Here is a 72,089-nt window from a genome sequence, read left to right as displayed (position 1 = left end):
AAACAATCCTTCATTAGATGTTGTTTCTTAAAAAAACTATTGTTCCAAATTATTTGCAGGTTATCTGCAGAACAATGTATTGAATTTATATGTGGTCTTACCTCCTTGCGGATTCAGTCGGACCATTTGAATACAGGATGCAATTGTTCGATGACGGTCGTACGGGCTATCTTCAACCAGCCCCTGTCTTCAACCAGGCTGGATGTCGACAACACATTAGAATACAATATGCATAGAGGCTTTTTGTATGCTCTTTTTATTGGCTAATTATTGTGGCAAATCTGACTGACCCATGATTTGTATCATTTTATGACTAGAACTCAAATTAAACAGGTTATGTACATCACCTTAATGCAGAGGCCAAAGCTATGTTCCCCATTTCGAAAAAACTCTTTAAATTCTTAACCTGGATATGCTAATGTGCTGAGCGCTAAGTTGGCATGTAGCCGACCCACATAGAAGAAATTGGATAGATGCCACCTTAATTTCCAGCTATTTGTAAAATGCCACTGCAACTTTCGACTATTAATAGACGCCACAACAATTTGTGTACTTTTGATAGACAACATTATGCCCACTTTAATACACATACTAGGCAATATACACTTGTATTTCTGTCATATGTACGTATACACGATGGGACCCACCCAAATCGTCCAACGTGGATCAGCACGATCAGAGAAAAAAATGTGAATTTACTTTGGGATAAAATTGGGATAAGCTCCAGGTTGAATAACAATTAAAACATACCATGCATGCAGAAACATACAGAGAACATCAGATGCAAATGTTGTTCCAGGTTCAAATGGCTTCTAAAAGCAGAGCATCCGATGCAAATGTAGTGACAGGTTCAAATAACCATCTCCAAATGCATGATCTTAAAAAATAAAATAAGGCTTCACATCATTACAGAAATTATAATCTACACCTAAGCCAGTACATAAGGCTTCGCTTGGCTTAAAAGTGTCGGCTTAAGAACCGCATCGCTTGTTGATGGTGTAACAACCTCGGGTTTCTTTTTCTTGCCATTTTTCGCAGGAGACTTCTTCTTCTTCGCCGGTGACTTCTTCTTTCATTTGTATTTCACTTGAGTTGCCCTCTTCCTAGTAGCCGCCTTCTTCACTTGTGTCGCCTCTTCCCGGGTGTCGCCATTTTCGCGGGTGTCGCCTTCCTCCTGGGTGTCGCACTTCTGTTTTTTCCGTGGTTGTGATAGTAATAGGTGTGGTAACATCATAATGCTCTCGTCGTCAACTCCGACATACTCCTCTTTGTTATCAAATGGGTCAGCTAAATTATCATACTCAGTTTGGTGGTCAGCATCTACAACATCACACATCGTCTCAGTTGTCCTCCAACAACAAATCGTGTCCTCCTAGCAAAATAAAATTGTCTTTTATTTTATTTCAAAATTGAAGGATTACTATTTTCACTAATATTTTGCTCCTACAAAATTTCGTTTCCATCTTTACGGATGTGTTAATTAAGTACAAACTCTAAATATCTAAACTAATTCAAGTCATTTTTATCTTGACTAACCTCTAAAAATACTACATGAGGTACTAAATCTATCGGAGGAGGAAAAACTATTGTCAATCTCTTTGTTGTGGAACTGGTGGCAAGAGAGAAACAGGGGGAATCATGGAGAGAACTACCAGAATGTGGAGTGTTTCCAATTCAATGTACGCAGGCATGTTAATGAGTGGAAAGTTAACGTGAAGAAAGAGAAGGTAGCAGTCACGAGTGAGACAAGGATTTGGGAAGCACCTCCAGCTGATTACATTAAAATCAATCTAGATGCCTCGTTCAAACAAGAGTCTTGCAGCGGTGGCTGGGGTGTCATTGGCCGTGACTATATTTCAGATGTATGTGTCGCTGCAGCGGGGCCTCTCAAATGGATCAAGGATGCAATGCATGCAGAAGCAATGGCACTATCGCATGCCATCGACATAGCTGATCGATTGGGTATGGGCAGAGTTATTTTTGAGACAGACTGTCTCAATCTGAAGAATGCGATGACAACCTCAGACTACTTCTTTTCCCCTCTCGGTATTTTGATCAGTGATATGAAGTTTAGACTTCAAATGAATTTTATTGAGGCTAGAGTGGCTTTTGCGCCTAGAACCTGTAACAAGCCGGCTCATGAGCTTGCGGCTAAAGGTTTAGGTGAAGTTCAAGGAGACCATGTCCTTTGGACTATGAACTTCCCTGATGATGTAATCTGTTGGGTGACCGGCGATCATGCCGTGTTTTAATGGAATACGAGTGTTCCATGTCAACAAAAAAAAAGTTTTTGGCCTAGTGAGTTTTGTGCAACATACAAAGTAAAATGTTCTCTTGTGGTAATCCAGCCTACAATAAAGTATCTATGCAATATTGAATACCTAAGGAAATGTTCAATATTAAAAATTTATGCAACTTAAAATAACGACCCGCCCAATCTGCTTGACTCCCCATGAGCCAATGAATGAGTGACGTTTTTATGGTTTGAACGGTCATTGCATACCTCATATTATCATTCGCGGCACTATGTATTCCGATAACACATCTTACTAGATGGTGCAAGTTAAACCAACATAATTTACACTAAAGTTTTACACTTTATATAACCTATTTTTTTTATTACATTACAGTCTTAATAAAGTATGTTTCCCCAATATCCAGTTAGCACATTTAACTATTTTTTTTTACTAATATTAAGCACATCCTTCTTTGTATTGTAATGTACATTGAAAATACGCTTACCTTGGGCTAAATATTTAAATATATTATGTAACAAAGAAACTATGTTAGTTTTATATTATACAGACATAGGCTATAAATTTACACAACAAGTGTGCACCTTTTTTTTGTAATTGCATTAAGATTTAATTATCTTTAATATGTTGAGAGACATATCTATTTAGTATAGCCTAACAAATTTCTTAATAGGGCTTTCCTGTTTGTCATTACATGAACAAATAAACAGAAAGTTCTAGAATATAAATTGAAACGTTAGCTTAACTATGAACCTTTTTCCCGTCATCCACTGTTACTTACAAGTTACACTGTGTTCGATAATTATCCCATAACACCTTGATATTAACCTTCGCATATATATGATTTTGTATGTCAGGTTCATCGAAATGTGCTTGCTATCATCTTGTGTACACAAATTTTCATGTCAGTTTCCCAAATCTGATTGTCCAGCACACGTTTCCAAGCTTTCATAGTCTAGAAGAGCTTGGTTTGAGAAGAGCCAAAAGAAGATCCTAGATAACACAAATTGACATGATGACTTAATTTTTTATTTGTAGTTTGATTGTGTGTTGTTTAACTATGTCATATTTCGTGTCTTTTTATGCCACTTTCATCTATATTGGAACCATGAATTTATTTGAATTTATGTGCTATTCTTAAGCAATGTTTTATTTTCTCACATGGCCAAATGGCCAAGTGTATGTTCATATGCCCAAATGACCAAGTTTGCCAAAAAAAAAAAACAATGTTAGGCCGTGCTGCCCAAATAGGTGGCCATGTTGGTTATACCATGTGACCCAAATGGGCAGGCAGACACCGCCTCTCCTCCCATGTCGACGAGGCCACCCAAACAGACCACATAAAAACACAAAAGGTGTCCCATTTATTCGGCCACGTTGAAGATGACCTAAGCTATGCATGCCAGAACTAGGACGTCGTCCATCGCACCAAGAAGAGAAACTGCGTCCTCTCCGGCCAGGACCAATTGCCGAGGAAATAGGTTCACTCCCGAGTCCCGACACTCATCGGGGCGTTGTCTGGTGTCCCTTCTCGCAACGCACACCAGCCACCGATGGGTGTTGAAGCCAACTCCAGAAACGCATGCGGATAAAAGTGAGGTCAACCGACCCGGTGCTCTACCTCTACGTGCGTGCCAAGCAGAGAGCAGACCGTCGCGGTGTCCGCTTCCATGCCCGTGTGGCCCCGTTCCAAGTTCTCACCACGCCTACCGAGTAACAGAGTCACACCTTTGTTTTCGGCCATGAATCGAGCTTGTGATAACCCTGCCCGGCGAACTCCTCGATTGATCTCACGTGCATGCTTATGTCATCGGATTTATCCAGTTTCAAGTTTTAAGATTCGTCCTACCAGATATTATTCGGTTTTCTTATGTTTCGGGTATCTCAAACTTTTTTTTGAACAAATCTCAAACTTATTGAAAACGCAGGTTCCGTGCACTGTGTTAGAGATATATTTGGTATAGGTATATTTGGTAGTATATGATTTGTAATCATCTCCTGCCTTATCTCTAGGATAGCCTTCTTGGCTCCCAAGACTTGTACCCCTATATATACTCGTCCGAGAGGCTCAATACAACATCCAACATATTCCGCAAATCTCTCTCCATCTCTATCATTCAACATGGTATCAGAGCAGCACGCTCCTTGACCTAGCCGTCGCAAAGTTTCCGCGCAGCGCCGCCCCCGGGGAGGTCGATCTCCATGATCTACTCCCGGGGCCGCGCAACCCGAATGAGGGTTCGTTCGCCGATCCGTTGATCCACTGCCTTCGAGTCTTTTTTTTTCCAATCTGTAGATTGGTTTTCTTTTTGCTCAGTCGGTCGCTCGACCGGCGTTTTTTTTTTGGTTTTACCGATCATAGATCGGATTGAGTCGCCCATCGCCGTCGTCCACTTGCGCCTCTACTCCGACAACGGCATTGACCTGCACCGGCCATCAACCGCATGACACAGCCGGACGTGCTGCACACGGGGCACCCCTACGTGCGACGCAGCAGGCTGTCTCGCTCGCGCGGTCTCCTCCGCCGGCTCGTCTCCACCGTCATCGCCCGGGACATCGTCGACAACGTCACAATCGGCTCCGATCTGCGCGTCGTCCACGCCATGGCGCGTATCGCGCCGCCGTCGGTCTGATCAACCGACCCCGCGCACGACTACGCCAAGCACGTCCCCGAGCACGCGCCTACCGCCGATCGAGCATCGAGGTGCCGCTGCGTTGCCCCTTCGGGCCGCAGCGCCGCCGCCTTTGGTCCATGCTACCGGCCTCCGACGCGCCTTCCGAGGCGTCTACGTCGCTGGTGGTTTCCCGCCGCTGCACCGACTCGTGCCCTGCAGCTACGCCGGCCCCTCGGGCCGTGCCGTTGCTGCACGCGGTCACCTTCGCTGTCCCCCCGCGCATCGATGTCCGAGGCCACCACAGCGCCGCCCCTTCGGCGCGGGCCGCCTCCGTCCGCGCATGGTCTTCGTCGTGCCGCCGGGTCTTCCTCGCCTACTTCGTGTACCGCCGCCACGCCTTCACCCCAGGTCGCCGCTGGGCTCGCCAACCACTTCAGGTCGCGCTGGGCTCGCCGACCACCATAACGCCCATCTAGGCGTCCAGCATGACCACCCCAGGTCACCGCTGGGTTAGCCGCCTTCTACGTCTTCGTACACTACAGCTTTGCCGCCAGCGTCCTCGCCTCTTCCCCGACTACGCCACCTGCTTCTCTACTCCGACACCCGTCGTCGAGACTCGCCTCTTCCCCGACTACACCACCTGCTCCTCTACTCCGACACCCGTCGTCGAGATCTCCTCTACTAGTCTACTCCGACATGGCGCGCACTTTGTAGTGTTCCCTACCCCCCGCACGCCCGGTACTGGCAACACCGGTACGTGCCTTCGTCCCCGACGCGTCCCCGGGCCTGGCAAGCTCGGACCGGCGCCTCGTCTTCATCGGCTTCGACAACGTCTTCATCGGCACCGACTCCTCTACGACTGCCTCGACCGCGTCGCCGACTTCGTCTTTGCGTACTCGGTTCTGGCAAAACCGGAGTATGCCTTCGTCCCCGACGTGCGCCTAGTTCTGGCAAAACTAGGGCCGCACTTCGTCCTCGACGGCTCCGACTGCATCGACTTCGGCATCGACACCCTCTCCACGGCTGCCTCGACGCGTCTCCGTCACTCTCCTCGCACACTATGCGCTTGCGGCTTCATGTGCGGCTACCTCGACACCGGCACCCGACCACGACATCCCCTCGCGCGGCTACCCCGACCAAGGTTGCAGCACCCACGCTCTCGGCTACCTCGACATCGGCACAAAGGGCTATCACCTCGCATGAGCTCCTCGGCTTCTTCTACAGTGCAAGCATCCGCGACGCGACATCGTCCACGACGCTCACGCTACGACTGCGGGGGAGTGTCAGCCCGTTGGTTCCTACCTTCGGCTTCTCTCCAGTCTGACCGTCCGCGACGCTACTGTTGTTCACGTCACTACCGCTACGACTGCGGGGGAGTGTTAGAGATATATTTGGTATAGGTATATTTGGTAGTATATGATTTGTAATCATCTCCTGCCTTATCTCTAGGATAGCCTTCTTGGCTCCCAAGACTTGTACCCCTATATATACTCGCCCGAGAGGCTCAATACAACATCCAACATATTCCGCAAATCTCTCTCCATCTCTATCGTTCTACACACTGCGAGGTCCAATTCACGGGACAAAGTCATTTCTTTCTGGTTGGCTGGTTTTCTTCAGCCTGCCGTGGCGCGCAATGATCGTGGAACGGTGGACTAGCCCCTTTGAACATATTTCGTTGTTGTTCCGTCATCTCAACGATACTGCATTCTGCAAAAGATAACCTCCATCTGAATGTAGGCCATGGTTCTCCTACCTTGTCTGATGATTTTCCAGTTCAGGACATTTCGCTGATAGTATGAAACAGGGTCACATGGGCAAAAGATAACCTCCATCTCAATGTAGACCATGGTGCTCCTACCTTCCTGATCAACTTCTGACAAAGGGTTGATCCTCCAATCTTAAGCTACTGGTCGTATCGTATGTGCACGCAAAAGTCAGCCGCTCTGCATTTTATATCCACTAATCCAGGCAGCCAGCTCCACACCGACAGACAGGGCGAAGGGGCCAAGTGAAGCGCTATCTAGCTAGCAAGGGGCCTAGCTAGGATTAGGTCATCGGACCAAACAGGACATTCCGAGTCTTCAAATCTGCTTAAACTGCATAGATTAATAATGGTCGATCAGATACGTACACGCGGGAGGGCATTTTTCTGCACGCAAGGGGTGAGCTGCCAGCTAGGAGTAGCACTCTTGCATTGCATGCAAGCGGGAAGGTGCCAAAGTCGTCGGCCTTGTCTTCTCTCGCCTCCACGTTGCATGCATGATGCATATGCCCAACAGCTGAACTGCCGATCCATCGATTCAGCATGTGTTCGAATTTTGAAATAGTAGGCCAAATTTAGACCCAGTCACCATCGTGTTTCTATAAGTGCTCTATGTTTGCACAAACGCGATCGACGACCTTGACCAGGGGTGTAACCCGGGCAGCTAGCTAGCTACGGTACGTCTGCTTTATTTTTTCTTAAACCAAGTCAACCCGTAAGCGATTCAACGGCAAAGGTAAATCAAGGAGGTGCGCCGTCGGAGGGAAGACAATTTTTGAAAGAACAGAAATTGCAGCCACTGCAAAGAACGGCGATGGCTATATAATAGCTCTGGCTTCCAACTTCTTAACAGCCGCATTATCAAGGAAGGGTACTATGAAAAAGATAAGATGGGAGAAACCACCAAAGGGTATGGTGAAACTTAATGTAGGTACGACCAAGGCCAATTCATTGTTGCGGCTAACCAAGTATTGGTTCAAGTTTTAGATGTGGAATCTGCAGAGGCACTAGCTCTATGGCATGGGCTAGACCTGGCATTGCAGATGGGATGTAATCGTGTACTACCTTCATCCTAAAACTTATGACTTATATTATTTTTAAAAAGTCAAACTATGTTAAGTTTAACTAAACTTTATCAAAAATATTAACATACAAAATACAAAATTAATATCATTAAATAGATAATGAAATATATTTTCGTTTGATATCTACAAAATATTATATTTGTTGATAGATTATTCTAAAAATTTGATCAAACTTTATTTGGTTTGACTTTTCAAAAAAAATATAAACCTAAGTTTTGAGATGGAGGTATTAGTAATCAATTCAGATATCCAATTAGTGGTCAAAGCAATGAACCAAGGAGGTTATTCCATGAGTCCAGCCAGGGCCATCTCTAGGATTTTGAAGGCCCCGGGACGAACTTTATGAATGGGCCCAAGAGAGAAAAGAATCAATAATATATATAAATAGATAAAATTAGTAGTACCAATAATTCAGTAGCATTAAAAAACTTATAAATTTGCTTGCATGTGTTCCAAACCATGCAGTATTATTGGAAGCTACAAATGCATAAACAAGAGAGATGTCATACCAGAAAACCATTCCGTATGAATGACGAACTGGGAAGCAAATGCTCTTGTCAAAAGAAAGAAAGATTGGTAACCAAAAAGTAGAGTCGAGCGGAATGGTCTCATAGTTTTTATTCCGAAAATTACCTGTAAACTGCTGATCTAATCTCAACCCAAATTTTTGCCAACTTACCCCAGGTCATGAGCGACTAAGGGTGTGTTTGGTAGGTCGGCTCTACTTAGAATTTCCCTCCTCACCCGACTATTGGTTGTTTGTTAGGTCGGCTCACGTGCCTCCACCCTGCCCAGGAGATACGAAAAAGGGCGCTCCGCCCTGCCGAGCAGCGAAGTGGAAATGGAGCTTCGCTCGTGAACTCGGTCGAGCGCGCCCCGAAAACAGAGACCCGAGCCTCCCGAAAATATCTCCGCGCATCCAGCTCTAGAGGGGTAGACCTCTTCCCGTCACCCCAACCCCTTCCCCACGACCAGACCATCCTTCTCCTGCGAGTCGCCAAAAATCGCCGCCGCCGTTCGCCGCCAAGAACGCCGACTCCCCCGCTGAATCATCTTTTATGTACTATGGATGTTGCACGTATGTACCTTGGAGTGTGTATATACGTATTTACTAAAATGTATTCATTTTGGTGCCAGTCTCACTAACTTAGAGAGAAGGTAACCACATCTAACTCAAGCAGTCTACCAAACAACATCTCAGCCCAACACATCTCAACAGACCCAGGCTAACAAACAACATCTCTGCTCAACATGTCTCTGCTGACCCGGGCTACCAAACATATAAGAGAATCTCAGCTCAACTTAGCTAAGGAGAGCTTGTATGAGGAGAGATGGAAAATCTGAGTAGCCCCGGGCTACCAAACACACCCTAAGTTAAGCAGTAGCAGCGGTCGATCCCAACGCGGATTTGCCTCCATCTCCAACTCTCATTTATAGTTCTTGATTAGAGATTAGGGAATAGGGAATTAGGGATTCCAGCTTGTACGACGATGTGTGAGGCGACAACCGAGTTGGGGGAAAACGAACTGATTGAGAGAAACAAACCGGTGGCTTCAGTGCTTGATTCCATCGAGAAACTATCCGTGCCTACTAGTTGTGTGCTTGGTCTAGCCATCGATAGATCATGGATGGGCCCATTTTTCCCTTCTATACTCTTCCCTATATGCAAAATGTATAAAATCTAGGCCCCTGTTTTGCTTGCGCCCCATGCCATCGCGCCTATTGCCCTGGGTCAGAGCCGGCCCTGAGTTCAGCAGCAGCGATCCTCAACTGTTGCACTCAACTAGCAACATAATTTGTGAAAGCAACCTTTATATAATGTCCATGTGAGGTGAATGAAGCAGCAGATGAACTAGCAAAACAGCTGATTTGGACTAGTCCTGCTATATGGCTAGATGATCCCCCATCATTTCTTCTGCCAAAACTTGTATCAGATCTAACGGCATGCAGCGGTCAGGGCGGGAGTCCCTATTAATTCATCGACCAGTGTAAAACAAAATAAGATAAAACCTCACGTGCTCCTCTTTTTCAAGACGTGTTCAGAAAGGATCTGATTGCAACTGCGTGTTGGTACATCTGGTGGGACATTCGTAAGGCAACTCATGGGGAAGCTATCCAAAACCCGTCTCGGTCAACACAATGTATTTTGGCCCTTGCTTCTAATTATGCGAGAGCAAAAAACACATGGTGGAGGCGGCATCGCTCGTGGTGGCTGGTCGAAACCTCCAGAGAGTAAGGTGAAATTAAATGTTGATGCTAGCTTTGATCCTATTTCAGGTTCGGGAGATACTGGTGCTATCATTCGCGACAGCCATGGTTCTTTCATTGCGGGATGTAATCGAACTCTACCCTACATTGCTGATGCTCCTACATCGGAAGCCATGGCCTTACGTGATGGTCTCTTACTTGCTGGACAGATTGGGTGTAACAAGATCATTGTCGAGTCCGACTGTTTGGAGGTGGTACAAACTATGCAAGATGGAGGCTATTCTAGTGGAGCAGCAACATCTATTTACGAGGAGTGTTGTTTCCTTTGTCGTAGCTTTACTTCTGTTACCTTTTGTCATTGTGCTGGGGAGGCCAATGGTGCAGCTCATAGTTTAGCAGCTAGAGCAGCGGGGTTAGATAGTAAGGTCTGGCATGAAGACCCCCCCCCGATTTTCTCCTACCTGTAATCATCATGGATGTAACTATACTGTGATTGCGGCAGCGGGTTCCTGACGCACTCTTTTCCTTTCAGGGTACCTAATGGGGTTGGAAGGTTTTTAATGAGGCGGCCTGCTGTTTGTTTAATAGATTGGAGTTTACAGTTTCAAAAAAATAAGTTATCGCCTAATGTGGAATTCAATCGGTGGACTAGGGGTAGAAAGAAGCACTATTGCAGCCATCAAAGCATGGGTAAAATCTGTTGTTCTTGTTGTGTTGTTGTTCGCCAATTTACTTATCTCTTCTTCTATGCATGTGAGACAGCGGTCGAGTAGGGTACCTATTAATCAATGTCATGGCACAATATAAAAACTAGATGACTCCCCACGCGTTGCTGCGGGAATGTTTTGATAAAAAAATGCATCCATCAAGAAAAATTAAGACAAATAAGGAGCAAATGAAGGAGTATTCTGGTCGAAGAGTCAAGAAAAATCTATGCTCCTTTGGAGTATGAAACATGAACATCACATATCTTCAAGGATGCAAATGCATTTTGGAACGTCATGTCATATATCTGGATCGCCAAGAAAATTTACAAAGTCGTCCAAATGAAAGTAGTACCAGGTGACGTCACAATCGAGGCACGTCATAGAATTAATTCCCACTTCAGGTGTTTCTCACGAGGGGAGAGGAAGAGGTGACGTGGACTGATTGAAAGGAGGCGGTAGTCGGTGGAGAGGAGAAACAATTGTGGGTTGGCTGCTATTATTACTTACAGTATGAGCCATCTTAATGTGCAGTATGATTGTAGGGCGTATTAATCTCAGGAACCATGACTACACACAAGGAACCATGACTGCACCGAAATTTCTCAAAGAAAAGGAACAAAAAAAGTGCCTAGAGCAATAGATTAGTGGTGGGCCTGATGAGGTGGCATGGTTGCATGTCAAGAGAAATATGTTAGTGGGGATGAACTTCTATAGTTATATAGGATAAGGGGCATATATAGCAGTCATTTGATTGCAGCAAAACTATACGTGTGTGTATAAGGAGCGGTGCTAAAGGTGGGCCATACTAGATCGTGGCCCACTGTAACATTTCAGATGTGTGCGAACCATTCCCCCGCAACGCATCTCTCTCCCCAGCGCTTCTCCCTTCGTCTCTCTCGTACACAACCAAGGAAGTCGTCGCCGCTCCCTATCAAACGACGACCAGCCTCCAAGCGCGTCCCCTCCTCGTCTACAAGCGGCGCCTCCACCGCCGGCCGCCCTCCTCGTCTCCAAGAGGTGCCTATAGCACCGGCCGCTCTCCTCGTCTCCAAGCGGTGCCACCACCGTCGGACGCCCTCCTCGTCTCCAAGCGGCGCCTCCGTCGGCTGCCCTCCAAACCAACTGTCAGCCTCCCTCCTAGCACCTACTGGCATCGCTGAAGAGGTGCTCGTTGCATGCCCAGACCTCCATGCCATGGTAGATACGAGCTAGGGACCCGATTGTTTTTTTTTCTGTTCAAGGTTCCTAGGGTAAAATAGTTATACCTCCCTATAATTTCATAGTTTCCTGGGTATCCTTACCACTTTAAAGAGGAGGTAACCATATCTAACTAGGCACAACCTACCAAACAAACTCTCATCTCAACTCGTTTGGGCTACCAAACAAGTGAAAAAATCTCAGCTCAACTTGTCTCAGCATGTCCGTGTGGAGATAGTAATGTTGGAGTGGCCCGACCTACCAAACACACCCTAAGGGGTCGAGGAGAACCTTCTGATCCTGTTGATCATCTGGGTGGAATAAAATCAATTTGGGATTTCCTTTTCATAGTGGTTCCTCGGAATCGGCATTGTGAGGTCTCCTATGTCAACAATCCCCTCAGTTGAGCGTCTCATGGCAACCATGGCAACCTTGCGCTTCTCTGGAGATTAACTACATATATTATGATCGTTCCTAGCACGTTTCCGTAACCCGCCACCGTGCACCACCGTAGTGAGGTTCATCGGAGTCGTCTCAAGTGACAATACTTGTTAGCGTCACCCTTAAATGGTTTTCCAACCACCACTAGGCCGTCCCCGCGCAAGCCATAGAGTTGTCTCTGATGATCACCGCCAGCGAGGACATCGTCCCCTGCCCCATCCGCAGTTTTGACCGAGTCAATGCCCACGTGGAAACTAGGTGGCCACATGACCCACTAGTCACTGAGTAGGGAATGTCATGTCCCAGGAAAAAAATGACTTTTCTGTTTATATTCAAATTTTAGAGGATTTTCCAAAATAGAAAAATCATATAAATTCCATTTTAAATCACAAAGGTAAAAATAGGATATCAAAATATTCAGAAAAAACAAGAATTTTTATGAAAGCGTTTCATTTGCTTCTCTTCAATTGAAGTTTCATTTTCCTAGAATGTATCCTAATTTCTGGCCTAATTCTTCTTCTGATGATCGATTCAACCTCTGATAAAAAAGATAGACCCTGGTTCTATTTCATCTCTTCAAAAAGTTTAGTAATAAGCATAAGGGCCCTATTGTTTCGATGGAGAGAAGAACCTGTAATTAGTTTTTCAGGAAATTTCCAAACGAACAGTTTCAATGAAATCTTTCAATTTCTCATTTTATTATGTTCCACTTTATATTTAAACCCTAAAATTGTATGTATCTTAAAATATAAATTAATTAGTATTTAAACCCTAAAATTGTATTTATCTTAATTACCATTTTTATAATGATAAAAGTAGGAAATTTTAAAACATTATCAACTTGTTCTGAAAATTTATTTCTTAACTTTAACCTTACTCAATAAGTTATTTCTTTAAAGTTGTATGAAAAATATGAAACCCTAATTCCATCATGTGTGAAACCCTAACTCAATTTTATGTGAAACTGTAATTTAGTAAAACCCTAGGAAAATATTAATTGATCATTTTATATTAGCAACCATGATTAGATCTTCACCAAGCAAGCACATGCATGATCATGTTATACTCCCTCCTGTCCAAAATATGTTGCATATAAGATTTGGTCAAAGTCAAACTCCGTAAAGTTTAATCATCTATATTGATAAAAATATAAACATATATAACAAAATAATAATATTTTTAAAATTGTTATGAAATATATTTTCATATTATATGCATGATAGATCTTTGTATTATTATCTATATTCTTGGTCAAAGTTTGCACAGCTTGATTTGCACGATTAATTATGCAGAACATAAAATAGGCATGAGGGAGTACCAAAATTTTACAAGCCCAAATGCAAATGAAGTTGCTCATTTCACGTCTTCAATTCTAATAAACCTCATGTAATCAAGTTACGAAATAAATGGGAACCTTAACTTGTACTTTTCAAGTTATAACGCTAGATCACCATCCTTTGATATAACACCACTATGGTCAACCATAAAAGCAACTATGTGCAGTAATTCACTTTATGCTCATGTTTCAACAAACCATGCAAGTACTAGATACATATGAACTCATCTTGTCTAAGATCCATCTAATAACTACTTAGGAAACTCATTTGAGAATCATCATAGTAAAACGTAGAAGCAAATAACTCTTATTTAAAGTGCTTGTTGTTCATTAAGAAATATGTTCTTTAAAATTTATTATTTTAAAATAAATAACAAGTAATCATTAATCATGCCTTATAGTACTTAAAGCTAACAACTTTTATTTACATGTTAAGATTGTGCCAACTACTATCCATTTGTTTTTTAATATGATTGTTATGTTTTGTTATACCACTTGTAAGATATACCAAGTAAACCAAAACCCCAATAAGAACCTTGTTTGAGGATCCATTATAAAAGTGCAACACATCCCAAAAAGACCGTTACAACTTACTAAGACAAATTCATCGGGGGTAGGTTAAGCTTAGAGCGATTGCATCTCATACTTATGAATTATAGCATATGTGTCAGTTCTTTAAACATCTTCCTTACCGGACGATGATGCTATTTCAGAATTTGGAGTTATCACATCTCGAAGCTTTTGTCTGAATAGTTCGCTTCTGGGAGGATACTTGGTTAGGTAACACCTCTCTAGCACAACAATATATGTCGTTATATAATATAGTGCAGCGAAAAAATATTCTAGTTGCTACTGAGTTAGCACAAACCCCTCTCAATATCACATTCCGGAGAACTTTAAATTATTACAAATGGAATCAGTGGCTACATCTATGTCAACGCCACATGGAAGTGCAGTTGTCAAATGATCCGGATAAGTTTATATGGAAACTTAACGATTCGGGTGTTATTATGGTCAAGTCAATGTATCTAGACTTAATACAGGGACATACTAGTTTTGTACGTAAATACTTATGGAAGTTGAAAATACCTATTAAAATCAAAATCTTCATGTGGTTTCTTAAAAACAAAGTGTTACTCACCAAGGATAATCTAGTTAAGCAAAATTGGAAAGGGTGCCAAAAATGTCTTTTCTGTAATGAATCTGAAGCTGTACAACACTTATTCTTAACTTGTCCCTTTGCTAAGATTAACTGGCGTATGATTTACTTAACATATGATTTACCTCCTCCTACTAATATTACCAATATGTTTGGCAAATGGGTTAATGGGGTAGACAAAACTGATAAAGCAAGAATACTAATTGGAATATCAGCTTTGTGTTGGTTAGTTTGGACAAGTCGGAATTAACAGACAAAAGAGAACTAATTTTTAGCAGGTTATTCGACGAGCAACATACTAGATTCAGCAATGGGCTTTTCAGCTTCCGGAGGATCAGCGGGAGAGTATAGTTTCTAGATGCAAATGTCTGCTAACGGTTACTCAGGACTTCTATTTTCATGCTACTGGGTGGCGGCACACTAGTAGATTGCAGAATGCTTAGGTCGAGGTTATTTCAATTTTTTGATGGTTGATACATATCTGTCTCAACCCTCTCTGATCTGTGATGTAAAACTTATACTTTGCTGAACTCTTCAGAACTTTGCGATAAATGAAAAAGTCCGTGTGCATCGTATCAATGCAGAGGCTGGGCGATGCCCCTTTTCAAAAAAAAAATTGCAGTCAAGAAAGCCAAATTCATCGCTTGCTCATGTCATTTGATTATTTTTATCAAATTACTTGGAAAGTACTATTCGTATCATTCATGCACTTAAAAGCGAAGTATGATGTTTGCAATTACGAATATGATTATGTGGCCGTTGAGAAATGGAACCATGGTTGGAGTATGGTGGGGGTTCTATTGCAAGTGGGTTATATATTTACATAGGATTAACAACAAATATCATCCAATGGTTCTTGCGCCGTAAGATTTGTGTTAACCATAAGATCTAGAGTGAGACAGAGAAGTCAGTCATATCTTCTTCCTGTCGCATATCAACAAACACATTGTATCAGAGTTGTTGTGTCCTCCGAGAGCAATAGGAGTGGTGGGAAGCCCGTAAGTCCCCACAGTACTGTAGTCTATGATGTATTGTAACTAGCTTGCATGGGACATGATCAAAGAATCTATATGTGAGCAGGGATTACAAAAGGGTGAGTATGCAGGCTCAGAGAAGAGGACAACGATTGGATTGGATCTTATGTTGGGCCGCACAGTAAGGAAGTGTGGACAGGAAAGATCGCCCGGTTGACAACAAGGATAAGTTCTCTTATGGGAAAAGTAACACACCTGTGCAGAGTGTATCAAACTATGGGTTTCACTTTGTGTTCGAGGTTTGGAACTGCAAACGATATAGGAAAGGAGCTCCATAAAGTTCTAAACACCTTTTCAAGGCTGACAGAACTAGCTTTTTTACAATAAAATAAATCTTTTGAATAAATGATTATGAAACTTGCATTGCCCTAAGACTTTCTGGTCTGTGGTTGTAGTTAATCCATGAAATACACGTTCCTGTTATTGAACTTGTTAAGTGCGCCCGTACTCATATGTTCCCTCTTGAACCCCCTATTTACATTCTGAGTCGAAGAAGGAGAGGCTACAGTGAAACTTAGAGACAGAGGAGTCAACTACTACAAAGGGCAGGACTTAGTTTGTGTGGAGTAAATGAATTCAACTTCTACATACACCACGGTTGAAACCTAGACTAAGAGTAGAAGGGAACCAATTCCCTAATCTTATAACCAAAGTAGCTAGAGTTCCTTTACCAAGCCAAATATCTCTATAGGTAGAACTAGTAATGAGTCTAGCGTTCGAGTTGTTCTTCGGAAGTCTATTTGCATTTTCACCTAATTTTAATTAGGAGGTTGAGTTGATCTTTTGTAAAGAATTTGTGTTGTAATTCTATAGACATTCCTTAGACAATGTTTCCGTGACACTCTAATGGATGTAATACTAGTAGAACAGTGTATAATTTGTTTTATGTCAACGACTTGCGTACTACAACATGCAGTGTGATGGCGTATAACTCACACGTTCGTTGGGAACCCCAAGAGGAAGGTATGATGCGCACAGTAGCAAGTTTTCCCTCAGAAAGAAACCAAGGTTTAATCGAACCAGTAGGAGCCAAGAAGCACGTTGAAGGTTGATGGTCGCGAAATGTGATGCGGCGCAACACCGGGGATTCCGGCGCCAACGCGGAACCTGCACAACACAACCCAAGTACTTTGTCCCAACGAAACGGTGAGGTTGTCAATCTCACCTGGCTTGCTTGTAACAAAGGATTAAACGTATCGAGTGGAAGATGTTTGCAAGGAAAACGAGTAAAACAAGTAGATTGTATGCTATGTAAAGAATAGGACCGGGGTCCACAGTTCACTAGAGGTGTCTCTCCCATAAGATAAAAGCATGTTGGGTGAACAAATTACGGTCGGGCAATTGACAAATAGAGAAAGGCATAACAATGCATATACATGATATGATAAATATAGTGAGATTTAATTGGGCATTACGACAAAGTACATAGACCGCCATCCAAGCTGCATCTATGCCTAAAAAGTCCACCTTCGGGTTATCATCCGAACCCCCTCCGGTATTAAGTTGCAAAGCAACGAGACAATTGCATTAAGTATGGTGCGTAATGTAATCAACAACTACATCCTTAGACATAGCATCAATGTTTTATCCCTAGTGGCAACGACACATCCACAACCTTAGAACTTTACGTCCTTGTCCCGGATTCAATGGAGGCATGAACCCACTATCGAGCATAAATACTCCCTCTTGGAGTTAAGAGTAAAAACTTGGCCAGAGCCTCTACTAATAACGGAGAGCATGCAAGATCATAAACAACACATGAACAATAGATTGATAATCACCATAATCATAGTACTCTCTATCCATCGGATCCCGACAAACACAACATATAGAATTACATATAGATGATCTTGATCATGTTAGGCAGCTCACAAGATCCAACAATGAAGCACAACAAGGAGAAGACGACCATCTAGCTACTGCTATGGACCCATGGTCCGGGGGTGAACTACTCACTCATCACTCCGGAGCGACCATGGCGGTGTAGAGTCCTCCGGGAGATGAATCCCCTCTCCGGCAGGGTGCCGGAGGCGATCTCCGAGAATCCCCGAGATGGGATTCGCGGCGGCGGCGTCTGCTGTAGGTTTTCCGTATCGTGGCTCTCGGTGCTGGGGGTTTCGCGACGGAAGCTTTAAGTAGGCGGAGGGTCAACGCGGGGGCCACACGCGGGGCCCGGGGGTAGGTCGGCGCGGCCAGGGCCCGGGCCGCGCCGGCCACCCTCCCGGCCACCTCGTGGCCCCACTTCGTTAGGTCTTCGGTCTTACGGAAGCTTCGTGCAAAAATAGGACCACGGGCGAAAGTTTCGTCCAATTCCGAGAATATTTCTTTACTAGGATTTACGAAACCAAAAACAGCGAGAAAACAACAAGCGGCTCTTCGGCATCTTGTTAATAGGTTAGTTCCGAGAAAATGCATAAATATGACATATAATGTGCATAAAACATGTAGGTATCATCAATAAAGTAGCATGGAACATAAGAAATTATCGATACGTTGGAGACGTATCAAGCATCCCCAAGCTTAGTTACTGCTCGTCCCGAGCAGGTAAAACGATAACAAAGATAATTTCTGAAGTGACATGCCATCATAATCTTGATCATACTATTTGTAAACATATGTAATGAATGCAGCGATCAAAGCAAAGGTAATGACATGAGTAAACAAGTGAATCATATGACAAAGACTTTTCATGAATGGTACTTCAAGACAAGCATCAATAAGTCTTGCATAAGAGTTAACTCATAAAGCAATAAATCAAAGTAAAGGTGTTGAAGCAACACAAAGGAAGATTAAGTTTCAGCGGTTGCTTTCAACTTGTAACATGTATATCTCATGGATATTGTCAACATAAAGTAATATAACAAGTGCAATATGCAAATATGTAGGAATCAATGCACAGTTCACACAAGTGTTTGCTTCTTAGGTGGAAGGAGATAGGTAAACTGACTCAACAATAAAAGTAAAAGAAAGGTCCTTCAAGAGGAAAGCATCGATTGCTGTATTTGTGCTAGAGCTTTTATTTTGAAAACATGAAACAATTTTGTCAACGGTAGTAATAAAGCATATGAGTTATGAAAATTATATCTTACAAGTTGCAAGCCTCATGTATAGTATACTAATAGTGCCCGCACCTCGTCCTACTTAACTTGGACTACCGGATCTTCGCATGCCATGTTTCAACCAAGTGTCACAAAGGGGACCTCCATGCCGCCTGTACAAAGGTCTAAGGAGAATGCTCGCATTTCGGATTTCTCGCTTTTGATTATTCTCAACTTAGACATCCATACTGGGACAACATGGACAACGAGATAATGGACTCCTCTTAAATGCATAAGCATGTAGCAATGATTATTGTTCTCATATGAGATTGAGGATATATGTCCAAAACTGAAACTTCAACCATGATTCATGGCTTTAGTTAGCGGCCCAATGTTCTTCTCTAACAATTTTGCATGCTCCAACCACTAAAATGATAGACCTTCGAGACAAGACGGACATGCATAGCAACTCACATGATATTCAACAATAGTTGATGGCGTTCCCCGAAGCATGGTTATCGCGCAACAAGCAACTTAATAAAATATAAAGTGCATAAGTACATATTCAATACTACGATAGTTTTTAAGGCTATTTTGTCCCATGAGCTATATATTGCATAGGTGGATGATGGAATTTTAAAGGTAGCACTCAAGCAATTTACTTTGGAATGGCGGAGAAATACCATGTAGTAGGTAGTTATGGTGGACACAAATGGCATAGTAGTTGGCTCAAGGATTTTGGATGCATGAGAAGTATTCCCTCTCGATACAAGGTTTAGGCTAGCAAGGTTATTTGAAGCAAACTCAAGGATGAACAAGTGCAGCAAAACTCACATAAAAGACATATTGTAAACATTATAAGACTCTACTCTGTCTTCCTTGTTGTTCAAAACTCAATACTAGATATTATCTAGACCTTAGAGAAACCAAATATGCAAATCAAATTTTAGCAAGCTCTATGTATTTCTTCATTAATGGGTGCAAAGCATATGATGCAAGAGCTTAAACATGAGCACAACATTGCCAAGTATCACATTATCCAAGACATTTTAGAATTACTACATGTAGCATTTTCCAATTCCAACCATATAACAATTTAACGAAGAAGAAACTTCGCCTTGAACATTATGAGTAAAGCCTAAGGACACATGTGTCCATATGCAACAGCGGAGCGTGTCTCTCTCCCACAAAGTGAATGCTAGGATCCATCTTATTCAAACAAAAACAAAAACAAAAACAAACCGACGCTCCAAGTAAAGAACACAAGATGTGATTGAATAAAAATATAGTTTCGGGGAGGAACCTGATGATGTTGTCGATGAAGAAGGGGATGCCTTGGGCATCCCCAAGCTTAGACGCTTGAGTCTTCTTAAAATATGCAGGGGTGAACCACGGGGGCATCCCCAAGCTTAGAGCTTTCACTCCTCTTGATCATAGTATATCATTCTCCTCTCTTGACCCTTGAAAACTTCCTTCACACCAAACTTCAAGCAAACTCATTAGAGGGTTAGTGCACAATTAATAATTCACACATTCAGAGGTGACACAATCATTATTTTCACTTCTGGACATTGCATAATGCTACTGGACATTAGTGGATCAAAGAAATAAATCCAACATAGCAAAAGAGGCAATGCGAAATAAAAGGCAGAATCTGTCAAAAACAGAACAGTCCGTAAAGACGAATTTAGAGATGGCACCAGACTTGCTCAAATGGAAAAACTCAAAACTAATGAAAGTTGCGTACATATCTGAGGATCACGCTCGTAAATTGGCAGATTTTTTCGAATTTTCTACAGAGAACTGTGCCCAGATTCGTGACAGACAGCAATGCTGTTTCTGCGCAGCGATCCCAAATATAACATCAACTTTGGCATAGAAACTTTACTTGGCACAAAAACATGATAAGGAGAGGTTGCTACAGTAGTAAACAACTTCCAAGACTCAACAAAACAAAAAATTGCTGTAGGTAAAAACATGGGTTGTCTCCCATAAGCGCTTTTCTTTAACGCCTTTCAGCTAGGCGCAGAAAGTGCAAATCAAGTAACATCGAGAGTAGAAGCATCAACATTATTATTTTTCATGCAAACACAACTTGTTGCAGAGGGTACTTTATGTGCTCCATTATCTAAATTTTCTATGGTGGTGCTAGGGGTTTTAGCAATTTTAGGCCTATAGTAATTCTTTTGTTTAGGCACTTTAGAGGCGTACATGAATTTTTGCTCTTTACCCACATAAGCTTTCTCATTATACTTGAGAGAAGAAAAGGTTGAACCCAAGGTTCCCATAGCTTTTTCAAGTTCATCAATCCTATTGGTTTGATTATCATGGATAACACAAGTTCCTAGGACACTAATTCTTTCATCAATTCCTCCTAGGGATTTGTCAAGTTCATCAGTTTTATCCAATAACATTTCCAATTTAGTTTCAATACTTGGAAAATTTTTCTCTATGGTTTCCAATTTTTTCATAACATCCTCAAGAGAGATTTCAGTTTTAACTTCATTAACAGGTGGTATTCCAACTAGACTCTCAATGATGCAACTAGCTTCTAAAGCGGGAGTACCTAGGAAATTACCTCCCGAAAGAGTATCAAGAACATATCTATTCCAACTAGATAAACCGACATAAAAGTTCCTAAGAAGGATAGTGGTGGAGTGTTTCTTAATGCACCTATGATGAGCATTACTAATTCTATACCAAGCATCTTTAAAACTTTCTCCACCTTGTTGCTTAAAAGAACGAACTTCAACTTCAGGATTGCTCATTTTAGTAGCAATAAATAAAACAAGCTAAGTAAAGTAAATGCAAGTAACTAATTTTTTTTGTGTTTTCGATATAGAGAGCAAGACGGTAAATATAGTAAAACTAGCAACTAATTTTTTTGTGTTTTGTTTAGGTGCAGCAAACAAAGTAGTAAATAAAATAAAGCAAGACAAAAACAAAGTAAAGAGATTGAGAAGTGGAGACTCCCCTTGCAGCGTGTCTTGATCTCCCCGGCAACGGCGCCAGAAAAAGAGCTGCTGGCGTGCAGTTGACGTGGGAGATAGATATTTTTGTGGTGTAACTTTTCTTCAGGTCCCCGGCAACGGCGCCAGAAAAAGAGCTTGATGGCGTGTAACTCACACGTTCGTTGGGAACCCCAAGAGGAAGGTATGATGCGCACAGTAGCAAGTTTTCCCTCAGAAAGAAACCAAGGTTTAATCGAACCGGTAGGAGCCAAGAAGCACGTTGAAGGTTGATGGTCGCGAAATGTGATGCGGCGCAACACCGAGGATTCCGGCGCCAACGCGGAACCTGCACAACACAACCCAAGTACTTTGTCCCAACGAAACAGTGAGGTTGTCAATCTCACCGGCTTGCTGTAACAAAGGATTAAACGTATCGAGTGGAAGATGTTTGCAAGGAAAACAGTAAAACAAGTAGATTGTATGCTATGTAAAGAATAGGACCGGGGTCCACGGTTCACTAGAGGTGTCTCTCCCATAAGATAAAAGCATGTTGGGTGAACAAATTACAGTCGGGCAATTGACAAATAGAGAAAGGCATAACAATGCATATACATGATATGATAAATATAGTGAGATTTAATTGGGCATTACGACAAAGTACATAGACCGCCATCCAACTGCATCTATGCCTAAAAAGTCCACCTTCGAGGTTATCATCCGAACCCCTCCGAGTATTAAGTTGCAAAGCAACGGACAATTGCATTAAGTATGGTGCGTAATGTAATCAACAACTACATCCTTAGACATAGCATCAATGTTTTATCCCTAGTGGCAACAGCACATCCACAACCTTAGAACTTTCATCATCTGTCCCGGATTCAATGGAGGCATGAACCCACTATCGAGCATAAATACTCCCTCTTGGAGTTAAGAGTAAAAACTTGGCCGAGCCTCTACTAATAACGGAGAGCATGCAAGATCATAAACAACACATGAACAATAGATTGATAATCACCATAATCATAGTACTCTCTATCCATCGGATCCCGACAAACACAACATATAGAATTACATATAGATGATCTTGATCATGTTAGGCAGCTCACAAGATCCAACAATGAAGCACAACAAGGAGAAGACGACCATCTAGCTACTGCTATGGACCCATGGTCCAGGGGTGAACTACTCACTCATCACTCCGGAGGCGACCATGGCGGTGTAGAGTCCTCCGGGAGATGAATCCCCTCTCCCGGCGAGGGTGCGGAGGCGATCTCCGGAATCCCCCGAGATGGGATTCGCGGCGGCGGCGTCTGCGTAAGGTTTTCCGTATCGTGGCTCTCGGTGCGGGGGTTTCGCGACGGAAGCTTTAAGTAGGCGGAGGGTCAACGCGGGGGGCCACACGAGGGGCCCAGGGGGTAGGTCGGCGCGGCCAGGGCCTGGGCCGCGCCGGCCACCCTCCTGGCCACCTCGTGGCCCCACTTCGTTAGGTCTTCGGTCTTCTGGAAGCTTCGTGCAAAAATAGGACCCTGGGCGAAAGTTTCGTCCAATTCCGAGAATATTTCTTTACTAGGATTTCTGAAACCAAAAACAGCGAGAAAACGAGCAAGCGGCTCTTCGGCATCTTGTTAATAGGTTAGTTCCAGAAAATGCATAAATATGACATATAATGTGCATAAAACATGTAGGTATCATCAATAAAGTAGCATGGAACATAAGAAATTATCGATACGTTGGAGACGTATCACGGTGGTATGTTGGGTCACTGTACCCACCCTTGTATCTAGCATTCTCTTAGGGTTTGGCATGAATTCGGCTCACCGGGAATAGATGTCCCCCTTATGACCCAGTCTAGGATGAAGTGGCCTATTCTTCAATCCGACCCATGCTCCGACACAACGTGTATACCAATTCGTTCGAACTCCAAGTGAGGAGTGATGCAACAAACGTAATTTTCCTTAGAAGGTTGTCTCAAGGATTGCACCACCGACCTCTCCCACAGTGAAGGTCAAGAGAAACACCACTGTATCAGTCTACGCGAGGGTTGTCTCTTCGGCAATTGTCGTTGTCTCCCGTGAACCATGCTAGTTGGTAGCACCATTGCACCGTGTACAAGGACCAACCCCTGCCAACATCGTAAAATGAATGAGTTTTTCCTGACGGATTCCACCCGCGACGGCGAGGGAAGATAATGAGGACATGGTTGCAACGGCTAGGATTTTTCCGGGGTGAACCGAGCGAAGTAACAAAGTGTGAAGACATAACCAACAGTTCTATTTTAGTTATTGACAATAAAATTCCACCAATAAGAGGAAACATACTTCAAGATAACTATTTCTCAACACCAAAGAGTGTGTGGTAATGGTGTGTGCACTCCAACATATAATAGTGAGGATTAACACTAAGTTTTTGAGATGGCACTTTACATGCTATGATCTATTTTAGTCTCCCGGTGCAAATATTTCTCTGTGTATATTTAGTTGTTACGTTGTGCCTTTGCCTTTGGCTAGATTCCTAGCAAAAAATAATCATGTACATTTTTGGTAACCTATGAATATCACACTTCTTCCGTCCCGTAAATGTCGAAGATTTATCAAAATTTGGATGTATCTAACTACTATTTAGTGTCTAGGTACTCCGACGTCTTTCATGGGACGGAAGGAGTTTATGACATCCTTTTGGTCCGCATTAATGATTGTATTTTTTTTACGGGTGAATGTAAAAGCTGATCATGTTTCCTTTGTGGTAGAATTCATTAGGTTTTGTTTGGAACAAGGGGTTTCATAGAAATTTCATGGAACGGAACCCATATAGGAATTTTTTTTAAGGAGTCCTTTGGATTGTCGGACTTACTATAGAAATTCATGTAGGAATCCTTCCATTCACTCGCTTCGTAGAAAACCGTAAAAATCTAGTTAAAAAGTTGTGTTCTTATTTTTTTTTAATCCAAAATGCCCCTTTCTTCCATCTTCTTCTAACCAAGATTTTGTATTCTTTGCAGAATTCATGTGGAGCGTCCGAACGGCTAGCTTAGTTCGTAGGAGTAGTACATCTTTTTTTTTATAGGAGTCCAGAGGACATGATAACCATTTTCTTTGATTCCCATATTTCTATCTTTACTTAATCAATCCCTCCCCAGGCTCTAGATCAATGGTTTGGTCATCGGAAACCATAAGCATGAGGAGCAAATTATCCCTCCTCGGAAAAGCTAAATCGCCTCACGGCGTATGGCCGGCATGGTGGATAGCAGCGCGTGTGGTCTCACGGCGTATTCTTTGCTGAGACGGATGTTGCTGTTGAAGTCAAAACCTGCCAAATTTCGTGCGACAAAGTCATCCACCTGCATCGTCATTCCCGGTCTTTTCCCAGCGTCCGTCCCTATCACATGTACTCCAGTACAATGGATGCCGTATCCGTCTCCTGGCGCAGTGTGCCACCACCAGTCAATACTCCATATAAACACTCCTGTAGTGGATCTGAATTTTGGTTTTCCGTACGAACATTCATTCATTTATTTGTTTATATAGTGTATCTGAATTAGTTTACATAAAAACGAGTTGTTTTGTTTCGGTGATGTTCAAGACCAGGCTAGCATGTATGCCAAACTTTTTGGCTGCGGGTTGGGTCAATTTTCAATAAGCAATTTAAGCTTTCCGGTTTATTATCAGATCATCATAAATGCTAAATGGAAACACATCTAGGAAAAGCTATAATCGCGTCTTAGTAGTTGAAAAGAAAAATTACAATCTCTAAGTAGCAGATTGGTCCTCATTAATTTAGTACTAACTAATATAATAGTGTATATAATTTTCTTCTCCCAATCAGTGACGGAGCCAGCCGGGGGCTGGCTGGGGCCATGGCCCCCCTCATGGTGATTTTTTTTCTTCTGAAAATCTCTTTGTTAATATGTTGATTTGACCTGCAATTTCACCTAAATTTAGCTATATGGCCCCCTCCATGAAAGTTTACATGATGTTGGCCCCCCTTATCTCATTTTCCTGGCTCCGTCCCTGCTCCCAATTACCCAAATGTTTCTTGCAACGATTGGATTATTTCTAATTAAAATTATTTTGGCAAGAAGATACTAAGAAAATAATTCCTCTTACTAAATAGATTGTTGTTTGCCCTCATAGGTTCAAGATATTTATTATGTTAGGAGCGTTTGCCATTATTTGCTCGTTTTGGTTATGTAGAAATGACATAATTTTTAATATTTTTTTCTCTGATGAAGGTTATCTATCGGTGTACCGTTTTGCTTCCTTCATGGTTATGTCTAAAGCGTGTGGAGTACCACGACTTGAACGATATGACGAGGGACTTTTTACATAACATAGGTGACAAACGTAATCTCAAGATTGGATCTTCACTACCTTAGGCCTTAGAGATCGATACAATCTCCCTGTTGATTACTTGTATTGAGCATTTTTTTCCTTTTTATTTAATCGGATGTTGTTTTTTTTATAAAGTTATTTCATTACTTGAAAGTTTAGTAATGAAACAGTCTTATAAAAAAACCAGCATCGGTACAAAGTTTTCATAGAGCTGAATTTGTGAAAATTGTATCTAACGATAATGAGTAGAGTATTAGACAATGCCTGAAGGACATGGTATTGTGATTTAGTTCGTACGACCAATGAGACGAACACGTGGAGAAGGAATGCGTCTTTTCTAAGGGCATCTTTGCTAAAGTGATTGTTTCCGTTCACGACCCAAATTGATCGGTCTGTTGGTGGGGAGGTAAACATGGTCCAAATTTACGTCCCCATTGCGTCTTCGCGGCCTTGTTGCCCTTTGATCCGCCTGCTAGCGACCGGGTGTGTTTCGTCTTCCGCACACGAGTAATGCCTCCAAGCGCTGGTGTTGACGCGAGCGGTGCTTACGCCTGGACTTTTAAAGAGGGCCAGTCTATATTCAAGCGCCACTGACATGATGCAACCGGCAGTACGTGCCAGTGAAACTCGCACACCGGTTGTTCAAGGAGAACCGGCCGGTCCCTTGGCCGAATGCCGGCTTGCCACTCCGATGTAACTAAACTCTGCTCGACTCAATTTTCTGCACTGCCCTGCCACCGCCATTCCTTGCCATAAGGGCATCTCTAACAGGGCGACGCAAACGGACGCCAGAGCGTCCGTTTGCGACCGCGCGGTCGAAAAATGCGCTTGTACACAGGCTCAGCGGGCCGACACATAGTGATCGGGATTTCTGCGAAGACGCAAACGCGGCCCAAATATGCGCCTCAAATGCGTATCTGCGGACGATGTGCGGTCACGCCGCATGACTGCTTGCGTCTGGTAGGACGTTTCGTTGGGCCCGCCTGGCAGCGACCCTAGCTTGATGTGTCTTCTTAGCGGAGTCGCATACTGGCGACGAGGTGTTGCTTCGACAGTTTGGGCCACGTTAATGGCGATGCGTGAGCGGCGGCCTCCCACCTCTGAACTTAATGGCGATGCCATGCGTGCCACGCCCCTCAGCCGCCTCTGGCTTATATAAACAAGAGCGCGCGCTCGGCTTCCCCATCTCATCTCCTCCACACAAACTCTAGCCGCCGCACAATCTACACCGTAGCGTCGCCTCTCACCTATCCTCCACCTTTGCCATGAGCAGCGCCGGACGGGGCCCGGCCGACAGCCCCGATGAGGAGAACAAAGATATCGCGAACAACGTCATCGACGCGGCCATGGACGCGAAGTTCATGGCAGACTGGAGCAGGAGGCATAGGAGGAGCGGGCGTCCCACGCAGCCTTCGATGCGAAGCAGCAACGCCGCAGGGAGGCGACAACCTCAGAGAACGAGTCCGACGATGACTACGAGTTCGAATGGAACAAGTCTGACCCGGAGGAGAAGGCGAAGGAGAAGAGGGCCTTAGTCGAGTCCTTCAAGACGTTGAAGAAGGCCGAGAATGCCGCTAACGAGGCGTTGCGGCATCGGCTACTGGAGGACGCGGCGGCCCACCGAGCTCTGACGATCACACGACGGATGGAGTGGCTGGCGGTAGAAAAGCTGATGAGGAGGGAGGGAGGGAACGACGGATCCAGGCCGTCAACCGCCCCGACGGAGCCAGGCCGTCAACCGCCCCGAGGGTAGAAAAGTAGTCTAGGACCTTCTTTTTTCTTCTTGTCGTTCCTTATTTTGTATGTAAATTATGCACATGAGCTGAATGAAAAATATGTTAGAAAAACGTTATAGGTCACCTACACGGGAGCATACCTAGACGTAACCTGACGCACGGTAGAAAAACGATCATATTTGTGTCCGCGGCCAACACAAACATACTCACCTGGTCATTTTAGGCGTCCAAAATACGTCGAACCTTTGAAGATGGCCTATAAAAAAAAGTAGAGCACAATCTCCCGTTTTATTAAATATCATCACAAACAATCATGGGTGTATGCATGCAGTGCAGGTACGAACAAGAAGAACAAAGGAGTCTAGGGAGACACTGAGACAACAAAATGGCACGATGAGCTGGTGGGGAGCAGGGTGCCGGGCAGACCGGGCCCATTTGCGCTGGACGAAACGCACCGCCCGGTCGGTGGAGGCCTGGAGGGGAGCCCGGGATTGTCAGTCGAGTGGCGACGACCCGGTCCACGGCTACTACAACAGCCATGGGGGCCATTCGATTGACATGAATAATTCTTTTTTCTTGAGGTATCCCTGTTACTATGTACGCACGAACAGTCGAACAGAACTGTCTAGTACTAGTACCACGTACCAACCTAGCTGATGTTCATACGCAATCAGCAAACAGACACGCCGTGACGGTGACGGGAGCAGCAAATATGAAGTTTTCTGGACGTACGCGACCATATCTATCCTCTGAACGGCGAGGATGGACACATGCACACAGCTAAGCTAACCGACCGAGAACGAGAACGCATGCCAGATCGGGACGTCGTCGTCCACCGCACCAACAAGGAGAAACCGCGTCCGCCCCATTCGGCCGGGACAAATAGCCGAGGAAATCGCTCACTCCCGACACACACACTCCTCGATCGGGGCGATGGCCCTCTCGCAACGCACACCAACCACCGCCGAGGGTCGGAGCCAAATCCGGCGGCGCATGCGGATAAAAATGAGGTCAGCCCAACCCGGCGATCTACGTGCGTGCAGAGAAGACCGCTGCGGCTTGGCCCCATTCCACCTTCTCCCCGGTTGTACCGGGCAGTAGACTCACATAGCATCTTTCAGTTTTCGGCCATGGTCGAGCTTGTGATTACCTGCTTGGCGAACCCGGCGATTGTTCCGTCCTCTTCTTGCATGTACGCGTCGTCGGATTCATTGAGATGGAGGTTGTTATCTTTGTAGTAGAATGCATTTGGTGAACTTAAGACAACTTTCATAAGATGGAGAGAGTACTATCAAAGAAATAAAATGGCAAATCCTAGCCCCGCGTCGCGCGACATAGGTGGCAACCCTAGCCGCCCGCCTCCTTACCTCTCGATCCCTTTCCCATACTCCCAACTGCCGCTGCCGGCGTGCGCGTACGGGCAAAGCCCATGAAGATGTGGGCCGCGACAGGCTCTCCTCTCGTGTCGCGCACGCGGAAGGTGCGATGGATCGGCGACAACGATATCCGGTAGTTGTGGGGCTGGTCTGTGATCTAGAGAGGGCTCCGGGGCGACGACCCCAGGTGGTGGTCTTGCGGCGCGTCACACTTGTTCGTCATGGCGGGGGATGCGGCGTTCGGGCGGTACCTTGGTGATGCGACTGACGGTGGGGAAATCCTAACGTATGCGGACCTGGTGCCTTGGGCTGGATGACCGTGCTTGGTGGTGGCCACCATGTCATCTTGGTCTTCTTCGGTGATGGAGGATCTCGATGGAGGTCTCCTCGATGGGCTTGTGGTCGGTGGCGGCTTCCTCTTTCGCCGGAGGGGGTCGACCAGCGGGTGGCGGCATGGGGCCCTGCCAATCTTCCTAATAAAGGATGCAATCCTTGGTTTCTTCTCCCGTCAAGATGGTGTTCTGCTTGATGCCGGTCCTCTTTGATCTAGTCGATGACGAGTCCCGAAAGGTTTCGCTGGCGATGTTTGTTGTGTGACTGATGCCTGTAGATTGCTGGATCGGAAGGATTCGATCGTGTGCACCCATATTTCTGGCCGTGTGCTTCAGGAAGAAGGCACACAAAGCTTCGATGTCTATTGCCATCATGTGACCTGTCGTTTCGATTTCGACAAGCAGGGGCGACAACACATGAGTAGTATATGGTCTTATCTTTCGGGGTGAAAATCCAAGGTCTGGCCTTAATTGGTTGTACCTGACAATAATTTTATTGAAGATATTGTTTTGAGATGACATACTTTTGCTCTAGGGTGAAAATCCAAGTTTTGACCTTAATCGATTGTGCATGATAATGATCTTGTTGGAGGCATTGTTTGATGTGCTTGGAATCTGGATGTTGTTTTGATGATGATTTGTGTTGCTGCTATAAGAACTTGATCAGGGATCTTTTTTTTGTAATAGGGTTGTGTGCATTAGTAATGTAATGTCTTTAACAATTAACATAACATTGTTGCAGGGACGATGTGTAATTGTTATTTTCATGATAATAAAATACGAATTTTATAAATAAATGTTTTACTAGAGGAAGAGAGAAGTTTCAAACAAGATTTCATGGGCATATTTTTCCCGAGAGCACCGACAGATCGCCATGGCCTCAACACTACGAGTAAGTATCGTTCACACATCCTATCCCCGAGGGCCGTGGATGCGTTCGCCAACATTTCCCGTCCTGATCGAGTTTCTGACAAAGGGTTGATCCTCCAATCTTTAAGCTACTGGTCGTATCGTACGTGCACGCATAAGTCAGCCGATGTGCATTTTGTATCCACTAATCCAGGCAGCCAGCTCAGGACCGACAAACAGACAGGGTGCTAGGGGGAAGTGAAGCGGTAACTAGCTAGGGCCTGGCTAGGATTAGGTCATCGGACCAAACATGACATTCCGAGCCTTAAAACCTGCTTTAAACTGCATAGATTAATGGTGGTCGATCAGATATGTACAGGCAGGACGACATTTTTTTACACGCAAGAGGTGAGGTGAGCTGCCAGCCTGCAGGTAGCACCATACTGTAGTTCGCACGCAGGGAAGGTGCCAAAGTCGTCCTTGTCTCGTCTCCACGTTGCATGCATGATGCACGCCCAACAGCTGACCTGTCGATCCATCGATTCAGCATGTGTCTCAATTTTGAAATAGTAGCTCGGTTTAGGTTCAGTCCTCACCGTGTTCTTATAAGTGTACTGTGTGCTTGCACAAACACAATCGTCGACTTTGACTGTAACCGGGTCTAGTCACCGGTAGTTTAGCCTCAGCTACATTACGCCTGCCGATCCAGGCTCGCTTCCGTTCAAAAATATAAGAGAAAACCTGGCTCGATAGATTCAGCGGCGAAGCCGCGAAGGCAAATAATTGAGACGGGCCGGTTGGGCCTATTTGGAGCACTTCATGTTGAGAAGGCCTGGTCGGCAGGCAGGGCTTTGGGTAGATTTTCCTATGTATCGCCAATTAGCGTGTGTTACCATGCTCCGCCCGCGGCGCGTGCCTTGTGGGCCGGTCCATTAGATGTTCCTTCGTTTTTCTGGTTTTTGCAGCTTTCTCGGTTTCAGGAATTTCGGTTGGATCTTTCTTCGGGTTTTTTTACTGGTTTTCTTCGTTTTTTCCTTTTTTCCTTTTTTCTGGTTTTTTCTTTTTCTGTTTAGTTTTTTTCTGATTCATTTTTTAAATATATTTCAAGATTTTGATTTTTTTAAATATGTAGATTTTATTTTTCTGAACAAAAAATGAACAAATTTATTTTTTGAACTTTTTTTAAAATTTAATTTTGATCAAAAGAAATTTTTGAACAATTTTTTTTAGCAAAGTTCAATGTTAAGCAAATTTTAAATTCGAGCAAATTTAAACTTTAAGCAAAATTTGAATGTGAGCAAATTAATTCGTCCCGCACGCCTGGGCCACGGCCCGGTAATGCAGCTGCCCACAGGGGAGGATTCTGGTTTTTCGGTTTCAGGAAGGATCAAGATTCCCGAAACAAAAAGGTTGGATCAAGAAACTTCTAATTTGATTTTTTTGGTGCATCGGCTTTTCCTTTTACCCTTTGGTTGCTGGTTCCATTTTTTATTTTGGTTTTCTATCTTTTATTTTTTTTGTTGTAAAATTTGAACACATGAACATTTTTAAAAATATGATCAGTTTCTATTTCTGAACATATTTAAACTTTTGAATATTTTGAAAGTTGATTTTTTAATTCGAACATCCTTAAAATCCAAACAATTTTGAATCTCTACATTTTTTTGATATGAATATTTGTAAATTTGAATATTTTTAAGATCGAAACAATTTTTTATTTTGAGCATTTTTTTCAAAGGCAAAAAAAAACTCTACGTATCATTTTGGGCTGTATTGGGAGCAGCCTATGCGGGAAGGCTGAGTAAATGGAGCTTACTCGCTCCCGCGTTGAAGCGGGCGATAAGGAAATCCCTGCGAATGTGCATCCGGATTGAACAAGTTGCAATATTGTGTGTTGAGGTTTTGGCCCATTTACAAGCCGAAATTCTCTAAGCGCAGTACCACTATCAACAGAAATGCTAAAGGAATATTCCAGCTTAACGAGTTACAGAATGCGTTAACAAGTGGTTTGATCCTTGGAGGGATGGAGCTTCAAGGTAGAAACTGCCGCGTAACCTTCCGACCCTTCCGACGACACGCTGCTTCTCCATTGTTGTTTGCCATTTTGGTAAAACTTTCTTCTTTGCTTGTGAGTTTATCGACATTTGGAAAAGAGAAAAACCTGCATAAGAAGACTTCATAAAGTAAGAGAAAGTTAGTATTTGAAACCGCATGATGGCATAATGTCGCTTTGGCGCTAACACTATATATCTTTTTCGAATTTTTGTGCTCTCCAGGCCTATATGCAGATTCGCCTTCCATAGACGATAGCATTGAGCTATAGCTGAGCGAAACCATTATGCAATTTTGGTGTTGACACCTTGCTTCGCCGTACTATAAATTACCCTGTTATGAGGGAGGAGAAATCACCTTGCTATAGAAATCTTTTTAATTTTTCGATAAAGAAATCTTTTTAATATACACCTTCATCAAAATATCATGATTTTCTGGATAGAAGATAACTTATTACTCCCTCCGTTTCTTTCTATAATGCCTATTGTTTTTTCGCAATTGTTTCAGAATATAAGAGGAAAGCTGTGATTTTTGCAAATAACCACTTTCACCGATTTGTTTCCGTCCAGAAAATCTAGAACGAATCTGTTCACGTTGAGAAAATCTGGTATGCAATCACGTAGAGAAAATCTGGACGTGAGATTAGGAAGGAGTAGATCACGCACGCGTCTGTTAAGGAAATAGCAAATACAGATCACGTGAGATTAGGGAGGAGTAGGCCGCGCGTAGGGAGCAGATCACGTCTCCGATCTGTTTTCAGTTTCCTTTTTTTCTCTCAAATAGCGCCGGGGGGTTTTGTGTCAATAAATTTGCTTGTGCTAATTTCCGTGCCAAAAAATAATAGGCACTATAGAAAGGAACGGGGGGAGTATTTTATTTCGTGCATGCTTTTTTGTACGATATCTTGCCTTGTTGGGTTATTTTTTTATATAACTAATTGTAAGACTAACATGAAGGAATTTTATTATTATTAAAAAATGTTAATTAAAGAAATGAGCCTAACTTATTTGGTTAGGGAAGTGAATAACCCATCCAACCACGTTCAAGTTCTCACAAACGCAGATTTGTGACCGTATTATTTAAAAAAAAATCGTTGCTGAACCTTCCCCTACTGCATTCCTTTCACACAAAAAAATGATTATATGCATTATTTCTTATGGTTAATATAAACATGGCAAGAGCCAGCTTAACCCAAGCAAATCAAAGCAAAAAACGAGCTACACACACAAGAGATAAATGCATTAATAGTAATAGAGAAACAAATGGGGTGCGACAAGACATCGCCTTTCCTCATAGTGCATACCATAATAGATATGTTTGTTGACTTAATGTGGGGGTTTATCTACATAAGATATATAGATTGAGTGCATAAAAGTAGAAAAAACATATTTATGCTTACAAGAACATATTGGAGAATCAACAAAGACTACCAATTATCTTATGGACAATAATGACTACATAGATGAGATACAAGAAAGTAAAACCCCAGAGAAATAGAATATTTTACAGGTAGTAAAACCCCCAAATAATAATTTTTATTGGAGGTTGAATGAGACCGACCTCGAAAAGGAAGGAATAATGATACTGACCTGATTCGCTGTGACTTGGCTCATGCCGGCCTGATTGACAAAGTAGTTGGCAGGAGCATGATCATAGTTGTTCACTTGTTCATACATGCAAAACACTATGGTTGGTAAAAAGCAATCTATAGTATCACATGCTTTGAACTTTTGACCCGTGTGTTTGCATTCATCAAATTGATCGCTGATGATTTGGCAGCGGTTGTTCTTGGTACGCATTGGTCAAGTCAAACATGGACATTCTAGGTAAACATGTCAGATATCAACAAAGGTGAAGTCAACATAATGCATGCCGGTGTGTGCAAAACCGCTTTGGCTCCCAGGTCGCCAGATCGTCGACCTCCGAGGTCCCGAGGTGTATTGTTTTAGACTTATAGTGTGTTTCTCATGTTCACCATAATCCAAGCAAACAACTGAATGTTTCGGAGTTAGCTAGCTTTTATATTTACGTCCTTGATTGACTTGCGCAGGCCGTAAGGTTTAAAACGTTTTGCTATTCGGTTAACTGAAGATCAAGGGACATACCACAACTTTAAACGTAGGCCGCACCCCCCAGAAACCCTAGCCGCCTCCTGCCGCCGCCGCCGGCGGCGCCGCCGGGCAAAGGCCACGGGGCGTGGCGGCGGCGGCGGGCTTCCCTCTTGACGTGGCGAGGACGACGGCTGGGGGATCCCCTCGACGCTGCGGCGGTAGACCCCCTGCCCATGTGTGATGGCTGGGCGGCGGCGGTCGGAGGAAGGGGGCGACGGCGCCTGCCGCGGCCTCCCCCGCCTCCCGTCGATGCACACCGGTGGTGGATGGTGGGGGGACGGGCTGCGCCATCCCCTCCCTTTCTCGCCGGTGCGGGGTGGTGACCTCGGGATCTTCCCGCGGCACGAGGACGCCCGGGCGGCAGCCTCGGGTTCGATGGAGGAGGCGGCCTTCTTCTTCGTCGGAGGGGGTCGGCCGGGCTGGTTGTCTTGTGTGGGGGATCATGGAATCTCACACGAGGCTTCCGGCAATGGTGATCTAGTCCGGGGTGTCATGGCGGCCGGTGAAACTGAGCCTTGACCTCGGTCTTGGCGGATGATGGCGGCGTCGGTCGACGTCATTACCTTGTCGAAGGCGTCATCTTTGCTCGTCTTGGCACTACACTCGGCGAGTTGGGGAAGCGCGGCTGCCGGTGAAAACCGTGTTCCGACCTCGGTTGGCGGATGATGGCGACGTGTCGCGCCGCTACCTTCTTGAAGGCATCGTCGTCGTAGTCTGTGGTTTCTCACTCGTGCTGCTCCGGGGGAAACCGTAGGTCCGGGTCTCCTGGATCGGACGATGACGGCGCGCCCTGCGTCGTTCTTCCTCTTGGGGCATCGTTTTTGGAGCAGACTGCTGGATGTTGGCGGTTTTCGGTGGAGTGGTGTTCATCTACCACTTTGTTGGCGTTGAGTCTCGGTGGCATGGTGTTGCAGGGTATCGACGACAGATGCGGGATGATGTATACGTGCAGGAGGGTGGAGCCGTCTGGCGTCATGGTGGCATCGACGGCAGGTCTTGCAAGGTTAATGCGATGATCTTTCTTGAAGATGGTGTCGAGGAAGACGGCGGGAGCAACTCCCGTGGCGTGGGCGTTGGCGTGCGCTCGTAAGTCCGCTGACTGGATGTGCTTCTCACCTGCTATTGGGCGGTTTGGGAGGGCATTTAGTTTTGGTTGATGTGAGTTGGTGTATTGTCACCCTCTTCATCCCACTGTAGGTATTGTAAGGTTGCTTCGAGTTTGGTCTTTTGTATTGTTTCTTGTAAGATTCGTGAATAATCTAATAAAAAAAGCTGTGTGCATCCTTTGAATGCAGAAGCTGGGGCGATTTTTCCCCCATTTCGAAAAAAAAACTGAAGATCAAGGAAAACATCTGACTGTAGTAATTTTGAGGAACTCGCACGGACCCAAATCGCATCTGGATGAATCTAAATCATCCACTTAGTTGGAAAAACTGCATGTACATCTTGACTGTCTCCTTGTACAGCGACGGGTATAAATTCTACGGACTGCGGGTGGGAAAGGCTGCACATGTGTGGAGATCGAAGACGACATGCATTTTTTTTTAGATGCATTAGTACCGCGTTATCACTCGGTAAATTCCTTTGCATGAACTTGACTAGAGAGAAATCACACGCATTTTCACCTCAAGAAAACTGCACGCATTCGCACAGCAAAGGTCACGGACAATCTTTTCCATACGCTGAAACCACAGCAAGGGTGCCAGGAAGGCCAACAACCACAGAATCACAAACACACCATTCATCACTGCATGTCCATCCATCGTGCTTATGATGGGATGACTTCGACAGTTCGACTTCATCGCAACAATACCAAACGGAGAATATTCCCATGACATATGTGAACGCATCCGACAAAACTTCATCTTCAGTCAGTCTCTCACATGCGTGGTCTCTCGTGCTTCTTCCGCTTTTGTTCCTCGTGTGGTTGAACTGTCCAAGTCGAAGGCTGAAGACACAACCAAAGGCCACTTGCGGACTTGCCTTGGAATGGAACTCGTGTGAGATACAACCAAAATGGCCGACGCGTGCGTTGGCCTCGTACTAGGCCTCAAACGTGTTGGCCCCGGCTGATCACTGAAGAGGAAACCAGATGCTGCAGTTTTGCCCTTTGTTGCTTCTTCGGTGCAGCCACGGCTGAAACTCTTAGCAGTTACCATGTAATATCTCGAGCACAATGTAAAACTTGTAAGAAATGATCCCATAATACAGTCAAGTACGTCAAGTCATGTGTGCACTGAAGAACCAAACTTCCACACCGGAGGAAGTTTAACTTCAAATGGCTTCAGCATTCAGACCGGAATATGCCTCGTCATTTACTCATTTGCTGATGGAGCAGCACAGACAACCAAGACGCGAACAGAAGAAGGCTCGCAACCTTCCATGTCTTGACATGAAGCTTCCAATATAAACGGTGCCAGGAGCCCAGGACTCCTGACTGACTGACTGATCGGTGGACTGAATAATCGTAACTGTTCATGAAACACGAGAGGCTCGCTCTTCGTATCAAAGAAACTCATACGCAGGAGAAGAGCCAGCAGGGAAGCATCGTACTGGAATAGGAAATAATCAAGGTCACGATCGAGTTAGGCCATTTGTACTAGTAGCTTAATCTATAATCTAAAGTAGAATGTGTGGGGTTCTACACACCTCAAAAAGAATATGGAACACTAGCAGAGACCACTTGCTTTGGCTTTGACAAATCTAGCTCCTTTTTATCTTTACGATTTGTTTCCTCGTAGTTTTGTTTTCTTTTTGAAACGAGGCAAAAGCTTTGCCTTTCATTGATATAGGAGAAAAGAGTTGGTCCGTTTATGAGGAAAATTGGCCGAAAAACCGTTACAACACGACACCACACGCCAGCCCCGAGGCTGCGCTCCACACGGGTCGACGACCAGCCAGGTCGACACCACACCTCAACGCAACAGGCGGAGGCGAAAGACCGGAGCCACCGCTCCAACTACCACACCGGCCCCGAGGCCGCGCCCCGCTTGGCCGAAGACGAACCCGCCTCCGCCGAGAAACCACCAAAACACTCCACAAGTCCCTTGTCCGGTGGACATCCAAAGCGAGGCCCCAAGAGGCAAAGCGACGCAAGAGCGCCGCCCACGCCCGATCCCGCGAGGGATCTAGGGTTTCCCCAGGAGAACCCGAGCGGAGAACAAGAAACACCCGCTTCGACGACGCCTTCAAGAAGTATGCGGCGCCCACAGGCGTCACCGTCGTCGGTCCCGGCCGGCCGCCAAGACAGAGCTTTCGCCCAGCGAAGAGTTCCAAGACCTCGCGCCCGCCAACAAGGACCGGCACAAACCACCATCTATCAACCTCCTGGCCAACCCGTAGCCGCCGCCGCGCCGAGGGCAACACAGCCCGCAGCCAACGGAGAACCGCCGAAGATCACCGTGGGCGCCGCCGGAATGCCACATAGAGGGACGCCGACAACACCGACACGGGGATCGAGGACGACCGCCGAAGTCCGCAGACGTGAACACCCGCACCATCCGAAGCCGCCACCGCACAGCCAACTGGCCCGGCAGGCCCAGATCGGGGCCCACCCCTCGCCGTAACCACCAGAAACAGCACCGCCGCCATGGCCACCGGCTGGCTCCTCCGCCCACGCTGCGCCCGATGCGGCGCCACCGCCGCGGCCTCCCGATGCAGACCCGCCGCTGCGGCCTCCCGATGCAGATCCGCCGCCGCGGCCGCCCGATGCAGCGCCGCCGCCCCAGCTCCCGACGCAGCGCCGCCGCCGCGACCGCCCAAAGCAGCCCCGCTGCCGCAGCTCCCGAAGCTGCGCCGCGGCCTCCTGAAGCATCGCCGCCGTCGCGGCCGCCCGATGGCGGAGGAAGAGACCGCCCAAAGCCAGCGCTGCCGCCCGCAGCGCCCCCGCCGCCACCAACCTCGAGGCGTGCGCGCTCCATGGCTTCCAGGTCCAGATCGACGCAGCGCCGCCGACCGGAGGTCACCGAGCCGGCCGTCGAGATCTGGGCCGCCAAGGCGCCCGAGCTTCCGACCCCGACGAGCACCACCAGCACACGTAGCCGCCACGCCGCCGCGCCCCACGACCAGCGCAGCGCCCCCGCCAACCGCAGCAGCCCGCGCCACCACCGCCGCGCGATGGGGAGAAAAGGCCCCGCCGCCGCCGGCGCCCCCGAGGCTTTGCCCGGCGTTGCCCTCTAGCGGCGGCGAGGAGGAGGGACAGAGGTGGGGAGGGACTGGCGGCGGCGGCTAGGGTTAGCTCCTGGCGCCGCCCGCGGGAGCGACGCGCAGGAGTCCTCTCCCTCGTAGTTTTGTGCACATGGTGTAAGCAGACGTCCCGCTTGTTTTAAATTCTTCCAGAAGGACATGGTTACATTAGCATGATTTGCACGTTCGTAACTCGAAGTTCAGTATTTTCTGGTGTTTAGGTAACGCCACCTTCAGCAACAGGTGTATGATTAGTACTACTGTACTAGTGCGTCACACGCTATTGGCGGTATGTTCTAAAAAAAAATATATGTTTGTACTTGTACGAACCGCACAGGCACGAGCGGAGCTGTGTGTTGGGATGTGCCTTCTTTTTGGGCATAAGATATATCCGGTTTTTTTTTTTCGATAAGGGGCAGTTTATTACTTAAGAGTTTTATGTCATTACATCCGATCTCTGCATATCTAAGATGCACACAACCATTGTTTAGTCTTGACACCAAAAATAGAAAGGCAAGATTGCATATCACATTGAGAAAATGTAAAGACGCCTAAACTGGAGGAGCTTCGATCCTTAGATTATGTTGACATGTATGTAGAGAAAAAGTATCCCTCGCTGTAGCTTCCAACCATAAACAGACCTCCGTAAAAACAAGACATATTAGTACTAGTAGACCTTAAGCCATTTTACGATGAAATTTTGGCTTAGATTGCACGACGATGGAGTTTGTGCACTATTGTGAAGCGTTGTTCTTGAAGAATCTTTTTCGCAGCTTCCGTGTGCCTTCTCCTGTCTTTTTCATTGTTATTTGGCTGTGTGCATTATTGATATCTAAACTAGCTTTTGCCGTTTTGTTGTTGCATAGGTCCAATGTAATGGATATTTTCTTGATATTTATGTAGTACTTCCTTGAAATAAAGTAGGCTGTTAACAATATGATGCATGCTATATTTCTTTTGAAAGGAGGCAAAAGATTTGTATTTTTTTATTAAAAGAGAAGAAGGTTTTAGAGTGTTACAAGGCCAACCTTGGCCATTGCTAAGGCCAAAACATGATAGGTTAATACTGACGTTCTTTAAACTTGACCATGTGAGCACGTACGGGAAAATGAACCTCAAAAAATCATTTTTATGTTCATCACTTCATACAAACGTTGGCAAGAGCAAGTTAGATTACTGTGGATGATAGTAGTAAACGCACAGCTTAAGACAGACTCGCACCTCGCATTCCACCAGCTGGAAATAGAACACGACCTAGTCATCAGCGCTCCGCCTCTCCTTCCTCGCGCACCAACCCCCTGCCACGAAGATGCCAATGCGCACCTCTACGTAACCACCATCCAGTCCGTACGCAGTCATGGCTCATGGCCATCGGACCTTTGCACCCACCAATTCAGTGGTCAACCTCGCCTTCCAGGTCCACACCAACCCACACCGGCACCTACCATGCTCAGCTGCGCTTCCTATTTAATCCCTGATTTGCCTCCATTCCGCTCCAAGAAGAGCCACACCTTCCTCTCCAACTCGAGCTCCTCTTCAGCACAAGTCCGTCCTCAAGACAACGATCGATCCATCGACATTTTCACAAGCAATCCAGATACGCATACACACCTACCAGTGTCTAGCTAGCTTACTTGCTTTAGCAGTTCTTTGCAAGTCTCCATGGAGTTTGAGAACATTGCCGCCAACGGCGATGGCCTGTGCGCGGCGCAGCCGGCGCGGAACGACCCTCTGAACTGGGGAAAAGCTGCTGAGGAGCTGTCGGGGAGCCATCTTGATGCCGTGAAGCGGATGGTGGAGGAGTACCGCCGGCCGGTGGTGACCATGGAGGGCGCCAGCCTGACTATCGCCATGGTCGCCGCGGTGGCTGCCAGCGCCGACACCAGGGTGGAGCTCAACGAGTCCGCCCGCGGACGCGTCAAGGAGAGCAGCGACTGGGTCATGAACAGCATGGCCAACGGCACCGACAGCTATGGTGTCACCACCGGCTTCGGCGCCACCTCCCACCGGAGGACCAAGGAGGGCGGCGCTCTCCAGAGAGAACTCATCAGGTTTCTTAACGCGGGAGCCTTTGGCACGGGCAGCGATGGCCACGTCCTGCCCGCCGCGACCACAAGGGCGGCCATGCTCGTCCGCGTCAACACACTACTCCAGGGCTACTCTGGCATTCGTTTCGAAATCCTCGAGACAGTCGCCACTCTTCTCAATGCCAACGTGACACCGTGCCTGCCACTCCGGGGCACCATCACGGCATCCGGTGACCTCGTCCCACTATCATACATCGCGGGCCTTGTGACTGGTCGCCCAAACTCCGTTGCGACCGCTCCAGATGGAACCAAGGTTAACGCAGCAGAGGCGTTCAGAATTGCCGGCATCCAGCACGGTTTCTTTGAGCTCCAGCCCAAGGAAGGACTCGCCATGGTCAACGGCACCGCGGTGGGCTCCGGACTGGCGTCCATGGTGCTCTTCGAGGCTAACATTCTTGGCGTCCTTGCCGAGGTTCTATCGGCTGTGTTCTGTGAGGTCATGAATGGCAAGCCCGAGTATACCGACCACCTCACCCACAAGCTGAAGCACCACCCTGGTCAGATCGAGGCTGCAGCTATCATGGAGCATATTCTTGAAGGCAGCTCCTACATGATGCTCGCGAAGAAGCTCGGCGAGCTCGACCCGTTGATGAAGCCAAAGCAAGATAGGTATGCCCTCCGGACATCACCTCAATGGCTTGGCCCTCAGATTGAGGTTATCCGTGCCGCCACCAAGTCGATCGAGCGCGAGATCAACTCTGTCAATGACAACCCACTCATCGACGTCTCTCGAGGCAAGGCTATCCATGGTGGCAACTTCCAGGGCACACCCATCGGTGTGTCCATGGATAACACCAGGCTTGCCATTGCTGCAATCGGCAAGCTCATGTTTGCCCAGTTCTCGGAGCTAGTGAACGAGTTCTACAACAACGGTTTGCCTTCCAATCTCTCTGGTGGGCGCAACCCGAGCTTGGACTATGGCTTCAAAGGTGCTGAGATTGCCATGGCCTCGTACTGCTCGGAGCTCCAGTTTTTGGGCAACCCTGTGACTAACCATGTCCAGAGCGCGGAGCAGCACAACCAAGACGTCAACTCTCTCGGTCTCATCTCTGCCAGGAAGACATCAGAGGCCATCGACATTTTGAAGCTGATGTCCTCGACATTTCTGGTCGCGTTGTGCCAAGCTATCGACCTTCGCCACCTCGAGGAGAATGTCAAGAATGCCGTCAAGAACTGTGTGAAGATGGTGGCTAGGAAGACCCTGAGCACCAATGAAAATGGCCATCTCCACAGCGCACGCTTTTGCGAGAAGGACATGCTCCTGACGATCGACCGCGAGGCGGTGTTCGCCTACGCAGACGACCCTTGCAGCGCTAACTACCCACTGATGCAGAAGATGCGTGCAGTTCTCGTGGAGCATGCCTTGGCCAACGGTGAGGCCGAGCGGGATGCGCAAACGTCAGTGTTCGCTAAGCTTGCCGCATTCGAGCAGGAGCTCCGTGTGGTGCTTCCAAGGGAGGTCGAGTCAGCCCGGTCCGCCGTGGAGAATGGCACCGCCACGCAACAGAACCGCATCACCGAATGCCGGTCATACCCGCTCTATCGGTTCGTGCGCAAGGAGCTCGGGACCGAGTACTTGACCGGAGAGAAAACAAGGTCTCCTGGTGAAGAGGTGGACAAGGTATTTGTTGCCATGAACCAGGGAAAACACATCGACGCGCTGCTTGAGTGCCTCAAGGAGTGGAACGGTGAGCCCCTGCCACTCTGCTGAAGAATGCTACTCTGCTGAAGAATGAATCATGGAACTGAAGAATAGAGTGCTCCAGAATTCAGAAGGCTCCACATGTGTTTAGTTAATAAGTATAATACTGTTTTTTCATTATAGTATGTTCTGATGTTGATGTCTGCGACGTACTTCTAGACCTGCCTTACGAGTTGCAAACAATTGCAATTGCATGACTTGGTAGTGCTAGGGTAAATGTTGTGTTGGCGGTGCCAGTTGTATCTGCATAGTTATAATTCCATCAACTCTGAATCTTCCAATTTACTTCTAATCCATGCTTACCAATTCGTCTCCACCATGGGGGAGAAGTTTAGAATTCATAGAGGAACAATTCAAATTACCAAAACATATTCTTACACCAAACTAATGTGAAATATAATGAAACTCCCAAAAAAACAGTATAATTGTTCAAAATATTTTTAGTATTGCCTCAACGAACAACCAAATAAATATATGTCGCAACGTCTATTGCATAGGTCATAGACAACTTTGCAACATAACATCATTCTTGCGATGGTTTATGAAAAGGAAAATCACAATATTACAAGTGAAAGCTCCCTAGGGAGAAACATCAGTTTAATTTGACAAGCCGTTGCAATGCTGGAAACGATATTTACAATGGAGAGACATCTAATGTGGAAATCATCAGGGTTACATAAATTTTCGGCATTCATCATCCATATATCATGCGCTAAGTATTCTCACAAGATGCAAGACGGTTTGCCTAACCTATCACCATTCGTTCGGCATCCTTATCATCTTCTAACCTACTTGTTGCAATTAAACAATAAAAACTTGGGACATCAAAGCAACATGGCCAAAGAAAATGTCTTGTAAGTTTTGTAAGGACAAGTATGCAATGACATATAAGCAGAAAAAATAATATTTTTAAAAGGATGCAAATCGTCTTGGAAAACCAGGCATTATTTCTTTAGAGATATAGAACTGAAGCAAAAAAAAATACTTGTGTGACTTGTAAAGGCTACCTCACAGGATTTGTAAAGTACTAAATTTCGTGGCAATTGGATGTACTAGTGTGAGCTGTTCTCGAATGCACACAGGCAGCACAGGCAAATTTGTTTTCTAAAATTCAGCCACAAGGCAAAACGTTGCAGCGTGACGGCTTGGCAAGATCCTCGACAGCACTAATCCAATTGCGTGGAGCAACAATCAGTACTAGTACCTCTTAATACTGATGGACAAATGCAGTAGACGAAGCAACTGTGGAAATGGATCGATGACAGAGGTGAGTTTGATGACAGCAACAGTAACACAACTGCAGTACGTAGGGGCCAAGCATTACACATCTCACCGTAGGAAGGATGAGCCACTCTCCCCCAAATTCAACAGCGACTGATGACAGCGGTGACGGGCGACGGCTGCGACACAACACCGCTCCTCTGGTACAAACTTGCCCAAGAATGATGCCCGAGAATCGGGCTGCTCTAATACCATGAAGAAATTCAGGGAAACTATACTTGATTAACTCAATATTTTTTCACATACAGTTTCACTGTTTCAGGTACAGGGTGAGGGGGTAAGGAGTTCTGGGGCTTCTCTCTATTTGCTGATTCTTCTGAACACTTTTACATATATGACCTATGAGAGTACATAACTACAACCTACTTCAACACTATATTTTCTTAACAAAAATCTCAAAATAAATCACGATTTTTTTTTTCATGTTCAGGTTAATTTATGCCAACAACTGAATGTTTTTTAGTTACTAGCTTTCATATTTATGTCCTTGATTGGCATGTGCAGCGGTTAGCTTAAAAAAACTAGATATTCAGTTAGTTGAATAGCAAGTAAAACATCTAACTGTATTAATTTTGAAAAACTAGCATGGATTCAAATCGCATCCGAATTAATCTAAATCAGCCACCTATTTATGGAGGTGTCACACAGTTGGAGAATACGACCAAAGACTTTATTACCCAACATGGGTGGCTGCATAGCCGTAGGATAGAAGCCAATGAAGCTGTCGACTAGTTGGTTTTTTCCTTTATTCTTTATGTACTCATTTTTGTTTGGATACTGGATTCATAAACGGTTGCGTTCATCTTAGCTATACAGAGGCTGGATGTAATGCTTGATACTTCGAGTAATAAAGCGCTCTTTATTGAAAAATTATAAACCGTTGATACTCATGCTACGAAAGATTGCAAGGTTCAGCACTACTATCTCCAGGGGCGGAGCTAGCTATATGGCAAGGTTTGGCGGCCGCCATATCTAAATTTTTGCACTAATACTAGGTATATATGTGCAGATATGAGATATCATTCAGGTTTGTCTTGTGTTGACTGCTTAACATCGACGGGAGCTGCTGTTTGAGTCTTTGAGACCAGGGAATTGAACCGGTAAGTGATTGGCCGTATTGGGCCTGGTGAGCAGTTGGGCCATTTAGGTAAAATATATGGGCAGGGATTTTGGGCTGTGCTCATTGGAATCTAGAATCGGAAACTGATCGTCACACGAAACACCATCCTGCCGCCGACTCAGAAACCGATCGGCACTCACGGTCGTGTCGAGGAGAGCCGGCATGGCGGCAGGGCGCAAGCGCGCAGCAGCCAGCAGGAAACAATATCGCGGCCGCCGGCCGATGAGACGAGTCCTCGATTCGGGAACGACAACGCCGCTCCGACGACTAGCCGATATGGCGTCGAAGAAGAACACCCAGTACTAATGCAAGGTATTTGAGAACTAAATTTTCGCTTCAAATTCTGAAACTTATCTCGTTGTTGACTGAAATAATCTTCAGTACTACAAGGTCTGCTACATTGCTCTGAATGATTAATTGTTTGGTTTCCGCCACACCTTAAATTTTTTTCTGCCTCCGCCACTGACTATCTCGTATGTGATAATACGGCACATCCTACTTCTAGATGTCCTACTCTCCGACTTCCAAGACCGTCTGCGTTTGTTGCGGCTCAAGGGTTTGAGGAGTCTCTTTTTCTAGAACTTCCAGACAGTGTGTATAAACCGCATCTTGTGCCTGCTTGTTCTCCTATGGCGCTCGTTAAGTTGGAGGGTCCTATGGTTGCGGCTTCGGTCATTGAGAGGCAGATGGCTCGTCACATGGAGATGGGGCTGATCGGCACATGAATGCAGTGGGTCAAACTGAGGACGTTCTAGTGCTGGCTGAGGCTGCCAATCATGTGTACGTGTCTCCGGCCAGGTTGCTTCAGGTTGGCTCGTCCCCTAGAGTTGTTGGGCAGGCGATGGACTCCAGCACTGCTTCTACATCGATACCAGCTGCCGGCCCAACATGCATGGGGGTCATGGACGTGGGACGGGAGATGTGTGCTGCCACCGTTGGGGAGTCTTGATCGACATTATCTCCCCCGGATGGTGGCCATCCGTCGCCGCCTGCACAGCTGACATGCTCCAAAGCCGGTGGCTGTTGGCATTGCCGTCTCGTCCACGGCGACCGCGACCGCGTCTCCTGCTACCATGACGCCATGCTCGTCGGCGGCATCCGGGAAGTCTTCAAGTGCGCCTTCTGTTGCGGCCTCTCCACCCCCATCGCCCATGTCGGTGGCTCCTCCGCGACAACAGCCACCGGCCTTCCATAGGCGTAGCTCACGCAATGCTATGGAAGCAGATGGGGCGAAGGCGACGGATGAGGACACCATGACGAAGGCTATGCGTCGTATGGCGGCGATAAATCTCGACCCATGTGGTATGAATTCAAGTTCTAAATCTTTTTTACCTTTTTCGGATAATGTGATATCGTCTAAACTTGCTAGTGTAGGAGTCAGTTTAGGATCTAATAAAAATGATATTTCCATTTCGGCTAAAGCTTTGAGACATATGTAATTTGACAGATTAAGAGTCAATCCTAAAGTTTCAGCTAAGTCGGAATCTTCTACACATGATGAGGAAGAGCTGAGTGCCACATTAGATGGTCAGCTTCTTACTCATCTTGTCGGAGCGGTAGTGGAGGTAGATTTGGATGAGATGATGCTAAGTTCTGTTTATGATCTTAAAGCATCTAGTGGGAAATCCAAAGCTAACTCTGCTTCAAAAAAATCTAAATTTTCTTCTAAGGTTAAATCCACAAAATCTACAATGGTTGTACAGCGAATGGTATGTTTTCGAATAGCAGAGGTCTTAAAGACATGGCTAAACATTTACATGTCGCTGATTGTATAGCGGATCATTGTTTAGATTTTGTGGGTATTTCCGAGACCGGGAAACGAGATTTCTCTAGGAGTCTTTTAAACCGCATCTCTGGTGGGGTTGACTTCTCATGGTTCTCTCGTCCTCCTCGTGATCGCTCGGGTGGCATTTTACTGTGCGTCAGGATTTCTACTATGAAAGTGTTGGCTTGTTTGGAAGGAGATTTTCATATTAAACTCCACATCCGTAATAAAGCCGACAATTTCACATAGAGTCTAGTCGTGGTGTATGGTGCCGCCCAAGATGTGTTCAAGGTTGCCTTTCTACGGGAATTGGTTAACCTGGCGAAAGATAATCCCTATCCTATAATCATAGGGGGGATTTTAATTTGCTAAGGTTTTCTCACGAGAAGAGTAGGGGCCGTTTCGATAGCCATTGGCTTTTCTTATTCAATGATGTCATTGACAGTCTGGATTTGAGAGAGGTTGAAATGGTTGGTCGACAGTTCACTTGGGCGAATAATCTTCCCGAGCCTACTTATGAGAAACTTGATCGCGTACTGATGGATCCTGATTGGGAATTAAAATTTCCTATGGTCACTGTACGTACTCTTACCATACTATTAACGACCGGAACGCCTAGAACACAAAGTAAACGCCAATTCAAATTTGAACTGGGCTGGTTACATCGTGATGGTTTTTCGGATATGGTTAAGCGTGTATGGGAGAAACCTGTTGCTGGCGTTAGCCCCATACAAAGGTGGAATAATAAAATCCGCGCACTGCGAAAACACCTTGGTGGTTGGGCAAGACATGTAGCATGGATTTTAAAGTCTGAAAAGCTGCGCTTGTCAACCCTGATTGATGACCTGAAAGCTCTCGCTGAGACACGGTTGTTATCAACGCAACAAATTGAACTTAATTAAGAGTCAATATAATGCGCAAATGACTTCCATGTTGAGAGAAAAGGAGCTGAAATGGTATCAACGATCAAAGGTACAATTTATCCTAGAAGGAGACTCGAACACAAGATACTTCCATTCTGTCGCTAATGGCAGACATAGGAAGAAACTTATTCATTCTCTTGTTCAGGATGAGAGTACGATTGTTGGGCATGAGCAACTTAAGTCTTACATTACTAATTATTATAAGGATGTTTTTGGGGAACCAGAAGAAGGAACTTTCACTTTGGAAGAATCCAGGACTCAGGATATTCCCCAAGTATCCGCGGAGGAAAATGCCTTTCTTACGGCTCAATATTCAGAGGAGGAGGTGAGAAAGGCGGTTTTTCTAATGGAGCATAATAAAGCACCAGGGCCGGATGGTTTTCCAGCAGAATTTTATCAAAATTTCTGGGACACAATCAAGCCGGACCTTTTAGCTTTGTTTTTTGCATTGCACGAAGATCAACTTGAACTGTTTCGTCTTAATTTCGGTGAGATAATCTTATTGCCAAAGGTTATGGAAGCAGAACGGATTCAACAGTACCGTCCTATCTGCCTACTTAACGTGAGCTTTAAGATATTTACAAAAACCGCAACTTTAAGACTTAACTCGGTTGCTGATCATGTTGTGGGACCGTCTCAGACGGCCTTCATGCAAGGAAGAAACATCCTCGACGGGGTAGTAACTTTGCATGAAACAGTGCATGAGCTTCACCGGAAAAAGTTGAATGGTGTTATTTTAAAACTTTGAAAAGGCTTATGATAAAGTCAAATGGTCTTTCCTTCAACATACACTCAGGATGAAAGGTTTTTCTGAGGAGTGGCGTGCTTTAGTTCATAATTTCATTTTCGGTGGAAGTGTTGCCATTAAAGTCAATGATGATGTGGGCAATTATTTTCAGACGAAAAAGAGATTACGGCAAGGTGATCCATTATCTCCTATGTTATTCAACATAGTAGCGAATATGCTTGCTATTATTATTGAGCGCGCAAAAGTGGATGGTCATATTGAGGGGGTAGTACCACATCTTGTTGCTGGTGGACTTTCTATCGTTCAATACGCTGATGATACAATTCTATTCATGGAACATGATCTTGAAAAGGCAAAAAATCTTAAGCTGATCCTATCAGCTTTTGAGAAGCTTTCAGGTCTTAAAATTAACTTCCATAAAAGTGAATTGTTTTGTTTCGGCGACGCCCACGATGAGGCCTCCTTGTATGATGAACTTTTTGGCTGCGGGATTGGTCAGTTTCCTATCAGTTACTTGGGTATCCCGATTCATTATCGGCGACTCACTTTAGCTGAATGGAAACATATCGAGGAAAGACTTCAGAAGCGCTTATCGAGTTGGAAAGGAAAGTTACTATCTCTAGGTGGTCGTTTGGTTCTCATTAACTCGGTACTAAGTAATATGGTAGTGTATATGATTTCCTTCTTCCAGTTGCCTAAAGGAGTCTTGCGTCGATTGGATTACTTTCGATCTAGATTCCTTTGGCAAGGAGATAGCGAGAAAAAGAAATATCGACCGACTAAATGGAATGTAGTTTGCCGTCCAAAAGACCAGGGAGGACTTGGGATTCATGATCTTGAGATCAAGAATCGAGCCCTTCTTGAAAAATGGTTATTTAAGCTTCTTTCAGAAGAAGGTATATGGCAAACAGTTCTCAAAAGAAAGTATGTAGGCTCGAAGGCTTTGTCCCAGGTCATCTGGAAACCTGGAGACTCACATTTTTTGGCTGGTCTTATGGCAACGAAGAAATTCTTCTTTCCATATACATCTTTCGCTATCAAGGATGGATCTCAGATACGTTTCTGGGAAGATAAGTGGTTAGGCAATACCACTCTTCGGGAACAGTATCCAGCTTTATATAGTATTGTACGCCACAAGTCTGATACCATTGCAACGGTGATGCAAAATTCACCATTGGAGATGTCATTCAGACGTGACCTTATAGGGCCCAGGCTTGCATCCTGGAATACGTTGCTTCAACGACTCGAGAGGGTCCAGTTGACGCATGGATTTGATGAGGTTCGCTGGAATCTAAAAGAGAGTGGTAAATTCTCTGTTGATTCTATGTATAAAGCGCTGATTTTACGCCAGTTGTAAATAATAATAAAATCTGGTCTTTGAAGATTCCATTAAAAATGAAGGTCTTTACGTGGTATCTTCGTAGAGGGGTTATTCTTACTAAGGACAATCTTGTGAAACGTAGTTGGCAAGGTAGTAAAAAGTGTGTTTTTTGTCTTCACGATGAGACTATCAATCACCTTTTTTTCCAATGTCAATTGACGAGATCTATATGATCAATAACTCAAATAGGTTCTACCATGTACCCACCTCGGAGCGTTGCGCATCTTTTTGGCAGCTGGCTCAATGGGGTGGAGCGTAGGTTCAAAACTTTTATTCGGGTGGGGGCAATTGCCATTATTTGGTCGCTATGGCTATGTAGAAATAACAAGATTTTCCATGATATTAACTCTTCTTGTTTACCACCGCTTTGCTTCGTTCGTGGTCTTTTCTACAACGAGTAGACAGTCGCGATCTCTTTATGGAGGTATCTACACGATTGGAGGATGTGGCGAAGGATATTTTTTCTCAATATGGTTGGCGGCGTAATCTACGGATAGAGCCTCCCGCGCCGTAGGAGTGTGTCCTTATTTTATTTTATTCAGTTCTTGTAACAGACTGGTACTTGGTGTGTGTGTGCGGCTTCATGTTATGCAGAGGCCGGGTGTAATACTTTTCTAAAGTAATGAAAACGTCCTTTATCGAAAAAATGTAAAAGGCTGCCTATGTAGAGATTGAAGAGACAGGCATTACCATGTTATCACTCCGTAAATGCCTTTCCATGACCTTGACTCGACAGAAATCACATGCATTTTTTCACCTCAAGAAAACTACATGCATTTGCACCGTAATCCAAACAAAAGTCGCCAACAATCCTTTTCCATAGGCTGAACCTCAAGCGGTGAATATTCCTATATATGCACGCATCCGATGTAAACTTCACCTTCAGTCAGCCTCTCTCGTATGGGTGGTCAGTGTGTACCGGATGACCGACCAGACACAAGAGCAGAGGATTTCCTTGCTCCTTCCGCTTTCGTGCTTTCGTTCCTCTTCGTGGTGGAACTGTCGAAGTCGAACGCTGAAGATACAGCCAAAGACCGAAGCGTGCGCGCGTAATTTGGACCGACTGAATACTGATTACTGACGAGAAAGCTAGATGCTGCAGTTTCACCCTTGGTTGCTACTTCGGTGCACATCCACAACTTAAACTCTTTTGCAGGTACCGCGTAATCTCTCGATAACGATGTAAAGCTTCTAAGAAGTTATCCCAAAATATCTGCTCATCACAGTCAGGTCCGTCAAGTCAAGTGTCTTTAAGAACGAAAGTTCACACGCCGGAGTGGCTGGACCGGCCGGAAGTTTTGCATCAGAATGTCTTCAACATTCAGACTGGAATATGCCTCGTCGTTTACACATTTGCAGATGGAATAGCACAGACGACCAAGACGCGAATAAAAGCGGGCTCTCAACTTTCCATGTCTTGAAATGAAGTTTCCACTATGGTACTATAAGACTATAAGTGGTGCCAGGACTCCTGACTGACTGAGAGACTTACACATTTTAAACAGAACTGTTTGTGGAACACGCGATGCTCTTCGGGTATAGAAATTCTATCATACTAGTGGCTGGGGCGCCCCTTGGGGCGCCTCCTCACCGGACTTTTGCAGTCCAATTTAGATAAATTCTTAACTTATTGTGCAGTTATTCTTTTGAATGAACGTTAACATCAATTATAGATTGGGGCAGCGAACGTTCAAAGGCAATTTGTTTTCAGACTACACTGACGAATACTATCAAAGCAATGTTTTGAACCTTTAGCAGAACAATGAACATGTCAGACAGCTCTCTCGTATATAGAAACAACAAAACTTTTCATGAATTTGGATACAAAACTTTGCAAGAAAAAATCAGTACTAATCTTGAGTTTAACTGGAAGAGCCATCTTCATTTCTGACGGTAACTTGTAAAACAATTTCATACTGCCGCAACCATAAATCCTAAGCAGAGCTTGATACTTGGAGAGCTAGTTGACATGAAAATATTAGTTAAATAAGGTAACGCTCATACATGAAAGATACATCGAACATCGAATTATTTCATAAGTAGCAAGGAAATAAAAAAAAGATAGAATACATGATGATGCTCTTTGCATACACAAGGCATATTTGTTCCCAATTCCAAGGTAAATCAACTAAAAATCTAAGAACTAAAATAAAACAACTCCCACATTGTCTTGTGAAGATGGAACCAAGAATGAACTATACGATGCAGTTTACTGAAAATCATTACCTGAGTAGAACAAACAGGCTTCTAGCCTAGCAAGCAGATTGGAAACCCCAAAAAGAGAAGATCCTCTGAACTTAAATTCAGGCTAGCAATAAAGGATCTGCATATCTATCAGAAAACAAAAGAACACAGGTAACACCAGAGATATATTAACTGAAGCTATGAAGGAAATTCAATTTAAGGTAGTGTGAAACAACCATTTGTCAGGACAAAGGAAACTTACGCAAAACTGGCAAGCTACTCAACAATGAACACCACAACAGATAATAAACAAGAACAGTTCTAGCATGTAAAATGCTTTGATAAATAAAGGAAAGCTATGCCCAAAAAGAACCAGGTTCGGATGCCGATGATCACTAAGCAGCTGTATGCCGACAAGCAAACAAAAAACTTCTTCTTTCAATATGCTCATGCTGCACTGAAACGAAAAAAGGGACTTCAAAGATAGCTAATCTCAATGCTGAAATTTATCGAGGGGGGCATCACAAGGGTAGCAAACACAAAAGTAGTGTTTAGGTTGCTGGTGTGGCAAAAGAAATCTGACCGCTCTAGAAGCAACTAAGCAAAAAAAAACATGACCAACTGAGAATGTAAAATCTGACGGTTTCCACTCGGTTGCCCGAAATATTAACTCTGAAGTATGGCAATAAAAACTTCGTCACATAACTGTGGCTGAGTGTACTTCCTTGCATATCTTATGTATGAAATCAGCATGGGCATGTCCAACATCATATGTGGTGCTCCACTACCTTCATATCATCATGAATATACAACTAATACGAAATTGGCTCATCTAGGAATCGGTTATATATATACTTTATTATATTCTTGCACTGTCACCACTTTCTTCAAACAAAGCAGTTTGGTTAAAGTTTCAGGTACAAAATCTGAGAGGGTATTTTACTTTTCAATTATCAAAACGCAATGAAGCAATATGCTGAGCCAAGCATCTATCTGTTCGCTCATCTGCCTTGCCCAACATAAGATAAATCAGGCCATGCCTGCATAATAGAAAATGTGACCGCAATTAGAATACTTATACTTATAATTGTTGCCCACTTTACACACATGAAGGCATGCACTTACCTTGACATCAGTATTAGGGAAGGTGGATATTGTCAATCACAGAAAGCCCATTGTAACGTGATTCAGATGGATTTGCACGTGCCAAGACAGATGTTCTAGCATTTAAAGATATACAATTATTCCAGCCTTTTGCAATGGATAGTCTACTGCTCCATCATCCATATATTCAGTAAAGATGTTTGAGTAATCATATTATTGGATTCAAATTTGGAGGGGAACAATTCAATGAGATCAGATCTTATGTAGCATGTTATCAGACATCTTGTCGAACCCATCGACAAAACAAACAACTTTGTCACTCAGAACAAGCGCTCCGCTCTCAAGACCTAATATTTACCATGCTGGTTACAAAAGATGTATGTTACAAGACATTTTACTGTGAAGATGAAGGGAATTACTGTAAACTTACAGTTTCACCAGTTTCAGAATCCTTCACAACATAAGTAGCGAGGCCAACTGAACTACCTCTTCTGCTTGTGTAAATACCACGAGGATACAGCCTATGCATGTACTGGAGATTAGAGAAGCTGGGATTTACTCGTTCCTAGATCACCAACAAGAAAAACGTTGATGTCACCTCTGAAGTTAGATCTAGAAGGAAACCTCAAAGCATTGCCACCAAAAATCTATAAGTAGTAAATGATGTTAATCTATTAGCTTATCAGATGATCCTGTGAGGGGAAAGATAAATATATTGCTTGAAAATACCTGGCAAGGCAGGCCCCTCTTAACACCGTCCAATTCCCATATGTTCATAATCAATAATCTTGCTAATCTATCATAGATATTAGGCAACTTTGAAAGTTCTTTTAACATCTCAATCTGCAATCAAAAGAACAGGGTACTAATAAGATTTCCATAAAGTCCCATCCAAGGGATACAAGGAGATTGAGTCCCAGGAACAAGAGGAGAAGTTAATAAGCAATATGTTATATAATTAGTATGATTACCTTTAATTATTGGCTATACAAAGCGGATGAGGATTGATACTTCAATTCAACAATGAACTGTTTAGTTTCCCATACCGGCATCATGACTGGTCATATTTATAAGTTCCACTACAGCTGAAATACAGAAATAAAATCTATATGAAATCAATATACATCAAAAACAGGAAAGTATAATTGAAGAGGAATCACACGATATACCTCAGATTTTGCTTCTTTGGTGTCTACAAGCAGTATAACATCACCAAGGTGCATGTCACTCCACACTAAGCTGATGGTCATTTAATTATAGGATTAGCACTTGCCACATCAGTAAGTAATACAATGAATTGCTCAGATAAGAACAAAATAGAAGATGCCCATAATTCTGAACAAAATGTAGGATTCATCAAAAAAAAATCAGAGAATTCAAGAAGTCCAAACAGGTACTTATGATTTTCGGATAGAATTTTTTCTAGCACATCATGCATATTTTAAGCAGTACGATTACTCGTGTTGTTAATTTAGTTGGATGCAACTACATGACAATACGACATGGCTTGCTGCTCCATGCCCAAGGAGACCCAGATCCCCCATGGTTTGCTGCTCCTCCAAAAAAAAGTTGCTTCTTCAGGGGAGAAAGGGTAGAATAGAAAAAGGGAGATAGAGAGATGCAGGGGAAGAGAGAGGAAAGGGGCACGGCCGGCCGGCTACCTGTAGTCGAGCTGACGATGCAACTACGTAAGGACTGGTGCCGTTGGCTCGACCCTGGATGAGGTTGTTTGCGGCAAATCTAGACGGAGGAGATGCTGGGCGACGAGCAACCCCGACAGGCTTCAATCTAAGCAAGATTACCCCAACGCGGAACTCACCGGCTCCCACGCGGTGCAGCAGCGCGCCGACCGAGTTGGGACCATGGACCACCGATGCGAGGGAGGGGGCGGCGGCGGCGGCGGCAGAGAAGAGACGGAGGGGCAGGAGCGAGAGGGCGCGGGGTTGTGGGAGCGAGAGGGCGCGGGGTGTGGCGGCTAGGGCTTCCGTCGGGGCCGGATGCTATCACACACTGTGACAATCGACGGTCCAGAGCGAGGCGGGACTCGTTCCCTGATCGAACGGTTCGGAATAGTTATCTGCTCGCCCACCCAGCGCTCGACATATGGCTCGTCTCATGGCTATCGTGGAGCGCTGTAAGATGGTGCAAAGGGGGTTGCACTTACTTGTACTAGATTTAGATGTGCGCCTTGGCGCACGACCCCGTGGTACTCGTGTCACTGGAAATTTTGTGCAAAGATGATAAAATCCATTGTATATGATTAAGATTAGTGACGATGTCCTGAATGTTAATGAGGATGTAATTGTACATGTAACAACATTCTGAAATTAGGTCATCTAACACAATCGTGAGAATATGTTTGATGGAGGGCATATGAGTTCCTACTTCCTACTTCCTAGGTACATAGCTGATGGAGTTCATAGGTACATTGTGGTCTTTTATTGGCTGCTGACACAGATCATTGGTGGGTCAAAATATTAACCATGAAATTAAACTTTCCAAAAAATGTAGCAAATATGCAAAAACGGTTAGAAACTAATCAATAAGCTTAGCTCAGAAAACCCTTTTTGCACTTGAACGGTTTACCAGCCATATACTATTTAGAACAAAAGACTGAAACACCTTATAAAGCAACTCAATGAAAGGCAGTCAACATTCCATCTTAAGCTATGCACTTAATTATAATCGAAGAAAACATCAAACGCAACTATCAACTCCCTTTTAGTTACAGCAACTAAAACCTTAGGTAGTTTGCAAAAAAACAAATGTAAGAAGAATAGACTCAAACTAACCAATCTACGTAACAGAGGAAGGAGACAACCCAAAATATAACTGAGTATTTATCATCTTGTTGCACATATTGATGAAGGATGCCAGTCATTCAATCCATGCTCTTATCATCTGAACCGGAGACCATGGCACTACATATCACAAAGAACAATGAAACAAACTGTGTTAATGTAAAATCTTCACATAATTATTAGATTGTAATATGGAAACTACAACACCCACAATATATATTTCTAAATAAACCACTTGGCTACAAAACAAAAGCTCACAAACAAAGGTGCGGGGCCATGCTTTAATGCATACTGGAGATACAAACCGAGATACAGACCTTGCTACTTGACAATTAGGAACATATTTTCTAAGAAATAGTTTTACGGCAGGTAAATGAAACTATGATGCTGGAATTTGACACTCATTCGATAACACATATCTCAGGCCCATACATATTTTCCTGTTATGTATAAAGGGGCCTAGAAAGGAGTTAATTATTCCATCCTAAATAAATATAATAACAAATCTTCAAGTCAGCGTACTGCTGTGTACCACTACAGACAACACACCGGGAAAATGAAAACCATTATCGCAGCAATATTTCTTATGTACCATGAAACAGTGAATGACAATTATGCTATCAAACCAGAGCTAACTGGGCATAGATGGAGCAGATTGTAGCAAACAAAGTAGTATGGCCTAGAACCAGCAAAATAAGGACGGTTTATCAGAAGTATAGGCAACAACAATTCTCCATTTTTTGGCGAATAAAGCTAGTTAGAACCATAAGAACTGCACAGTACATATGCACTGCAAGCCTAGAGCAAAGGGGTTGCAGTCAATTAAAATTCAAAGACTAAATATGTTTCTTTTTTTTGGGTGTAAAACACTGCTTACATGATAATAACCAGAGGAAATAGGAACAACATATATATGCAGTTTTAACACCCTCCCATCCATTTATGTTCACATTGAATAAACTCACTTTTCAGTTATAATTAATACCATGAACCTTGTATCATAATGCATCAAAGGGGAAGCACACAATCTTCAATAAGTTCTGAATGCTCATGCTGAATAAGATCATTTCTTAAATTATAATTATTCCAAGATACATGGAAACAATTACATGAATAACTTGATTTTATAGCAATAAGATGGTAGATATCATGCTAGTAGTAGAAGAAACCAAGTACACAAATTGGAGCCAAATGGAATGAGCTTACTGTGGCTCAAGGTAGTTATCTGGATGTGATGATGCCTTGACATTGATCAACACAATACACATGGCTGCAACACCAAACGCTTCTGGCACCATGCCCTGCCTTCCCTAGCAGAAAGCGTCCGATTAGTTTGACCTCGTCCATTTTCTCTGACAAACCTGTACAAAATTCACAACACTGATAAGAAATTCTAAAAACTATTTTAGCAACACTGTAGTTGCAACCTGATATTTGTATACAAAGGCTAAACCTACAAAAAAATTGACTGAATAAAAGTGCCTATTAAATCTGAGAATCAAGGGATAAAAAAATATTCTGAGGTTTTGAGTTATTTCGATGAAAAAGGAACTTGCATGAGTTTGCAGAAAAATATGTACAAAATCCATTATAAATTTTTGTTGAAAGACGGATCTAGATGGCAGCGAGACAAAAAAAATTCAGTGACAACACTTGACACCACAGAACAAACATAGTATATACTGATTCATTCCATGAAACGGTTGATGCTTGCAAGATAAATGCATCAAACGTGAACATGAAAGCTCTAATCTATATAATGATATTGCACACACAAGTTTTAAAATTACATAAATATAGCTTGTGAATCTATAGGAATATGATATTATGCAATAAAGGAGTATGCCCATTTCAGGACAACAATTTTGCTAAGGAACGAATGGGTTTATCTTCAATGCAGCTTATTAGTTATAGATGTCCATTGCTTGGGTAACTGATAAACTGAATTTATTAGATGCTCACCACAACCAAAGCTGGTGTTCTGCCCATCACACCCATTTGTTCCTGCTAACACATGTGACGGAATAATTTCATTTAACAGATTTCTGCTCTTAAGATTCCACCTAAAACATGTGCCAATGCATTCAGATACATGATGGGTAAGCAAATGATGCAAGGATTGCTAAGCCAGTTTCATGCTAACGATCATATAAAAATTAAGGGATGGATAGTACAAAAAGAAGATTGCTACCTGACAGCACGGAGCCAAGTAAGAATAGCCAGCAACCAAAATGTAGAGAATCATCCAAGTCTCTTTCCTGGCACAAGACATCGTTAGGCACATACATACAAACAACAACGATATAGAAAACATGAAGATGGACGAGAAGGACAAACTCGGTTGTTCACCTGTTGAGCAGCGATGATTTTCCCGTGGCATAGACGAACAACAAGAAGCCTTGCGAACATTTTGGGACCTACATAAGGGGAAAACCTTTTAAGGTGGGGGGAAAACACATACCGCAGACAACATATGCAGTGTGTTTGGGCCTTCAATTTTTACCATTTAAGGCCTGTCTAACGCAGATGCTAGGGAAATAAATTTGCCTAATTCCTGGCCGTTATGCCATCGATGCAAAACTAAGCAGCTGGCACAAGGAAAATAGGTACGAAATACAGGCATGGGTGCTTATCTGCATGGCATGGGTGCTTATCTGCATGGACCAAGAATTGATCAAACTGAATACTGGCTCAGACATAACTGAATTCTGAGTTGTACACTACTACTACTGAAAATACTATTTTCTATTGTGGTACGGACTAAACCTTTTTAGTAGACAATAAGTAACCATATTTCTGGATGAAGTTAATCTGGAAATACAAAAGAACATACCATTAGGCTATTAACTTGCTGATGCCCATGGTAGCCTCACAGGTCACAGATCTGTTGGATGCTCTGGATCGTCACCGTCATTCTGGGAACCTCCGCCACGCCTTCACTCAGCCTGTAGTAGTTAAGAAAAAGCGGGTGACATAGAAAGCAAGTAGAATCATATCATAGTTCATCAATAAAATAATTTATCCTAGATGAACCATATAAACAATCAATATGCAGATAAAGATATGTGCAATGTCTGTTGAACCAAAATTGTACCCACAGCCACAACAATATTTTCAAGCAATGACCATGGCATACCTTTGCAATGGCATCAACAACACAATCCTGACACCATTTCAGCATATTCAAGAATATCCATTTTGCCTTCAACACATTGAATCCTCGCATTCTAAGAAAGCTACATGGTGAAGATACCAATCAGTTTAAGCTCGTCTTAAACGCAAATCAGAAACCATCTGATCTCCTACAAGTTGAGATGTAAAATACCAATCAGTGCTTGGGGCTGCAGGAAAAATGAACACGGTAAGGACTATGTATTGCTGGGAAAGTAGCACGAGATGAATTATTACTGGAAAAACTCAAATCAGGTGGTGATTTTGAATGGTCGAACTGAACGATACCATGGCCTGCGCTCTCTTTATTTTCCCCCCTGAAACCCCAAAAAAACGATCTGTCATCGCAACCTAGTACACACACGAATGTCTTGAGCAAAATAATTGAAAGTGCTAGCACCAAAGAACCGTACCAGCAAACAGCTGAGAAAAACTATATCGGCACCGCATACAATAATCGGGAGTGTATAGCTGGCTAGAGGAAAGCTGTAGGTTCATAGAAAAGATCAGAACCTATTATTTTGTGTAAGCTCACAAAGAAGGACAGTTTGATCTGCAGATCTGCTTGTCTGTCAAGCTAACAGAAGACGCAGTTGCAAGCCTATGGTACGACACAAAAAGAGAGAGTTGTAGGAATACCTTATTTCATTAATGCTGATTAAATTAAGAAAACAGATTTTGCCAGTGGAAAATCAGCCAATGTTTGGCATGCCTAGACTTACAAAATAGTTGGCTTGCATCTGAGTGCATCGATTGTAGAACACCGAGATAAGCAATAAAGCAAAGCCCTTTTTTTTAACCTCTCAAGTGCATCGATTGCTCTTCCTATTGTTACTCTGTTTCAGCAGATTCTCTATTTGCAGTACGCCAAGCACTAACTCTGGAAGAAAAGGCTCACCAGATTGGACCAACGTGAGTAGGTGCTGCAGTAGGCGCAGACGGCCGGTGACTTCGCAACGTAGTCTACCTAATGAGAAAGCCATGATAATGAAAAAGATATAGATGAATCCTCAACCTACTACCAAACAACATTTTATGCTACACATACCCAAAGCTATGGAAGTCCCAGGTGGCATCTGTGTCACGGCACACCAAACTACAGTCGTATTAAGTTTGCATGGCAAGTGCTCTACTGGATCACTGGTGTGGTGCTTTGAGTGTCTGAATTTAATGGCGCACGCAAGTCATTGGCCATATTTCAATTCAATGTAAATTCGTTCATCAACCAATTTGATTTAGTAGGGATGCAGAGCCTATCATTAAAGATAACACCACACTGAATCTCACCCACTAAATGTAGATGCCTGAATATGTATGTAACTTTTGGGGCCTCCCCAGCGATTAGAGATTCAGGCCTCCCCAACTTTACCTTGTCGTTATTCATAAATACAAAACAAACAACCATTATCTCTACAAAGAAGTAACTAACAGAAAAGGGGAAACGGAAAATATCTTTCAACTGAGCATGATTATAATGATCCTCCAATATTTAGCTATCTAACCTGACCATTTTTGACCTACTGCTACGTCGATGATGATTATAATTATCCTCCAATATCCGTAATCCATTCGTGGTGGGTCTGGCCATTTACATAGAAAGTCCATCTACGGATCATCCACTCAAAATAACGTGATATACAATAAATCTATGATGAAATGTTAGTAGCAATAATTAACTTGTATGAACTGGGGCTACCTAGCAGACCAAGCATAGTAACCTCGGAATATACTTCTTATAGCAACATGGAAGACCATATGGCAGGAAAATCAATAAGGGGAAAGGTGAAATGCTGAGAAACATGACCAAATTGACCGACATAACTGAGATGTACGAAGCATTTGAATCATACCTCCTCCTAGGCAATTCATGCGGACAAAGTTGGAAGTGACACTGTAATATCTTCACATAAATATACATGATACAATTTACCAATAACAGGAGCATCGTTTGGAAATGCGTGCTTTACTCCAACACCAATTATCTGAAAAGATGAAACCATGTTTTATTTATCACACAATCTTATTAATATAGTATAGAGAAAAACTTGAATCTTTTACAATTTTAAAAATGGAAGAAGCATTAGCACCGGTTCAGATTGATAATAAAAAGTCCTACAAATTTTCATGAACTAAAAGAAATATTCTGTGTATCAGCTTTAGTCCTACTCAAAGGCAACTAACCTGCAAAGGAAAATCATCAAATGTCTGCAGGTCCATCTTGATGGAGACGCTATGGTCAGCTCTGGAAGTCTTATGAAAACAACATAATCTTTGACGGGCAGACATCAAAAGAGGAACAACATAATCTACTCTTAGGCACACTTTTTTTTTGCTTAAACATTCTTGTGCTTCATGCCTAGCTGAACCAACAAAAAGAGCAACACTTTATTGTTAATGAAAAGGGATAAAAGTATAAATCTCTCTCTCCTTTAATTGCTGCTAACCACATGATTTTTGGATATCTAGCAGAAGCCCCTTTGCGTAAGGGTTTCTAAGACTTTCCTACATTCTAATTTCTCTAAGAATGGAGATAGATGGAAGATACAAACTTGGAAGTTCAAAAGCAAAAGGTGACATGTTGATAGTTAGACAAGGAAAATGTGATTTCACTGCTATTAAGCGAGTACGTACCATTTGCAATTGGTATAAATGTCGGCACTTCCCTTTTTTCTGCAAATAAGACGACACACCAAAAAAAGACAGTTTAGAATAATAGCCATTCTCTTTGTCACAATGCAGCAAAAACTCATTGCACCTTTCCCCTGCCTTTTCCTTATGTGGTTCTCTTTATATAGCATAGCAAAGAAGAGGAGGCTGAAGGGAATATCTCAGTAACTTCATTCTTAACAATATTGGCTTTATGGTTATGAGATGACTTCTAAAATCATTGTTAGGAGTATTAGCATTATGGTTTGCAAACAGCTATATGGAGCATAAATATACAATAACCTTATCTAGGATTTTCATCAAACACCTTCTATGCAAAGATAAAACAGACCTGTACAAACAAACGTGAGATGTTCCAGGGGTTAAATCAAGGAGGGGGAGTTTGGAACCACTTTTACCTCAACCTCGAGGAGGGCGAGGAGCAGTTCACCTTGAGGAGATTGCACACTTCGTGCTCCTCCCTACAGAGGAAGGCTGCTGAGAGAGAGAGAGAGAGAGAATACGATACAGAGAGGGAGAGCATGTACCTACCTGACAAAGTAGAGGCGGGGGGGCATGCCGATGTGCTGCTGGCCGGCGTCTTCAGGGATGAAGAATCCTCAGAGGTCCTCCTACCGCTGGCAGGAAGCTCCTGCAGCTGCTGTTTAGCACTCCTGCTCCTGGCCGGGTACAGCAGAGGAGAGGCGGCGCAACCGCGCAAGGGCGGCGAGCTTGAGGAGGAGCAGGAGAGGCAGCGCGATGAGAGGCGGGGTGCGGGAGTGGATTGGGCTGGGCGATTGGCTTGTGGAGAAGAGCGAGAGGATGAACGGGATTGGGGAAAGGAGGACACGCTGGGATTGGGGAGAGAGGGTCGCGCTTGGATTGGCGGCTAGGGTTTCACTGCGGGCTGGATGCTCTATTTTATACCGCGCGGTGAATGCAAATGCACGGTCGAGATTCTTTGCCAGGCATCATCCTAGGGCTGACAGATGCTAATCGCTGTGAGTCCCCCTATGAAGGGGCATCTATTATATCTCTTAATAACTCAATACTGGAAAAGAGCCAGCAGGAAAGCGTCGTTGTGCAATAGGAAATACTACCTCCGTTTCAAGGAATAAGGCGCCCTCGTTTTACGTGCTTTTTGTTTGACTAAAAATTACTTTAAATAGATAAAGATTATTTGAATGAAATTAGTATCATTAAAAAGTACTTTTCAATACGAATCCAACGATACTAATTACATATAATATAATTAAAATTTTGTTGCTCAATTTTTATGGTCAAAGTTCGTCTTGGAATGCGCGTGCGCCTTATTCCTTGAAACAGAGGTAGTACTCAAGGTCACTATCGAGCTCAACTTCCACATGGCCATGTGTGCTAGCTTAATCGCCCTAATCGAAAATACAGTACGTGCAGCACGTGTCTCCATCACGGGGGAGAACTTTAGAAGTCATACAGGAACAGGGAAGCAAATTTGACCGTCGATCCAGCGGTGCCGTGCAAAAAGGAACAAAAGTAGAGCATTGCGTGCAATGGATCTCGACACAGGGCCATCAGCCCATCATATGGCATACCAACGGGCCTGGTTAGTATTATCAATCCGGATTTCTTTTCCCGTCCGCCGCCAGACGGCGGCTCTAAATTATGCCCATAGCTAAGTCTCCGCCGGTGGAGGTGCGGCACATCGGATCCTCCTCTTCGCGCGTGACGTCGCAGCCCCTTACTGCGGTGCGTGCCGACGGTGCTGAGGGAGATCTTCATGAGTTCAAGGAATTCACCGATCAGGAACTGCGGTCAAAGATTAAGCGCTTGACCAGTCTTCAGCGTTTTACACCCGATGGCGGCAAGAAGTTGCGGAGGTTCATCTACCGGGTGGAGAAGGAGCTTGATCGCCGCCGCACTGCCGGGCCGAGGAAGGTGAGCAAATTCTGGTTTCGCGCAATAGTTTTGGGGGAATGTTCTCCAAACTGCGAGGATAGTTGTTCGGGATTTGGAAGTTGGGGGTTTCTTTTTACTAGAGGGTTTTGTGGATTTACTTTGGGGTTTAGGGCTAGGTTCTGGGCTACACAATTTGTTTGATCAGCTGCACTGGATGGTCACTAAATATAGAAATTGCACTGAATAGGGTGAGGAGGACGTGGAGAAATTCCAGAATTTAACTGATCAAGAGCTGAAGTTAAAGATCAAGTGCATGCGCTCTCTGTGTGGTCTCTGTTAAGGTTCATGCACTAGCCACTTGAACCAAAAGTCCGAACTGATGGAAAGGGCCAGGCAATCTACTTATACACTTCAACACCCCCTCACACGTGTGACGGGAAAACAAGAAGATAAGTCAATACGTGTAGAGAGGCAAAGAGGCAGCGGGAAGCCGGGACCACACGACAGGAGGCTGCGGGGGAATTTAGAATAAATTGTGAAAGCCAGGATTTGAACTCGAGACCTGGGGCTGTGATACCATGTTAAGGTTCATGCACTAGCCGTTTGAACCAAAAGTTCAAACTGATGGAAAGAGCTAGACAATCTACTTATACACTTCAACAGTCTCCACTGTTTACCTGATGGTGGCAAGAAGATGCGGGAGTACGCCTGCCGACTAGAGAATGAGGACGATCGTCGCCATGGTGCCGGACCAAGGAAGGTGAGAAAAATGCAGATTTCCAAATCTTTTAAGTTTTATATGGTTTTCTAGATCTTTTACCCTATGCTGGTTTGGGTAAAAAAAGAAGGAAAGATTTCCAGTTGCTTTTAGCTACGTATTGAAATTGCACTAAAAAAAGTTAGACCTTTGAGGAAAGAAACCCGAAGGAGTATTTCTAGGTCAAAAAAGGCCCTGAACACCAGCCCCACCCACTACGGCCATGCACTTGGCAGTCTGACACACAATGAGAGACTCGGTTTTTACGAGAAAGGCAGCTGGTTATTTCATTAATATAAAAATAAAGGATAGAACAATTATGTATATGATGACTGAGAAGAGAAGAGGAAAAGAAAAGAGGAAAGAAGAAGCGAGAAAAGAAAAGCCAACTGTCACATATGCACGCAAAACCAATCGCCTTGTGGTAATATCCTCTCGGGCGAGATAAATCCTGGAGGTCTTATCTCCGCGTTACACACATGAAATAGTTCACCAAAAAAATTGCATTTAATAGTGAACAAATAAGTTAATTTCTCTTGAAGTGTACGACGAATTCCATGTTACAATATTTATTCTAGAAATCCTAATCATAAAGCTGAGATGATTGGTAAGCATTTTCACACGTTTCTTCATAGATGTTTATTGTGGAAGTTGGGGGTGACCAAAGGGAGTATTTTAGCAGCTGATCATGTTCAATCTTTTCGTGACAGGAAGTTTATTTTGTTTTCAGTACGTTTAGCCTTATGTGATACAGGTTTAGAATTTCGATACTGATTGATTTCATGTAAAATATATCTATTTATGACAATTCTATCTATACCTAATAATAAAGGAAGTAAGGTTTCTGCCAAAATTTTCGTCCAACTTTTCAATGGACCGTTTTGCCCTCCAACCAAACCACATAATACTGCACAAATGCCACTCGTACCGTTTCGTTTTTTTTCTTCGGTCCACCTACCGACATCCTTTGCTGGCTTGGTTCCCACATCGCTGGCATATATTGACTCCCACCAGTTTATATACCTAAATTTTTTGGATTAATTCGAGCCAAATTGGAACAACAAGCACCAGCAAATATTATGGGGACGACTTAAAAGAAGAAGGAATTGCACACTGGTGACATGCGGGAGCTGATTAAACGAGGAAGCTCAGGCTGGTGGCCATGAGGAAGCTACGGATCACAGCCGAATTTGGGAAAGGAGGGACGGATTAAACAAGGTAGCTCACGCTGGTGGCATGAGGAAGCTAAGGATCAGCCGAATTCGGGAAAGGAGGGCCTATTGGATGAATTCCTGTCCGGAGATCCCGGCGCTAGCGGTTGGGGATGTGCCTTTGGGCGGGCGCTGGAAGGCAGGAGGATGGCCGTGTGTCGCGTGAGTGGGGAGATGAAGAGGGGAACGAGTGAGAGGCAGGGATGTGGCGGCGGATTGGGGACTCGCGGTGCGCTCGCCTGCCCCAGAGAGGCGCCGCGTCTGGGATGGAGACGACCGATTGGGGGGAGCCTGTGAGCACGATAGCGATTGTGGTTGTGACGTCCGTCCGCTGGCGGCCTGGGTCGGCAAGTCCTTCAGGAGGGTCTCCTTTTAGTCTCTTTTATTTTTTCCATGAAACGTTTTCAATTTAAGTACTATTCAATTTAGACCGAATGAATATTATGGATTTCTTTTGTGCAGACTATAAAAACTATATTTTTAAAACTGATGATAATGTTTCGTTTTTCTATTTTGGTCCTCTACTTCGCATAGCCTCCGAGCAATCCCCCCGCTGCCAGCTCCCCTCCTACGCACCTCCCGCTGCTGTCAGGTCGAGTTCGCTACTTCGTTGGGGCTCGACCTTCACCCCGGTGGCGCCCGCGCGGCTTGCTGGTTGGCATGGAACCAGTAGAGAGGACGACCGTGGGACTCGACGGGATCCTGGTGAGGGTCAAATACACCTGGATCCAGCGAGCTCTTGGATTGATTTGAGGACTGGTTCTGCATTATGTGCAAGCGAGTATATCTGAGCATAACATTTTAATGGATCATCGAGTAGTGAATTTCCGCTAAAACATGTGGTTTAAGTTTATTATCTGTTTGTGAGTTGCCTAACATTTTCTACAATTTCAGTTGTAAACAATGGGTAAACATCTCCATGTGCATATAACTCACGGACAAAAAAATATACTGATATTTTAGTAAATCTCCAAACTACCTATATTAGTACAATGTTGGGTTTCTTAGATTTTATGAAATATATGAAGACTAGCTAAAAAGCAATTTGGGTTACCGAGATTTACAAGAAGAATGTTAGACTATTAAAATTAATAGAAACATATTCTCGATAGTAGTTGCGTTTACGTAATATTAAAGGAGTTAAGATTTCTGTCAAAAAAATTCATCCACCATTTTTTTTGAACCGTTTTGCCCTTCCAACAAATTACATTATATTGCAAACTACCACCGTACCGGTTCCTTCTTGCTATTTCTCCCCTCACCAAGTGATTTCCAGGCTCCTTTTCCAGCCTCGAGCCGCGGTGCCTGCCGCCCTTGGCAGCGGGAGGAAATAGCGAGCAGCCACCTCCTGCCCTCTAGGCTCGAGCCCCGATTTGGTTGTTCCGTAGTGTGAGCTTGGTTCCGATCAAATTCTCCAACACCGGCACGAATCAAATCGTTGGGGGTGAGCTTGGTTCCGGCCAAATCCACCATCACCGGCACTGAACAAATTGTTGTTGAAATTGTCACTCCCAGTGCAACGCACGGGCACGTGTCCTAGTAGTGCTCATAAATGACACTACTTGATTCGCTCCAGAATCAGTGGCTGAGCTGCACCAGTGCACCACCATCATAAAAGGGGCCAAAAGATTTAAATGAGAGTTATTGGGTGCAGGCTGGAGTATTTTGTAAGTAGGAAAAAGTGGTAAACATATATTTGTATTTTTAAAATTACTTTGGTATTGGGGAGGGCATGGCCCTTTGCCCCAGCTAATAACCGCCACTGTCTAGAGTCAATTGTCGTATTCTCTTGATTAAGTCTGAATTCATGGTTTACTATATGAAGTGCCACTGTCAATAGCCTTATTCTCTTGATTAAATCTAAATTCATGGTTTAATATGTGAAGTGCACTGTCGATAGCCTTATTTTCTTGATTAACTGCAAATTTATCATGCAAGGAATTCCGTATACAAGGAATAGAATTCCGTACACACATGCCTCCGAATTCTTATCCAGTTGTAGATTTATCATCACGATAGTGCCCTCAATGGAAAAAGTGAGCTGAACTAGGGCTACTTGGCATGCAGTTCAGTATTTTGATTCAGCTCAGTCATAGTCTGCTTGTACTTCTAGACTTGAATTTCTTATGCACAATGCCGATGTGTTGGTGTAGATACTATTTGCTAATCTGTTTTTGATAGGACTTTGTAATAATCTGAAACTTTTGTAGACTTGCAGATGATTTAATTATTCATTTTTGTAATATTTTCCACCAGAAGAAATTTTTGAAGTTAAAAAACCCCAAACCAGCCTAGTTCATCACATTTCATCTCTGCATAGCCGATATTGATATCTATTTGATTTATCATATTGTAAATTTGTTTAGTAGAATAAAGTTCATGTTGTAATGTATCCTAGTAGAATAGGGTATACATAGCTAATTTTCTTAAACATCAGGCTCGAGCCCAGCTTTAAATTAATAAAGCCAACAGCCAGCAAGGATACAAGGTACTGTCAACACACGCTTGAACAAGTTTTAAATAAACTAGCAAAGTGCTACAAGAACTACAGAGGTTGGGATCAGCAACCGACTACAAACACACTGAGCACCGAAGACGCCAAGCCACCAAGAGAACACCTTGAACAAGCCGAAGATCGTTGTTGAAGAGAAGCGCCAAAGCCACGAACGCAGCACAGCCCACCCAAGCCCCTAACTTCCCTAGGCAACGCCTCCAATGAGGAACACGGCGCAGAAGCGTCGGCGCTGCCTGGCGAGAGCCTAGGGTTTTCACCCGGGAAGTGAGGGGTAAGAGCATGTAATATCCCAGGTATTGGGGTTAAAAAATAGAGGAAACAGCTGTGTTAAAACCGGGGAATTTTCGCGCTTTAAAGTAAAACAGTCACAGTAACTGAAGTTTCACTTGATCTTGGTGGAATTGAAGTAGCTCATCAAGTCAAGCGCTATAAACCTCAATGTGACTTTGTTAAAACCTTGTTTTGGGTAGAAATGATTTGATCTAAGGGGTTAGATCAAATGGAACTAATAATCAACACAACAACACTTTACTCAATGATAAATTGCTTGATCTTATAAAAGATTATAATCTGGTAATCCTTGTCATAACATATGAACACCTATTCAATTGCAAATCAAGTAACAATAAAATGGAGAAAACATTCTTGACTTATCTTTTCCATGTCTTTAACAAATAAACAATTCCTACCATGAACCTCATGGTATTTCTTGAACTAAACTTGTGAATTTAACACCAACACAAGTTTATCATTAAACCATAGAGATGGGAGAGGTTTATACCCATCAAAGAAATAAGAAACAAACTCTAAATTATTAATACTTAAAATTTGAGCAACTACATTGGGGGTATAATTAATTCACTTTAAAATTTATTACTAAATATGGTAAAACATAAGGACCTAAGTGCATAAAAGCCACACACTGTTATTTTAATCATAACTTATTATATATGTGGAATATCACAAAACTAAATTCGTTTACATTACGAATTATAGTTCAAACTATTTGAATAAAATAAACTATGAGCATTTTGAAATTCATATGATCATGCCTTGGTGAAATCAAACATCACCATTCAAAATTGAGGTATAATCCTTGCCTTTAACAATTTGATTTCAAATTAAAATATAAATACAATCACATATGATATAGTGACTCACCCACAAGCATTAAATCCTTCACAAGATATTTAGTAACAAAAGCCACTTGGCTATCCAAAAACAAATCACATGAGAGGATAATACCATATGCCACATAGGATGAAAATATCTACATAGCTTGAATCCTAAGCTATGCCACCTCATGCTTAAAGAATTGCTATGGATGAGAGTATGAAAACCAAGTACCTTACTCATCAAATCAAAGCAAGAGTCACCCACCTATGTGTCATGATACTAGAGCATGCCCAAGCCTATAAAAGGAACCCTCTACCTCATTCATCCCATCATCTTGTACCATGATACAAGCAAACCAAAGAGTTGGGCCACTCCATAATTTAGATAGGACCAAGATGAAGCAGCTAGGAGGTGGAGGCATACCACAAGATGCGAGGTTTACGGAATTCCTGAAGAGCAAGCTTCGAGAAGATAGCATGGTAGAATTCTTAGGCAAACCACATATTTAGATAATCACATCATCATTCCTTGAGTAGAACCCTAGATTATAGTCTAAGTCCTTGTGGAGTGAGAGAGGTAATTAGTATAACCCTAATACATCTAGTGATACTTTGGGAAGCCCATACCATGCATGATCATCACCATTGGGTAATGATCATAAACCCTAAGAACTTTAAGAAAGAATCTAATAAGAATAAGTGGATCATGATAATGCCATGATCATGCTTTGGAGAAATATAGGAGAATAAACTATAATTTAAACCCTATATGCTAAGTAGATATCATTCACCACATGAAATTATAGGGAGATCACTAGTAAGCAAACCTAGGCTTATATCCCAATCTTAACTTGTGAATCACTTAGTGATCATAAGTAGAATCCTAGCACATCTATATTTCATTCATTTCTCAATTAAAGAGCCTAAGAAAACCTTAGAGTCAAACTCTGTAATTTATATGGTGAGAAACCATCCATCCATATGACCAAAGTTAACTATAAAAAGAACTATAACCAAGGTAGTTACTTTAATGATAAATTGAGGATAACAATAGAAATTAATTGGTAGAAGATAAAACCAATTCTCAAATCCTTAGTAATTAGAGAATCACATAAGACATGAATCAAGTAACCATCTTATCATGGTTAGGGGAGATTAAACCCTAATTAATACTCTAATGTGTCATCTCATTTCTACCACCTAGAGTTATATCTAAACCTTAGTTGGTGCATCATGGGGGTGATCACAACTAAAACCTAAGCTACAATTAAGTTCCAATCCATGTATCATTATATAAATAACAATATAACCCTATAAGTGCACTCTAATTAAATCATGTGTTTAACTATGGAACATAAGATGAACCTAATGCTAAATCTTATAATTGAAACTATATGGGTGGCTATCAACCACTTATTTCCATATATCAAAACTAAACCATGATAAGAGTATTAGTAACCCTAAGTATTTCAAGGTGACATTAAAATATCATGTAGAAAACAATCTGAATATTTTCAAAGGCTATTATTCAAATACATGTTCATATGGAGACTTAAACCACATACCAATACTAATTAATAAACAAATGTTATAGTATTATATTAAATTTGCAAATACACCACTCAAGAATTTGTAGTACCCTGAACTAATTCTTGTATGAATGAAATGAACAAGACCTGCAAAATAGAAAATAATTCAAGTATGAATTCAAAACAGAATTCAAAACAAGAAATAAAAACAGAAATAAGAAAAGAGAGAAGAGAAATGGACTTACCTGGCCAGTAGAGCCCAGCAACGGAGCCCATGGTGAAGTACAGCACCACGGCCTAGCACTGGCCCAAGCCCAGCCCACCATACCCCTTCGTCCCAAAAGATCAATGAGAGGAAGCTCGTCCTCATCTTCTCCTTCTCACAGGAGCTCGACAGCACGATGGCGTGACCCCTTTCCCCTCGCCGCTGTCGACGTCTCCTTGCTCGGATGCGTGACGAGGCAGGTCGATGGAGCCTATAAATACCCCAGGACAAACCCTAGCTCCCCATTTCTTCTTTTTCCCTCCGATTTTCTTCTCAGACCGAAACCCTAGCTCGCCGGCCATCCCTTCTCGCCGGCGATTGGAGTACTCCCGAGCCACGCCGTTGACGCCATCGACATCGCCATCGTCTTCTTGTTCAGACCCTGCAAGGAATCGGGTCGAGGACCTCTGGAGCGTCTTCGCCGACCCCGTCTGCTCCGACACCGGCCACCATCACCGCCGTTGATTGCGACCACCATACGCCCCGCAGTCAAGCTCTCTGTGCTCCTGGTGAGCTACTCGTTCCACTGGTGCCCTCGGCCAGCTCAATTACGTTGTACATCATCGCCGCACCGAGAGCCTGTGAGCGCCGCCGCTTCGCCTCGCCGTCGTTCATGCTCCGGCGACCATTAGGTAGCGGCGATAGCATCATCCGCTTCCCCATCGCGTGTTGAAGCCAGCGGTAGTCCCCAATCGTCCGGGGATGGCCCGAGTCGCCGGCGCCGTCGTCGACTGCCCGCCGGCAGAGCTGCTCCCGCGCCACGCCCCGATTTTGACTTGGTCAGCCTCACGTGGCAGCCAACGTGGCATTGGCCCCACTGGTCAGTCACAAGGGTAGCACTAGACCGGGTAGCTTTAGTGTTTCTGTTTATAATTTAAAATCTAGAAAAGAACTGAAACTTTGCCAAATTATATAAAATTCATTACAACTCAGAAAAATACAAATGAGATATAAAAATGATCCTAAAAATAAGATCTATCCAATAAAAATATAATATGAAATTTTAATTTTTAATAAAAATTCAATTATTTATTACTTGTTATTTAAGCCTTTAATTTTAATTCTAAATTTAATTAAAATTCAATAATTAGTAAAAAAATCCCAAAATTAAATAAAAACTAGTAAATAAATAAAGAAAACATTAAA

The 72,089-nt window shown here is 43.9% G+C and overlaps 1 protein-coding gene and 1 long non-coding RNA gene across 3 annotated transcripts; one reads left to right on the top strand and one right to left on the bottom strand.

Moving 5' to 3' along the window:
- Nucleotides 1–40,273: 40,273 nt before the first annotated feature.
- LOC124665331 (phenylalanine ammonia-lyase-like) lies at nt 40,274–42,841 on the top strand. The gene has a single exon (XM_047202746.1). It carries the CDS (start codon nt 40,423–40,425, stop codon nt 42,556–42,558), a length of 2,136 nt encoding a protein of 711 aa, XP_047058702.1. The 5' UTR covers nt 40,274–40,422; the 3' UTR covers nt 42,559–42,841.
- Nucleotides 42,842–53,785: 10,944 nt separating this feature from the next.
- On the bottom strand, nt 53,786–54,914 carry LOC124667699. 2 transcript variants are annotated; one of them, XR_006991373.1, is made up of 4 exons: nt 54,717–54,914; nt 54,225–54,294; nt 54,027–54,140; nt 53,786–53,898 (listed from the first exon to the last, which is right to left on the bottom strand). It is a non-coding gene; the product is annotated as an uncharacterized LOC124667699 (long non-coding RNA). The 2 variants fall into 2 exon arrangements; XR_006991372.1 differs by lacking the exon at nt 54,717–54,914 and having other exon boundaries at nt 54,225–54,524.
- Between the last annotated feature and the right edge of the window lie 17,175 nt (nt 54,915–72,089).

Source organism: Lolium rigidum, chromosome 6, assembly GCF_022539505.1.
Source record: "Lolium rigidum isolate FL_2022 chromosome 6, APGP_CSIRO_Lrig_0.1, whole genome shotgun sequence".
Taxonomy (NCBI): domain Eukaryota; kingdom Viridiplantae; phylum Streptophyta; class Magnoliopsida; order Poales; family Poaceae; genus Lolium; species Lolium rigidum.
The sequence above is the reverse complement of the archived record's forward strand: the minus strand, read 5'-3'. Positions and strand labels throughout refer to the sequence as shown.

Coding starts and splice junctions, on each gene's coding strand:
- LOC124665331 (XM_047202746.1), top strand. CDS start 40,423: ATGGAGTTTGAGAACATTGCCGCCAACGGCGATGGCCTGTGCGCGGCG.